Source organism: Rattus norvegicus, chromosome 1 (assembly GCF_021556685.1).
Source record: "Rattus norvegicus strain SHRSP/BbbUtx chromosome 1, alternate assembly SHRSP_T2T, whole genome shotgun sequence".
Lineage (NCBI taxonomy): Eukaryota > Metazoa > Chordata > Mammalia > Rodentia > Muridae > Rattus > Rattus norvegicus.
The window spans coordinates 84,454,183-84,526,271 of record NC_141534.1 but is presented as its reverse complement, the minus strand read 5'-3'; the positions used below and the strand labels follow the sequence as shown (position 1 = coordinate 84,526,271).

General features: G+C 40.7%; 2 protein-coding genes and 1 pseudogene across 2 annotated transcripts in view; all 3 read left to right on the top strand.

Moving 5' to 3' along the window:
* Vom2r35 (vomeronasal 2 receptor, 35) overlaps positions 1-12,092 on the top strand; it is a 17,286-nt gene extending 5,194 nt beyond the window's left edge. Inside the window, 3 exon segments of the mRNA NM_001099473.1 lie at positions 5,353-5,589; positions 8,550-8,673; positions 11,152-12,092. Of these exon segments, the coding sequence (NP_001092943.1) occupies positions 5,353-5,589; positions 8,550-8,673; positions 11,152-12,092 (1,302 nt within the window).
* A 15,996-nt stretch (positions 12,093-28,088) lies between these two features.
* On the top strand, positions 28,089-28,552 carry LOC108348434 (cytochrome c, somatic pseudogene; annotated as a pseudogene).
* Positions 28,553-33,226: 4,674 nt separating this feature from the next.
* On the top strand, positions 33,227-63,633 carry Vom2r34 (vomeronasal 2 receptor, 34). Its single transcript, NM_001099657.1, is given in 8 exon segments — positions 33,227-33,471; positions 33,649-33,682; positions 36,583-37,323; positions 37,684-37,763; positions 37,765-37,853; positions 42,894-43,020; positions 57,798-57,887; positions 62,667-63,633. Coding segments are annotated over 8 exon segments (2,148 nt in total). The 5' UTR covers positions 33,227-33,451.
* The last annotated feature ends 8,456 nt before the right edge of the window (positions 63,634-72,089 follow it).

Genomic DNA, 72,089 nt, shown 5'->3' with positions numbered 1-72,089 from the left:
GAGATCAACATCCAGTTCCTGTTGGCCTGCATGTCTTTGCTTCATCCATCTTATCTAATTGGGTGGCTGTATATGTATGGGCCACATGTGGGGAAGGCTGTCAATGGGTGTTCCTTCTACCTCTGGTCTAAACTTTGCCTCCCTATTCCTTCCCAAGGGTATTCTTGTTCCACTTTTAAAGAAGGAGTGAGGCATTCGCATTTTGGTTATCCTTCTTGACTTTCATGTGTTCTGTACATCTAGTGTAATTCAAGCATTTGGGCTAATAGCCATTTATCAATGAGTGGTTTGCCAGAATTTTATTGAGTATTTTTGCATCGATAAAGGGAAATTAGTCTGAAGTTCTCTTTCTTTGTTGGGTCTTTGTGTGGTTTAGGAATAAGAGTAATTGTGGCTTCATAGAAGGAATTAGGTAGCACTCCATCTGTTTCAATTTTGTCGAATAGTTTGGATATTATTGGTATGAGGTCTTCTTTGAAGGTCTGATAGAATTCTGCACTGAACCCATCTGGATCTGGGCTCTTTTTGGTTGGGATACTTTTTTAGGAGGTATGGGGTTGTTAAATGGTTTATCTGTTCCTGATTTAACTTCGGTACCTGGTATGTGTCTAGGAAATTGTCCGTTTCCTGCAGATTTTCAAGTTTTGTTGAATATAGGCTTTTGTAGTATGATCTGCTGATTTTTTGAATTTCCTCTGATTCTGTAGTTATGTCTCTCTTTTCATTTCTGATTTTGTTCATTTGTACATACTCTCTGTGTCCTCTTGTTAGTCTGGCTAAGGGTTTATCTATCTTGTTGACTTTCTCAAAGAACCAACTTTTGGTTCTGTTGATTCTTTGTATGGTCCTTTTTTTTTTTTTCTACTTTGTTGATTTCAGCTCCGAGTTTGATTATTTCCTGCCTCTACTCCTCCTGGGTGTATTTGCATCTTTTTGTTTTAGAGCTTTTAGGTGTGCTGTCAAGCTGCTGATATATACTCTCTCCTGTTTCTTTCTGCAGGGACTCAGAGCTATGAGTATTCCTCTTAGCACGGCTTTCATTGTATCCCATACATTTGGGTATGTTGTACCTTCATATTCATTAAATTCTAAGAAGTTTTTAATTTCTTTCTTTATTTCTTCTTTGACCCGGTTATCATTGAGTAGATCATTGTTCAACTTCCATGTATATGTGGGCGTTCTTCCCTTATTGTTGTTTAAGACGAGCTTTAGCCCGTCTTGGTCTGATATGATGCATGGGATGATTTCTATCTTCCTGTATCTATTGAGGCCTGTTTTATGACCAATTAAATGGTGATTTTTGGATAAAGTACCATGAGGTGGTGAGAAGCAGGTATATCCTTTTTTTTAAAGGATCGAATGTTCTATAAATATCTGTTATGTCCTTTTGGTTCATGACTTCTCTTAGCCTGTCTATGTCTCTGTTCAATTTCTGTTTCCATGATCTGTCCATTGATGCGAGTGGGGTGTTGAAATCTCCTACTGTATTGTGTGAGGTGCAATGTGTCTTTTGAGCTTTAGTAAGGTTACTTTTACGTATGTAGGTGCCCTTGTGTTTGGAGCATAGACATTTAGGATTGAGAGTTCATTTTGGTGAATTTTTCCTTTGATGAATATGAAGTGTCCTTCCTTATCTTTTTTGATGACTTTTAGTTGAAAATCGATTTTATTAGATATTAGAATGGCTACTCCAGCTTGCTTCTTCCAACCATTTGCTTGGAAAGTTGTTTTCCAGCCTTTCACTCTGAGGTAGTGTCTGTCTTTGTCTCTGAGGCGTGTTTCCTGTAGGCAGCAGAATGCAGGGTCCTCATTGCATATCCAGTTTGTTAATCTATGTCTTTCTATAGGGTAGTTGAGACCATTGCTATTGAGAGATATTAAGGAATAGCGATTGTTGCTTCCTGTCATATTCGTATTTGGATGTGAAATTATGTTTGTGTGCTTTTCTTCTCTTTGTTTTGTTGGCAAAATGATTAGTTTCTTGCTTTTTCTAGGGTGTAGCTTGCCTCCTTACATTGGGCTTTGCCATTTATTATCCTTTGTAGGGCTGGATTTGTAGAAAGATTTTGTGTTAATTTGGTTTTGTCATGGAATATATTGCTTTCTCCATCTATGTTAATTTAAAGTTTTGCTGGATACAGTAACCTGGGCTGGCATTTGTGTTCTCTTAGGGTGTGTATGACATTTGTCCAGGATCTTCTGGCTTTCATAGTCTCTGGTGATAAGTCCAGTGATTCTGATATGTCTGCCTTTGTATGTTACTTGACCTTTTCCCCTTACGGCTTTTAATTTTCTTTCTTTGTTTTTTACAGTTGGTTTTTTGATTCTTTGTGACAGGAGGAGCTTCCTTTCTGGTCCAATCTATTTGGAGTTCTGTAGGCTTCTTGTATGTTTATTTGCATCTCTTTCTTTATTACTTTTTTCTTCTTTTTTTTTTCGGAGCTGGGGACCGAACCCAGGGCCTTGCACTTACTAGGCAAGCACTCTACCACTGAGCTAAATCCCCAACCCCATCTCTTTCTTTAGGTTAGGGAAGTTTTCTTCTATGATTTTGTTGAAGATATATACTGGTCCTTTGAGCTGGGAGTCTTCACTCTCTGCTATACCTATTATCCTTAGGTTTGATCTTCTCATTGGTCCCTGGATTTCCTGTATGTTTTGGACCAGTAGCTTTTTCCGTTTTCCATTATCTTTGACAGTTGTGTCAATGATTTCTATGGAATCTTCTGCTCCTGAGATTCTCTCTTCTATCTCTTGTATTCTGTTGGTGATGCTTGTATCTATGGCTCCTTGTCTCTTCCTTTGGTTTTGTATATTCAGGGTTGTCTCCCTTTGTGCTTTCTTTATTTTTTCTATTTCCATTTTTAATTCCTTCACCTGGTTGATTGTGTTTTCCTGGAATTCTTTCAGGGATTTTTGTGATTCCTCTCTAGAGGAATGCGTTTGTCTAAGGGAGTTCTTTATGTCTTTCTTGAAGTCCTCCATCATCATCATCAAATGTGATTTTAAATCTAGATCTTGCTTTTCTGGTGTGTTTGGATATTCAGTGTTTGCTTTGGTGGGAGAATTGGGCTCCGATGATTCCATGTAGTCTTGGTTTCTGTTGCTTGGGTTCCTGTGCTTGCCTCTTACCATCAGGTTGTCTCTGGTGTTACCTTGTTCTGCTATTTCTGACAGTAGCTAGACCTTCCTATAGGCGGTGTGTCAGGAGTGCTGTAAATCTGTTTTCTTAAATCCAGTTATGGGAACAGAGTGTTCTGTTTTTGGGTGTGTAGTCTTTCCTGTCTACACTTCTTCAGCTGTTCCTGTGGGCCTGTGTCCTGAGTAGACCAGGCATGTTGCTTGGAGCAGAAAAGGTGGTCTTACATGTGATCTCGTGGCTAAAATTGCTCGTGGGGGGCTTCTTTTGAGCTCTCCATGAGGGTGGCAACCAGGAGGGCCTGTGCTGCCTTTTCCGGGAGCCCCCATGCACCAGGGTCCCAGATGGTTGTAGGTGTTTTACTCTGGAGTCAGAAATGTGGGCAGAGTGTAGTCTCTTCTGGCCTCCCAGGCATTTCTGCCCCTCTGAAGGTTTAGCTCTTCCTCCCATGGGGTTTGGGTGCCGAGAATTGTTGATCGATCCCTTCAGGTCCGGGCGGTGTCTGGACTGCTGGGGACCTGCCGCTTGAGTTCCCCATATCTTCCCATTTCCAGAGGTCCTATACAGTTTCCTCTTGGGCCAGGGATGTGGGCAGGGGTGGGCAGTATTGGTGGTCTCTCCCATTCTGCAGTCTCAGGAGTACCCACCTGTCTGGGCGGTGAGCTCTCTCCCCCAAGGGGTTTGGGAGCAGTGAGCTGTGGGCAGGGATCTGCAAGGTTGGGCTCCAGCTAAAAACCGGAAGTCGAGAAATTACTCTTAAATCACAGTTCTAGTTTATTCTTTGGGGAATGGTCTCTCACTCACACCCAGAACTTGTTGATATGGCTTGCCATGGTTGACAGCTTGCTTTGGGCATCTCCCGTTTGTACCGTTTGAAGCTGTAATTACAGCGGAGTTGCCACATACACTTGACATTTCAGAACATTCTGCGTATTTGAAGTTCTGTTCTCAAGGTTGTGTGACCAGAAATTTAACAACTGAGCCAACTCTCATGTCCTTACCTCATTGTCTATGTATACTATTATTTTATAATTTCATATATTTATGTAATACATTTTTCATTCCCCTAGTGTCTGTCTGTCTATCTGTCTGTCTGCCCCCCACCTCTTAACTACATCTTGTAGTCTGCCAGGGTAGACTATGCCCAGATCTGCAAGTTGACCCTTGAAAAACACATTACTTACTGATGAGGTAAAGTGAGTGTGTTGGCCAAGGATGGACTTTGTTTTTTATAATATTCAGTGAGATTATCTGAGTCTGTGTGTGCTTGCTGTAAGATCACAAAGTTTTGAACAGATATAGTTGTCTTTTGGCTGAGATGGACACATTGAAAATTGCAGAAAGCCTGGCTCAGTGACTCATGCCTGTCATCTAAGTACACAGGAGATTGAGGCAAAAGAATCAAGTTCCATGCCAACCTAGACTGCACAGCAAGATACTGTCACAAAATAACCATATATGGGTGTGGTGATAACTGTGTGTGTGTAATCTAGAATGAAGATGTAAAGTAAATGAAGAAGTGATGAGCAAGTGAAGGGCCAAGTAAGGCCTGAGAAGTCCTGTCTGTCAGGAAACACCTGAGGTCCAAACCAAGGATAAGAAATCTCACTATGGGAAGAAGTGATAGGATTGCAGTAGGTAGGGACAGCATGTGCCAACACCCTAGAATGGAGATAAAGAAGATGAGCCACATGTGTGGAGCTTAAGAAGTGGGACAGATGATTCAGAGTGATTGAAGGCTTAGGTGAGCTGGGGCCAGTCTGTGGAAGGCTTGCTATGGTTTGGAGTCTAAAGAGAATGATGGGAAGTTTGAATTAGTAATTCACAGCCAGATGAGACCCTGGAGCCAGCATCACATTGTGATGTTTTGGATTTCATTTTAAGGCTGAGGAGATGCCTCAGTGGGTAAAGTCTCCAAGCATAAGTTCAATTCCTGTGTCTCACATGGCAGCAGAACAGAGCATTCCTGTTAGTTGTTCCCTGAAATCCCTACTGTGTGACATATATAGTCTCTTAAAAATGACTTGGATCAAGTATTATGAATTACTAATTTAGCAAAATTAGAATATTTTCTTGAGTCCTTGGAAATATCACAGGACCTTTAGCCCCCTTATGGCTACTGTGGCCACATTTTGGTTGACCTGGCTGTGTCACTTCAGACTCCATTTGTACAAGACACTGGATAGTCAACAATATTTTCTTTTCTTTCTCAGCTGCTCCATGCGCTCAGAAAGGTACACTTCAAGACTCCTGATCGAAGTGAGATTATGTTTGATGCCAATGGAGATTTGGTGACAAAATTTGATATTTTTCAAGGGCAGAAGAACCCCAATGGTGTATTTTACTTGGTCCATGTAGGCATGATAGACCCTCAAGCCTCTTCAGGGAACAAAATGATGATCCAATTGAAGAAGGATCTCCAAGTGAGTTCCCTGAATGCAGAAATAACTGTTGTCCTAGTGTTTTAAAGTCTCAGGGAATTTCTAAGTCTAGGGTTATGAATGTTTACTTATGCATGAAGTGGATGTGGCTCTGGATTAGGCCATTCAGTTATAACTTACCATGCTTTTTACCTTACAAGAGACCTTCTTCTGAGTGAGACTTTTTGAGCAGTAAAAGTGAATGCATCAGACCTGGGGTTGTAAGGATGGCTCAGTGCTTAAAGTGTTTGCTGTGTAATGAAGTTAAAAGTCAAGATCTCCAGAACACTTGTACACGGTAACTGGGCAGTGTGGCCCACCTATAATTTCATTCTTGGAAGGTAAAGTGAATGAGATGGTCAAAGCAAGTTACCTAGTGTGCCTAGCTGTGCCAATTTTTTATGGGTTTTATTTTGAATGTCAATATGCATAGTAGAAAAGCAATAGAGGATGTTTTTCAGTATTAACCTTGGGACTCCACATGCACTCACACATACTTTCACATATCCCACATGAATGTAAAAGCACATGCGCGTGCGCGCGCGCGCGCACACACACACACACACACACACATTATAAGCTTTGTGTAAAATGGGAGGAAAGCACATACTAGACTCACAAAATAGAAACAGAATCTGTACCTGGTGGTGCTTTGAGAGTATTATCACTGTTTTCAGGACCTGCTCTGTGAAGAGGAAGAAAGTGACCCACTAAACCAACACCTTACCATGGGCGACCAAGGAAGTAGACTGAGCAGATACTCTCAGTTTACTTGCTGTGATAGATTTCCCAACCATGACACGTACCTGAGAAACAGTGTGAAGAGAGAAAAGGTTTTTAATTGACTCCTGGTGTGTGAAGTTCAAGGCCAGATGGATACATTATTTTGGGTGTATGTGTGTAGTTGAGGCAGTATGTGTTGAGAGCAGACATGTGGTTTTCCAATTCATGCGAACCATTGAAGGTATATCGAAGGAGGTTGTGATATAGATAGATTAGGTAGGTAAACACATTACATCTTGCCAGTGACCAGCCCCCATGACACATTCCTCAATTAATTCTCATATCCTTCTTCCTCCATCTACAATGGTTAATCAAATTATGAGTCCGTTGAGGAATTGATTAGGTCAGTTGTATCCATATCTCATGATTCTTTAAAAATCCATCATTTTGTAACCACTGGTGCAATACCCAAGACTTTGGGAAACATTTGAGGTTCAAATGCTGATGTTTATTAACAAAAGTATCAGCTACTTTGATATAGACCTGTCTATGTGTGTAGTTTGATGCATCAAAATGACTCAGCTTCCTGTCCTATGCCTGCCTTAAGCTATCTAGGAAAGGCTTTGTCAAGCATGTAATTTTATGGAGATGGTCCATCATTTTGCATAGCAATGATGGGTGCACTCTGAGATGTGGGGTTTTCAGAGAGTTCATCATGGGTTTGCATCTTGGTGTTCATATTCCTTTCCTACCACTATTATATAGCCTATTGATTCCTGTGTATGAACTCACCCTATTTGGCAGATTTCCTGCAGAGTCAACATGAATTTGTACTTTCTAGTAGGGATGCTGTATAGATGAAATGATGATTTTCCTGATAATGATTTTATTGCATTTCTAAATTGATACAAGTGATCTCAATGCCCCTGTAGAGTAAAAGCTGCAAATAGTTTCATATGTCACAGGATATTGTACTAGGAAAAGAAAGCAGGCTTGGAACAAATGTATAGTCAAGAAAAACATTCCTTCTAGGTTAGGAAAAAGGCCACTAACTGGTAAGTAAAGGTCATGAATTTGGCATGGGCAATTTATTATAGGTGCAAGGACAGAAAATAAATGCTCGTCTAGTCTATCTATACAATGTTTCAAAATAATTAGATACAAGGCAGATGATTTGGCTCTTGACAAAGAAGTGCTGCTTACTTATGACATAAAATTATTGCTTCAAGCTTATAATCAACTTATGGATCTAGTAACAGATTATTAATGTCTGAATGGAAAGACATAAAGCAATTCTGCTGCAACTCCTTAAGTCTTATAGATCTATGACATGAACCATTGACTTAAACTTACTCTGAACTTACAGAATGCAACTTAGAAAACCATGTGATCAATTATTCTGGGAAAGTATAATAACTAACAAGTATAAAAAAGTGACAGTGTAGCCTTCTTTATTTTCATCTTATATTTGTGTCTCTGTATGTGCCTGAAAATTTTCTTTTCTTCTTTTTTATCCTTCCCTTCCCTTCCCCCTTCCTTCCCTTCCCTTCCCTTCCCTTCCCTTCCCTTCCCTTCCCTTCCCTTCCCTTCCCTTTCCTTTTTGGCTCACAAATAGTTAAGGAATTCCAAGCCTCTTGCCTGGCAAGTGAGAAACCTGGGTCAAAGAGAAAGAAATGAAGTAATTAAGCCTTTTCTTTCCCAGTGCTACTCTCAGCAGGAGTTAATTGCCAGAAAAAGACTGCTTTTGTCATAGAATAGCAAAGAGTTAAAAAGTTAAATTGCAAGAAGCCTTCATCTTCTGGCCCTGATTTTATTTTGCTACCCTTGCTGCATTCACCTGATTCCTGAGGAAGTCAGAAGTGTGAATTGTATCCTCTGGTACTAGTGTTCCAGTGAGGTGCTCTGTGGGTGCTGGGAGCTGAACACTGCTTCTCTGCAGGAGCACCCTGTACTCCATACAGCTGAGCCACTAATATAGCCCTTTACCTTCAATTGTTAACAAAAGAGCTACAGAGAGATTGGAAGCCAAACCTTCTCCTAGTTTCCTATATTTTTGAAACTATTAGCTAAGGAAACTATGTGTAGCCCATCCTCTATTATGTACAAGGTTATCTCTACAGTCTAGCATCACTAGGGACATCAATGTTTTCTGAAAGGCCTCTCCTCTAGGGAGCTGAGAGGAAACAGTTTTGTTCAGCTTCTCAGTGTGATTTCAAGCATCTGTATCCCTGGAGAGTCATTGGTAACACTATACTCCTTGTTACTAGGTGCCCCCCTCCATCTGCAGTGAGAGCTGCCTTCCAGGGTTTAGCCAAGTGCCCAGACTGGGAGCCCCCCACTGCTGTTTTGATTGCAGTCCATGCCCTGAAGGACAGTTTGCAGACCAAAGAGGTAAGAGCTTATGGACCTGTAATCTGAGTGAGCTACATGGCACTGAGAACCTCCTGTATTTCTCCAATTCCTCAGCAATTGTTCTACTGTTGTGAAGAGACACCATTACCAAGGCAGCTTTTAAAGGGAACATTGAATTGTGGGCTTACTTAGAGTTTCACAGGTTGAATCCATGATTATAATGGTAGGATATGTGTCAGAATGCAGTCAGGCATGTTGGTACACCAGTATCTGAGAGCTGAAATTCTGATCTATAGGCAGCATGCCAGAAGTGATGTGGAATGTGGATGTGTTGTGGAATTTTGAACTCTCAAAGCTGATCTCGTGGAATAGAGTGATCCAGTGCAAGACTCAGAATGGCAGATAATGCCAAATGACTGGAAGTAGCAGGTATAGAAAGAAGAGATCAGTATCTGACTAGCATAATCCCTAAATTCTGTTAATAAGTTTATTAGGTCTTTGTGTTACATATGTGGGAACTAAAATGGGCTAAAGCAGGCATAGAAATGCCCTGTTGTTACTTGGCAGAAAATGGGCCAAGAAAAGCTTTCAGAATTACATTTACCAAACAGTGTACACCCTCTGGACCCTGATGAAGAAACATGACATAACTGAGTGTTCTTGGTGCAGGCCTTTAATTCCAGCATTGGGAAGCAGAGGCAGGCTCATTTCAATGAGTTTAAAGCCAACCTGGTCTACAGAGTGAGTTCTAGGACAACAAAGGTTATAGAGGGTAACCCTGTCTAGATAAACCTAAACCAACCAACAAAACAAACAGATGAACAAACTAGAAAGAAGCATAGCATTAGGTACTTTCACAAGCTTCTACTGGTCTCATAAAGACACCCTGATTTCCACTGACACTAATCAATCTTACTTGTTTCTTAAATCTCATAGTGGAAGTTGTATTGTGACTTCTTTCTTTGTATTAGTAGGGTTCATTTTAGTGGTTGAATTGGAACAGGGTACCACATTCTGGACTGTTTTCTGCAGAACTTACTACTTTATATTCTGAAAGCTGGAAACGTAAGATGAAGTTGCCATTAGGGTTGATTTTTGCTGAGGATTGAGTCGGAGGATGTACCTACATGCATGTGTACATGTCTGCCTGTCTGACTGCCCTCCTTTCAATTTGTTTTTTGGCTTTTTGACAAGGTTTTAATATAGAGCCTTGGCTGGCATTGAACTCACCTTTTTGAACAGTCTATGAACTGAAAGATATTTACCTTTCTCTGCCTCTCAGGTGCTGAGATTGAATTACTTGCCATCGTTCCCTGCCCCAATTCCCTCTTCTTATTAATATTGCAGTCCTGTTGGAACTAGGATCTCCTCTCATGACATCACGTAGCCTTTATTACAACATCTCCAGTTAACTTAATGAGAAATTTCAGGATACTGATGGGTAGGAGTTTCACAAATGAATATTGGGTGCATAACTCAGTCTAAAATATTTGTTAACGTGACCTTTTAGTAGTGGAGAAAAAAATGAACCACTAAGCTCACATTATTGAAATGTATAGTTGGTACTCAATGTGGTCAACTCAGTGATCTCTAGGTTCAGTGAGAGATCTTTTCTCAACTACTAGGGTGGTAAGGATTTGAAGAGAAATGGATCAGCAGTTAGGAATATCTGCATGGTGCCTCACAACCATGTGTAAATCCAGTTTCAGGGGATTTGATGCCACCTTCTGACTTCTACCCCTACCAGGCATTCACATGATGGCCTTTTATATGTACAGACAAAACTCCCAAATAGTAAAATACAGTAAATAATTCTAAAAGATAAGTTGTTGAGACTTGTGAAATCGTTTTGAGTACTCACTGTTAGCTTTGATAACCTGAGATCAGCTCCTGAGATCCACAGGGTGGAAGGAGAGGATTAAATTTCTAAAATTTGTCCTGATCTCCAAGTGCACACCATGGCATTTCTAAGCCTACCTACATACATAAACACAGCAAAATATTAAAATGTATAATATATGTATTATATATGAATAAATTTTATTAGTAAAATATGGTGTGAGAAGTGACTTAGAAACAATATCTGATGATAATCTTTGATCCCACATGCATGTGATTCCAATACACATACATATACACACACAAACATGGACACACACACAAACTCACATAAGTTAGGTATAGTAGTACAATTTTATAAGCACAACATGAAAGGGGATGAGGAAGGAAGCTTATGAATTCACAATAATCTACTATTCAGCCAATTCTAGGCCAAGTGGTGTTACAGGAGACACCGTTTTAAGACATAAATACCCCTACCTCCCCCAATAAAACAGATATAGAGTATTCATTTTTTTGTACCTCTAACTCAATTACATCCCTGATCATCAAGAATAATTCATAAATATACTAATTGCTGGAAATGCCTCAAGCGAAATTACCACATGGGATACCTTCCTTCAGAGCCAATGAAGTTCCTATACTGTTACAGACATAGTGTCTTTGTGTTGCTCATAGACATGAAGAGATGTCTTCTGTGTCCCAAGGAGCAGTACTCAAGCAATACCAGAGACCATTGCCTCCCCAGGACAGAGATCTTCCTGGCCTTTGAGGAACCATTGGGATTCATATTGGCTTTGATGGCAATCTTGCTGGCTGGTCTGGCTCTCCTGGTACTTGGAGTTTTCCTGAAGCATCGAGACACACCTGTGGTCAGGGCCAACAACAGAACTCTCAGCTACTTCCTCCTGATCTCTCTTTCCCTCTGTTCCCTCTGTTCCTTGCTTTTCCTTGGGAGACCCACTGTCACCACCTGTCTCCTCCGCCAGACCACGTTTGCTGTGGTGTTCACAGTGGCTGTCTCCTCTGTTCTGGCCAAGACTGTCACAGTAGTCCTGGCCTTCAGAGTCACCAAGCCAGGAAGCAGGATTCAGGTATGCCTGAGCCCTGGTGCTTCAACCTCAGTCATCCTCATTGCTTCCTTAATACAGACTGTTCTTTGTGGAGTGTGGTTGGCTACCTCCCCACCATTCCCAGAGAGGGATATGATCTCAGAGCCCCGGCACATTGTGATCCAGTGCCAGGAGGGTTCTGGTGCCACCTTCTTCTGTGTTCTGGGCTTCTTAGGTTTCCTGGCAGTGGGTACCTTCTCTGTGGCTTTTCTGGCCAGGGACCTACCAGATGTCTTCAATGAGACCAAGTTCCTCACTTTCAGCATGCTGCTCTTCTGCAGTGTCTGGACAGCCTTCCTGCCCCTGTACCACAGTGCCCGGGGAAAGTCCACTGTGGCGGTAGAGATCTTTTCCATCCTGGCCTCCACTGCTGGACTTTTGTGTGGCATCTTCATCCCCAAATGCTACATCATCTTGTTGAAACCAGAAAAGAATACCCCTGCCTGGCTAAGGCAAGGCCGCTGTGCACATCAAGACAGGCAGTTTTCGATGCTCCACAGAAGGTGATAGTTCTCAGGGGTATAAACAGGAGCAAGTGCTTGAATTCGATTCATTGTTTATTTATTGATCAAAATGTATTGAAAAGTTAGATCAAGATTCAAATTAAGATACTTATAACAAAACACAAATGACTATTAAGCTTATAGTTGACATATAGTCACTGACTATTCTGTCCATATGTGTTGCTGAAAGTCATCACAGTTTAAAAACTCGAAAGGGGAGCACAGAAGATCCCACAATGGGTTAAAATCTTTGCCAGTAATCATTTCAACTTGAGTGGGATACCCAGGACCCACATGATGGATGTAGTGAAGTGACATTACTAATTTGTGCTTTGACCTCTGCATGATAATGACATAACATCTGTCACATCCATATACACAAAGTATCAGTGCAAAGGTGGGAAAAAGTGTCATAAAGCGATGATGATGATGATGATGTCAAGGGTTGCTGAGCATCTGTGAAACTGAGAGGCAGATTGTTGTTCTGTCTTTTCTATTTTGAAAGGAGCAGTAGTGGGAATTTTACCTTTCACTCAAAGTTCCTTTACAGATGTACCATTTGATTGATCTATGTTGCTCTTAAATAAATGTCCCAGAAATATAAAGTACGTCTGTAAAGATCGTAAATGAATCTTCAGAAAGCATTATTTATACACTAAAATTTGAAAGAATCTAAATGTTTATGAGTTGACAAATGTTTGGTATGGCTTACTCAATGACTAGGGCATTTTTGTAAATAAGAAATAAACATAAGTAGGAGTATACTGTTTAATATATAGTTAAGCATTAGAATTTTATAGTTAGTTAAGGAATACAACCAAAATAATATATATTTGTTGGGAGCGATGCCCTTAAAACCCTCCATTATTGATGTTAATAGTATAGTTAGAGTTAAGTATGACTGGCTTCATAGAAAATCCCCAGCCAGCTGCAGAAGACTAATACAAATCTCGTTGTCAGGATGCCTAATGATAGTAAACTTGTGACCTTTCTGAGAAACCAACATCCTGCTGATTAATGATATGACAAACCTGTAACCTTTCTCAAAAACCAACATTCTGTTGACATCAGCTGACCACGAGAGCTCTGTATCCTTGGCTTGCGTAAAGGCTTCCCGCTTCCCCCCTCCCTCTGTCACTCCTGCTATGGTATAAATTCAGCATTGGGAAAAAATAAAATTGTCGCCTTAATCAGACTCTTGTCCTGGCATCCTTCTTTGCATCTCTTGTTCCCCATTCTCTCCTAAGTGGTCCCCAACTTCTGCTGACTGCCCTGTGGGCTGGGGCATATTTTAATATTCCATTTAATGAAATATTCTGAAGAATCAAACCAACAGCGACACATATTAGACTCATAGTTTCTTGAGTTTTGTTAAGGGGAGATTAGTAAGGGTGCAGTATTTCTCTCTGGAGTGATGAAGTTCTAAAAGTTGACTCTGTGGGACTGAAGAGATTGCTTAGTGTTTAGAGTACTTGCTAGTCCTTCAGAGGATCCCAGTTTGGTTGACAGGACTGATGTTAGGCAGCTTACATCCACCTGTAATTACAGTTCCAGGGATCCAATAGCTCTGGCCTCTGTGTTCACTTGCACTTCTGTGCTCATGCTGCCTACCACACATCATAAAAGTAAAAAAAAAATTATTAATGAGTATAAGACAACCCAAATATATATGAGACCGGTAAATTGTCATTACTTTTTATTTATTTATTTGGGAATTGTCAGGACATTCAGGCTGGTTTCAAACTTGTAGCAATTTTTTTGTTTTAACCTCCCAAGGGCTTCTACTTTAGGTTTGCTTCCACACCTGGCAAACTTCATAATGTAAATGGATGAATTGTACACTATGTGATTTATATCATAGAAGGCTAGTAGTAAAAATAATTATCCATCAATTACAGAGTATGATATTTCCTAATAGTCTGATATATAAGAAAATGTCAAACTATTGATAATGAATGTTAAACAATTATAGGCCTAAATATCAGTGAACCAGAGTTATTACTAATATATTTTATTTATTTTTTATTTTTTATCTTTATTAACTTGAGTATTTCTTATTTACATTTCAATTGCTATTCCCCTTCCCAGTTTCCAGGCCAACATCCCCCTAATCCCTCCCACTCCCCTTCTCTGTGGGTGTTCCCCTCCACATCCTTCCCCATTACTGCCATCCCTGCAACAATCAAGTTCCCTGAGGGTTTAGTCTTGGCAGGACCGAGGGCTTCCCCTTCCACTGGTGCTCATATTAGGCTATTTATTGCTACCTATGAGGTTGGAGTCCAGGGTCAGTCCATGTATAGTCTTTGGGTAGTGACTTAGTCCCTGGAAGCTCTGGTTGCTTGGCATTGTTGTTCATATGGGGTCTCAAGCCCCTTAAAGCTATTTCAGTCCTTTCTCTGGTTCCTTCAATGGGGGTCCCGTTCTCAGTTCAGTGGTTTGCTGCTGGCATTCGCCTATGTATTTGCTGTATTCTGGATGTGTCTCTCAGGAGAGATCTACATCCAGTTCCTGTCGGCGTGCATTTCTTTGCTTCATCTGTCTTGTCTAATTGGGTGGCTGTATATGTATGGGCCACATGTGGGGCAGGCTCTGAGTGGGTGTTCCTTCTGCTCTAAACTTTGCCTCCCTATTCCTTCCCAAGGGTATTCTTGTTCCACTTTTAATGAAGTAGTGAAGCATTCGCATTTTGGTCATTCTTCTTGAGTTTCATGTGTTCTGTGCATCTAGGGCAATTCGAGCATTTGGGCTAATGGCCACTTATCAATGAGTGCATACCATGTGTGTTTTTCTGTGATTGGGTTACCTCACTCAGGATGATATTTTCCAGTTCCATCCATTTGCCTTTGAATTTCATAAAGTCATTGTTTTTTGATAGCTGATTAATATTCCATTGTGTAAATGTACCATATTTTTTGTATCCATTCCTTTGTTGAAGGTCATCTGGGTTCTTTCTAGCTTCTGGCTATTATGAATAAGGCTGCTATGAACATAGTGGAGCACGTGTCTTTGTTATATGTTGGGGCATCTTTTGTGTATATGCCCAAGAGAGGTATAGCTGGGTCCTCAGGTAGTTCAATATCCAATTTTCTGAGGATCCTCCAGACTGATTTCCATAATGGTTGTACCAGTCCGCAATTCCACCAACAATGGAGGAGTGTTCCTCTTTCTCCACATCCTCACCAGGATTTGCTGTCACCTGAGTTTTTGATCTTAGCCATTCTAACTGGTGTGAGGTGAAATCTCAGGTTTGTTTTGATTTGCATTTCCCTTATGACTAAAGATGTTGAACATTTCTTTAGGTGTTTCTCAGCCATTCGGCATTCCTCAGCTGTGAATTCTTTGTTTAGCTCTGAACCCCACTTTTTTAAAAAAATTTATTCATTTATAATATATAAGTACACTGTAGCTGTCTTCAGATACACCAGAAGACGGCATCGGATCTCATTACAGATGGTTGTGAGCCACCATGTGGTTGCTGGGAATTGAACCACAGGAATTCTGGAAGAGTAGTCGGGTGCTCTTAACCGCTGAGCCATCTCTCCAGCCCAAAACTAAGTTTTTAAAATGGGCAGTTAGATCAGATACAAATGTAGCCAATGAACCGCTAATAGGGAAACTAAAGATAAAGGTTTTGCCTTTAGATGTGTAATTGTCAGAAGACATCGAGGGAAGGCTAAAGTCATGAAATTAAGTTTTCTGGAGATGATCCACCATTTATGCATGGACTGGGATGGGTAAACTTTGAGAGGCAAAGCCCCAAGAGACTTCATCTCAGAATTGCTTCTTGCTATTGTTTTGTTTTTGTTTTTGTTTTTTTCTTTTTTTTCTCTTTTTTTTATTAACTTGAGTATTTCTTATATACATTTCTTTTTTTTTAAATTTATTTAATACTTAATAATAATTCTTTGGTTTCCGGGCAAACATCCCCCTCCCCCCTCCACTTCTTTATGGGTGTTCCCCTCCCAACCCTCCCCCCATTGCCGCCCTCCCCCCATAGTCTAGTTCACTGGGGGTTCAGTCTTAGCAGGACCCAGGGCTTCCCCTTCCACTGGTGCTCTTACTAGGATATTCATTGCTACCTATGGAGTCAGAGTCCAGGGTCAGTCCATGTATAGTCTTTAGGTAGTGGCTTAGTCCCTGGAAGCTCTGGTTGCTTGACATTGTTGTACTTTTGGGGTCTCGAGCCCCTTCAAGCTCTTCCAGTTCTTTCTCTGATTCCTTCAACGGGGACCTATTCTCAGTTCAGTGGTTTGCTGCTGGCATTCGCCTCTGTATTTGCTGTATTCTGGCTGTGTCTCTCAGGAGCGATCTACATCCGGCTCCTGTCGGTCTGCATTTCTTTGCTTCATCCATCTTGTCTAATTGGGTGGCTGTATATGTATGGGCCACCTGTGGGGCAGGCTCTGAATGGGTGTTCCTTCAGTCTCTGTTTTAATCTTTGCCTCTCCCTTCCCTGCCAAGGGTATTCTTTTTCCTCATTTAAAGAAGGAGTGAAGCATTCACAGTTTGATCATCCGTCTTGAGTTTCGTTTGTTCTAGGGATCTAGGGTAATTCAAGCATTTGGGCTAATAGCCACTTATCAATGAGTGCATACCATGTATGTCTTTCTGTGATTGGGTTAGCTCACTCAGGATGATATTTTCCAGTTCCAACCATTTGCCTACGAATTTCATAAACTCATTGTTTTTGATAGCTGAGTAATATTCCATTGTGTAGATGTACCATATTTTCTGTATCCATTCCTCTGTTGAAGGGCATCTGGGTTCTTTCCAGCTTCTGGCTATTATAAATAAGGCTGCGATGAACATAGTGGAGCACGTGTCTTTTTTATGTGTTGGGGCATCTTTTGGGTATATGCCCAAGAGAGGTATAGCTGGATCCTCAGGCAGTTCAATGTCCAATTTTCTGAGGAACCTCCAGACGGATTTCCATAATGGTTGTACCAGTCTGCAATCCCACCAACAATGGAGGAGTGTTCCTCTTTCTCCGCATCCTCGCCAGCATCTGCTGTCACCTGAGTTTTTGATCTTAGCCATTCTCACTGGTGTGAGGTGAAATCTCAGGGTTGTTTTGATTTGCATTTCCCTTATGACTAAAGATGTTGAACATTTCTTTAGGTGTTTCTCAGCCATTTGGCATTCCTCAGCTGTGAATTCTTTGTTTAGCTCTGAACCCCATTTTTTAATAGGGTTATTTGTCTCCCTGCGGTCTAACTTCTTGAGTTCTTTGTATATTTTGGATATAAGGCCTCTATCTGTTGTAGGACTGGTAAAGATCTTTTTCCAATCTGTTGGTTGCCGTTTTGTCCTAAGCAGAGTGTCCTTTGCCTTACAGAAGCTTTGCAGTTTTATGAGATCCCATTTGTTGATTCTTGATCTTAGAGCATAAGCCATTGGTGTTTTGTTCAGGAAATTTTTTCCAGTGCCCATGTGTTCCAGATGCTTCCCTAGTTTTTCTTCTATTAGTTTGAGTGTGTCTGGTTTGATGTGGAGGTCCTTGATCCACTTGGACTTAAGCTATGTACAGGGTGATAAGCATGGATCGATCTGCATTCTTCTACATGTTGACCTCCAGTTGAACCAGCACCATTTGCTGAAAATGCTATCTTTTTTCCATTGGATGGTTTTGGCTCCTTTGTCAAAAATCAAGTGACCATAGGTGTGTGGGTTCATTTCTGGGACTTCAATTCTAATCCATTGGTCTATCTGTCTGTCCCTGTACCAATACCATGCAGTTTTTATCACTATTGCTCTGTAATACTGCTTGAGTTCAGGGATAGTGATTCCCCCTGAAGTTCTTTTATTGTTGAGGATAGTTTTAGCTATCCTGGGTTTTTTGTTATTCCAGATGAATTTGCAAATTGTTCTGTCTAACTCTCTAAAAAAGGGATTGGAATTTTGATGGGGATTGCATTGAATCTGTAGATCGCTTTTGGTAAAATGCCCATTTTTACTATATTAATCCTGCCAATCCATGAGTATGGGAGATCTTTCCATCTTCTGAGGTCTTCTTCAATTTCTTTCTTCAGTTTCTTGAAGTTCTTACTGTACAGATCTTTTACTTGCTTGGTTAAAGTCACACCGAGGTACTTTATATTATTTGGATCTATTATGAGGGTGTCGTTTCCCTAATTTCGTTCTCGGCTTGTTTCTCTTTTGTGTAGAGGAAGGCAACTGATTTATTTGAGTTAATTTTATACACAGCCACTTTGCTGAAGTTGTTTATCAGCTTTAGTAGTTCTCTGGTGGAACTTTTGGGATCACTTAAATATACTATCATATCATCTGCAAATAGTGATATTTTGACTTCTTCTTTTCCGATCTGTATCCCCTTGACCTCATTTTGTTGTCTGATTGCTCTGGCTAGAACTTCAAGAACTATAGTGAACAAGTAGGGAGAGAGTTGGCAGCCTTGTCTAGTCCCTGATTTTAGTGGGAGTGCTTCAAGTTTCTCTCCATTTAGTTTAATGTTAGCAACTGGTTTGCTGTATATGGCTTTTACTATGTTTAGGTATGGGCCTTGAATTCCTATTCTTTCCAGGACTTTTATCATGAAGGGCTGTTGAATTTTGTCAAATGCTTTCTTAGCATCTAATGTAATGATCATGTGGTTTTGTTCTTTCAGTTTGTTTATATAATGGATCACGTTGATGGTTTTCCGTATATTAAACCATCCCTGCATGCCTGGGATGAAGCCTACTTGATCATGGTGGATGATTGTTTTGATGTGCTCCTGGATTCGGTTTGCCAGAATTTTATTGAGTATTTTTGCGTCGATATTCATAAGGGAAATTGGTCTGAAGTTCTCTTTCTTTGTTGTTTCTTTGTGTGGTTTAGGCATAAGGGTAATTGTGGCTTCATAGAAGGAATTCGGTAGTGCTCCATCTGTTTCAATTTTGTGAAATAGTTTGGATAATATTGGTATGAGGTCTTCTATGAAGGTTTGATAGAATTCTGCACTAAACCCGTCTGGACCTGGGCTCTTTTTGGTTGGGAGACCTTTAATGACTGCTTCTATTTCCTTAGGAGTTATGGGGTTGTTTAACTGGTTTATCTGTTCCTGATTTAACTTCGGTACCTGGTATCTGTCTAGGAAATTGTTCATTTCCTGTAGATTTTCAAGTTTTGTTGAATATAGGCTTTTATAGTAAGATCTGATGATTTTTTGAATTTCCTCTGAATCTGTTGTTATGTCTCCCTTTTCATTTCTGATTTTGTTAATTTGGACACACTCTCTGTGTCCTCTCGTTAGTCTGGCTAAGGGTTTATCTATCTTGTTGATTTTCTCAACGAACCAACTTTTGTTCTGTTGATTCTTTCTATGGTCCTTTTTGTTTCTACTTGGTTGATTTCTGCTCTGAGTTTGATTATTTCCTGTCTTCTACTCCTCCTGGGTGTATTTGCTTCTTTTTGTTCTAGAGCTTTTAGGTGTGCTGTCAAGCTGCTGACATATGCTCTTTCCTGTTTCTTTCTGCAGGCACTCAGCGCTATGAGTTTTCCTCTTAGCACAACTTTCATTGTGTCCCATAAGTTTGGGTATGTTGTACCTTCATTTTCATTAAATTCTAAAAAGTTTTTAATTTCTTTCTTTATTTCTTCCTTGACCAGGTTATCATTGAGTAGAGCATTGTTCAATTTCCACGTGTATGTCGGCATTCTTCCCTTATTGTTATTGAAGACCAGTTTTAGGCCGTGGTGATCCGATAGCACGCATGGGATTATTTCTATATTTCTGTACCTGTTGAGTCCCGTTTTTTGACCAATTATATGGTCAATTTTGGAGAAATTACCATGAGGAGCTGAGAAGAAGGTATATCCTTTTGCTTTAGGATAGAATGTTCTATAAATATCTGTTAAGTCCATTTGGCTCATGACTTCTCTTAGTCTGTCTACGTCTCTGTTTAATTTCTGTTTCCATGATATGTCCATTGATGAGAGTGGGGTGTTGAAATCTCCTACTATTATTGTGTGAGGTGCAATGTGTGTTTTGAGCTTTAGTAAGGTTTCTTTTATGTATGTAGGGGCCCTTGTATTTGGCGCATAGATATTTAGGATTGAGAGTTCATCTTGGTGGATTTTTCCTTTGATGAATATGAAGTTTCCTTCCTTATCTTTTTTGATGACTTTTAGTTGAAAATTGATTTTATTTGATATTAGAATGGCTACTCCAGCTTGCTTCTTCTGACCATTTGCTTGGAAAGTTGTTTTCCAGCCTTTCACTCTGAGGTAGTGTCTGTCTTTGTCTCTGAGGTGTTTTTCCTGTAGGCAGCAGAATGCAGGGTCCTCGTTGCGTATCCAGTTTGTTAATCTATGTCTTTTTATTGGTGAGTTGAGGCCATTGATGTTGAGAGATATTAAGGAATAGTGATTATTGCTTCCTCTTATATTCATATTTGGATGTGAGGTTATGTTTGTGTGCTCTTTATCTCTTTGTTTTGTTGCCAAGACGATTAGTTTCTTGCTTCTTCTAGGGTATAGCTTGCCTCCTTATGTTGGGCTTTACGATTTATTACCCTTTGTAGTGCTGGATTTGTAGAAAGATATTGTGTAAATTTGGTTTTGTCATGGAATATCTTGGTTTCTCCATCTATGTTAATTGAGAGTTTTGCAGGATACAGTAACCTGTGCTGGCACTTGTGTTCTCTTAGGGTCTGTATGACATCAGTCCAGGATCTTCTGACCTTTATAGTTTCTGGCGAAAAGTCTGATGTGATTCTGATAGGTCTGCCTTTATATGTTACTTGACCTTTTTCCCTTACTGCTTTTAATATTCTTTCTTTATTTTGTGCATTTGTTGTTTTGACTCTTATGTGATGGAGGTGTTTCTTCTGTGGTCCAATCTATTTGGAGTCCTGTAGGCTTCTTTTATGCCTATGGGTATCTCTTTTTTTTTAGGTTAGGGAAGTTTTCTTCTATGATTTTGTTGAAGATATTTACTGGTCCTTTGAGCTGGGAGTCTTCACTCTCTTCTATACCTATTATCCTTAGGTTTGATCTTCTCATTGAGTCCTGGATTTCCTGTATGTTTTGGACAAGTAGCTTTTTCCTCTTTACATTATCTTTGACAGTTGAGTCAATGATTTCTATGGAATCTTCTGCTCCTGAGATTCTCTCTTCTATCTCTTGTATTCTGTTGGTGAAGCTTGTATCTACAGCTCCTTTTCTCTTCTTTTGGTTTTCTATATCCAGGGTTGTTTCCATGTGTTCTTTCTTGATTGCTTCTATTTCCATTTTTAATTCCTTCAACTGTTTGATTGTGTTTTCCTGGAATTCTTTCAGGTATTTTTGCCATTCTTCTCTGTAGGCTTCTACTTGTTCTGTAAGGGAGTTCTTCACGTCTTTCTTGAAGTCCTCCAGCATCATGATCAAATATGATTTTGAAACTAGATCTTGCTTTTCTGGTGTGTTTGGATATTCCATTTTTGCTTTGATGGGAGAATTGGGGTCCGATGTTGCCATGTAGTCTTGGTTTCTGTTGCTTGGGTTCCTGTGCTTGCCTCCCGCCATCAGATTATCTCTAGTGTTACTTTGTTCTGCTATTTCTGACAGTGGCTAGACTGCCCTATAAGCCTGTGTGTTACGAGTGCTGTAGACCTGTTTTCCTCTTTACTTTCAGCCTGTTATGTGGACAGAGTGTTCTGATTTTGGGCCTGTAGTTTTTCCTCTCTACAGGTCTTCAGGTGTTACTGTGGGCCTGTTTCTTGAGTTCACCATGTAGGTCACTTGCAGCAGAAAAGTTGGTCTTACCTGTGGTCCCGAGGCTCAAGTTCGCTCACGGGGTGCTGCCCACGAGCTCTCTGCGGCGGCAGCAACCAGGAAGATCTGCGCCGCCATTTCCGGGAGCTTCAGTGCACCAGTGTTCCAGATGGCGTTTGGTGTTTTCCTCTGGCGTCCGAGATGTGTGTGCAGAGTGCAGTCTCTTCTGGTTTCCCAGGTGTGTCTGCCCCTCTGAAGGTTTAGCTCTCCCTCCCATGGGATTTGGCTGCAGAGAACTGTTTATCCAGTCTGTTTCCTTCAGGTTCCGGCGGTGTCTCATGTGCAGCGGTCCTGCCGCTCCTGGGCCCTCCCCCATGGGAACCCAGAGGCCTTATACAGTTTCCTCTTGGGCCAGGGATGTGGGCAGGGGTGGGCAGTGTTGGTGTTCTTTTCTGCTCTGCAGCCTTAGGAGTGCCCACCTGACCAGGCGGTGGGGTCTCTCTCCCACGGGGTCTGGGAGCAGAGAGCTGCTGCGGTCTGGGATCCGCGGGTGTGGAACTCCCGGTAAACACAGGAGGTGCCCGGTCCTAGAGGAATTCTGCCTCTGTGTGTCCCGAGTTCACCAGGCAGGTCTCTTGCAGCAGAAAAGTTGGTCTTACCTGTGGTCCTGAGGCTCATGTTTGCTCGCGGGGTGCTGCCCACAAGCTCTCTGCAAGTTCTAACTTCTTACATTGAAGAAGCGACAAAACTACATAATATAAGGCTGTTAGCCATTCCTAATGATATCACTTTATGGGGTCTCTAAAATTATAAGCAAGCTCACGAAATGAAAACTCAAAATCAATCCTCTAAATCTATCTTGAAATGGCAGATGGAGTAAGGAAACAGGCTATATAATGCTCTCACAAGTTCCAAAACCTCATCAATCCTTATAAATCCTGTAACAATCTCTACCTGTTTGATTTTTCTTAATTACAAATAAGTTTGAGTTAGTCAATGTAACACTGGCAATCCTTAATCACAATCTTTCAGTTCTCCTTGTAACACCAGAGCACAGCCACAACTTTGGAAAGTCACCGGAGTTCTGAGTACTGTCCTTGGGGCAGTAGAATTAGTATCAAAATACAGATAACTTTAGGGCACACCACAACTTTGGAAAGCAAAACTCAACCTCCAACATGCTAGCCTCTAAAATCTAGTCTCCAAAACACCGAGTCTATCCTTCATGGTACAAAGTTTGACTGCCAATTCCTACATGTGAACGCACGATGGTGTGGTCTCCAATACCTCGACAAAGAGACATTGTCCAAAATTCTTTTAGAAGCCTGGTTTCTAGAGTAAGAATTCCATAAAAATATTACCTCAATTTAGACCTGTTTCTCTAGGTTGGCTCATGCCGCATGTTGTCTAGAATGACTTGATCCAAATTACCAGTTTTAAGCCAACTTTCTATTACCAATGTTATACTTTTTTAACCATATCCAATAACTTAAAAGCCAATAGTTCATAACCAAGGCATGTAGAGCATATTTATACATTTAAAACCAATGAGAAACAAAATTGAAGTGGCTACACATATCTTTAATATTTAGACCAAGCACCATTTTTACCTTTTTAGCTATGATTTTAAGAGAAGCACCTTGTCACCTGTTGAGTCTAATAATCAGCTCATGTAGACGCTCACCCCTGGGCTGCTTCTCCAGCTGACTTAGACACCTGGCTACAGGTACAGGGCTTCAAGGACTGATTGAAACTGCTTTTTATGCATTTGTTCCTTTTTTGAAATGAGTTAAAACCAAATCAAGGTGTGAACGACCAGCAGATAAAGTTTTTACCATTTTCTCTTTTGAACATGAAACATAAAACATTTAAGCAACGAGAATCAAAAACCACAGACATAAACTGACATACATGGACAGTGTGGTGCACCAAGGACATACAATAGACAAAGGGGAAAAACTAGATGGTGTCCTGCCAAGGGGATCCAGATTCCAATAGGAGTCAGCAGAGAGGTAGGATTTCCCCTTTCCCACCACTCCCACGGTGACCATCCACTCGAGCGGAGTTGATATGGATGATGAATTGTCTCAATTCCTGGACTAGTTCATCAACGTGTTGAAACCAAATTCCTGTAAGATACTGAGATATATTACGGGATATCTGAGCAGTATGACTGACATTCACAAATGATATGGATGTAAAACACTACAACTCTGAAGACAAAAGTTTAGAATTGAGATATCCTTTTGTTTGATTCTCCTGAATAAATTTTCAGGCAGTCTACCTCTATCAAATCTGATCAGTATGACTCTGTGAAGTTTCCAGAGCCTAATCACACCTTTTACAAGCAAAAGACAAAATTTTTCTCCCAAAATACTGTGTTCCTTTTATCTCCTTTTCTTTTCGTTTTTTCTTTAGAGACCTTTTCTCCCTCCGACATACTTTCTTGTTGCTCTGCAAGGACCCTCTGACCTGTCCTAACGGCTGTAACGGCTTCCCACACAAAGAAAAAAATAAACAAAATTACCAGCCTTGCCCACAAAGGATCCATAACTTTCGGTTTCTTCACAGTGGCTCTCCACCTAGGCCCATATCTTTCTTCTTCATAGCGAGCTGCCTCATCTTCTAAATCCTCTTCCTCAGAGGGGCTAAGCTCATCTGTTTCTAAACTATCAAGCCCCAAAACCTCTAACTCCTTTACCGGATAAAAGCTTTTTTTCGGGGTTTTCTCCTCCTTTCCCTGTTTATTTAATTTAATCTTAGCAGGGAGGCCCCCTTTTTTATTCAGGGTCCCCTTTGTATTCGGGGCCCCCGTTTTTGTAGGGGTCCCTCCCTCAGTAGCCGAGGTGGCCACTGTCCCCAGGGCGTCCTTTCCCCGTTCTATCACCTCTGACGGTGGTAAGACCGCAGAGGGGACTGGTGCTTGAGATCGATCAGTATCATTTTTTCGTTGCAACCTTTCACTATGCTCTGTTTCTGACATGCTTTCCTGAATTTCGTCCAGGGCCTCTTGGCCTGCCGCTATTATAGGACGAAAAATGTCTTTACGTAAACAATCCTTAACCATCTGCCAAATTCCTAATGTTCCCGGCCTCAGACTACCATGTAGTAGCTCCCTTTTTAAGTCCTTCTCTAACTTGGTCCATGATGCAAGTGTTAGTGACCCTGAGCAGGCATACCATGGGGCCACACGATCAACCTCTTTCAAGAAGCCCTGTAGGTTTCGCTTTGACAGCCGGAGGTCATGTTGCTTGAGAACAGTTTGGAGCGCTGTAAGAACTGAGTTTGAGTTCCCCATCTTGCTCCCTTATGTACAGGAGAACTGATGGTATGGGGAAGGCACGGCAGCTTATCTACGTCCGACTAACAGTGCCCTGGTGTAGAATCGCGGAATGCGGCTTATCTACATCTGACTGACAGTCCACTTAACACCAGCCGCGGTGAATGCAAAATGAAACCAAAAGAAAAAGAGCATCAGCTGTCACCACTATAATAGAGGCCTCAACAGCACCCTCAGCAGAAGGAGAAAGATACGATAGGTCAAGACCAAACAATTCAGAAATTATCATGTCTCTCGGAGCTTACCTTAATTCCTGCAGTTCTGGATCCTCTCCACGGGTGGAGGGCCCCCCTCGGCGCCTGGTGATGGTGTGGCGTTTCTTCCGGGTTTTGGCACCAAATGTCCCGCGCTATCTCGCCAGCAAGAACACGTGGGGACACACGAATCCTTCTGCAGCAAAATGTTTTTATTGTATCTTAAAGAGAGGGTCCGGGGCGCCAGCATGGCGCGGCTTATATACACCCTAGCGTGGCACATCCACACCTGATTGGTCGCTTACCCATGATCTCATAGGCACGCCCCAGAGTGGGCAAAGACCTGGCACAAAGACACTCTTGCACATGCGCACACAGTTAACTTCCTGAAAGGAAGTTGGCTGGCGCAGCGGAGGCCAGCGCCATCTTGTAATGGCAAAAGCTATCCCAGCTTTCCACGTGGGGCGCAGTGGAAGCCAGTGCCATCTTGTGGTGGCGAATGTTATTGCGGCTCTCCACATGCCCAGGATCTTCTGACTTTCATAATCTCTGGTGAGAAGTCCGGTGTGATTCTGATATGTCTGTCTTTGTATGTTACTTGACTTTTTTCCCTTACTGCTTTTAATATTCTTTTTTTGTTTTGTGAATTTGGTGTTTTGAGTATTATGTGACAGGAGGAGTTTCTTTTCTGGTCCAATCTATTTGGAGTTCTGTAGGCTTCTTGTATGCTTATGGGCATCTCTTTCTTTAGGGTAGGGAAGTTTTCTTCTATGATTTTGTTGAAGATATTTACTGGTCCTTTGAGCTGGGAGTCTTCACTCTCATCTATACCTAGTATCCTTAGGTTTGATCTTCTCATTGAATCCTGGATTTCCTGTATGTTTTGAACCAGCAGCTTTTTCCATTTTCCATTTTCTTTGACCGTTGTGTCAATGATTTCTATGGAATCTTCTGAGATTCTTTCTTCTGTCTCTTGTATTGTGTTGGTGATGCTGTATCTACAGCTCCTTGTCTCTTCCTTTGGTTTTCTATATCTAGGGTTGTCTCCCTCTGTGCTTTCTTTATTGCTTCTATTTTCATATTTAATTCCTTCAACTGTTTGATTGTGGTTTCCTGGAATTCTTTCAGGGATTTTTGTGATTCCTCTTTATAGGCTTCTACATGTTTATTTATGTTTTCCTGTGTTTCTCTAGGGGAGTTCTTTATGTCTTTCTTGCAGTCCTCCAGCATCATGATCAAATGTGATTTTAAATCTAGATCTTGCTTTTCTGGTGTGTTTGGACATTCAGTGTTTGCTTTGTTGGGAGAATTGGACTCTGATGATGACATGTAGTCTTGGTTTCTGTTGCTTGGGTTCCTGTCCTTGCCTCTTGCCATCAGGTTGTCTCTAGTGTTACCTTGTTCTGCTATTTCTGACAGTGGCTAGAGTGTCCTATAGGCCTGTGTGTCAGAAGTGCTGTAGACCTGTTTTCTCTCAGCCAGTTATGGGAAGAGAGTGTTCTGCTTTCGGGTGTGTAGTCTTTCCTGTTTACTGGTCTTCAGGTTTTCCTGTGGGCCTGTGTCCTGAGTCCACCAGGCATGTTGCTTGGAGAAGAAAAGTTGGTCTTACGTGTGGTTTTGCGGCTGAAGTGTCTTCTGGGCGTCTGCCTTTGAGCTCTCCATGAGGGCGGCAACCAGGAGGGCCTGTGCCGCCTTTTCCCAGTGGCCCCGTGAACTGGGGTCCCAGATGCCATTAAGTGTTTTCCTCTGGACTACAGAAATGTGTAGCCTCTTCTGGCTTCCCAGGTGTGTCTGCCCCTCTGAAGGTTTAGCTTTCCCTCCCATCGGATTTGGGAGCAGAGAACTGTTGACCTGGTCCCTTCAGGTTAGGTTGGTGTCTGGACTGCAGGGGACCTGCTGCTCGAGTGCCCTATATTTTATTTTTTTCTAATTTTATATTTAATGGTTGATGATTGATGTGCTTGTTTGTATTGCTTTTGTGTTTGCATTTATCTTTTGGATATGCAAGTACAATAGCAAATATGTGGACGTTAGAGGATAAGTTGCAGAAGTGATTTCTCTCCCCAATTAAGTGGGACTTGTGGATTTAATTGGGGTCATGACAGTTAGCATCTGGTGTCTTTACTTGCTGAGGTGCTGAGACATCATTTTTGACTCTTATTGTAAACTTGAAGAATGGGATTATGGTTATGTTAGAAAATAGTATATATCATTTGGAATAACTGTGTTTGCAATTTTTCTTTTTACATAAAAATTATCTAATGTGTATGTATGTAGTGTATGTGTATATACATTTGTGTGCCCACTCATGTGCTTTCACATTGGTGAGCATGGCATGGCTTACCTGGGGAGTCAGAGAACACTTTTGGAGATTTACTTCTCTTTTTCTACCTATGTGTGAGCATTGCAATCAAATATAACTCATCTGGTTTGCATATCAAGTGACTTTTCCCATCTGAACTCTTTTGCCAACCTTGGGATTTGTTTCCAAAAATAGAAAAATAGCTTAGTAGCCAGGGTGAATTGATCATGACTCCATAGTGACCGATTTTTTGTTTTCTGAAGTTATTTCTTGTAGGTCCAAATTCTCTATTATTGAATATTTGTGAAATGTCCTTAAGGTACTGCACAGACCATAAAATTTGAATTGAAGTGGTTGCATTGACACCAGTACATAGGCGCGGGCCAGCGTGTCCTTGGGCTAGAGAGCAGGACGTCTCCCCAAGAGTTTGATTGTTTGTGGTGTTGACCAGCCCGAACCGAATTTAAAATGGGGGATGTTGAAAAAGGAAGGAAGATTTTTGTTTAAAAGTGTGCCCAGTGCCACACTGTGGAAAAAGGAGGCAAGCATAAGACTGGACCAAACCTCCGTGGTCTGTTTGGGCAGAAGACAGGCCAGGCTGCTGGATTCTCTTACACAGATGCCAACAAGAACAAAGGCATCACCTGGGGAGAGGATACCCTGATGGAGTATTTGGAAAATCCCAAAAAGTACATCCCTGGAACAAAAACAATCTTCGCTGGAATTAAGAAGAAGGGAGAAGGGGCGGACCTAATAGCTTATCTTAAAAAGGCTACTAATGAATATTCCACTGCCTTATTTATTACAAAACATATGTCTCATGGATTTTAATGTATACCATAATTTAATTCATACACCAAATTCAGATCATGAATGGCTAACAATGTTTTTGTTGGACAGCCCCGATTTAAGTAAAATTGACTTGTCATAAAGTGGATATGATCTTTTTTAAAGTAACACTTCCAGTTGTATGCATGCTATTACTGCTCTCCCTTTCTCAAGATAAGATTGGACTTAATTAGTAATGTTTTACTTTACATAAATATGGGGGTGTCGCCTCAAACCTATTGAATGGTTTTATACTTAGATTTATATAACTGGGTATATGAATATGTTTAAATCCTGGGAAAATTCTATCACTGTCTCAGAAACAAGAAGACTCACCTGTGCTTCAGTGTGTGTTCACTGGCCTCTGACGGGCAATGCTAAACACCAGGATGGAACTATTCTTGACAATGCTGTTTTAATTAGAATTCCCTACATCAATGATGCTGCCTTTCACCACTGAAGGGCATTTACTGTGGTTTATGTATGATATCAAATAAAGAGTATTTAACACTTAAAAAATTGAATTGAAGAATTTACCTAGCACAAAAATATGGTGGAGTGGTGGACAACACATTGAGTATAGTTTATGAAAATTGTGCCAAACATTATATTTCTGCTACTGGGTTATTTGCTTCTTGTACCCACCTGTCTCTTTCCTGTTTCTCCAAAACATTGCCCTGGGCACCCTGTCCACAACTATTTTTGGACTTGCAAGTTCCCCAGGAGACAGTGAGTTCCATTGTCACCCATCCTGTAATTGGCAGATGATGCCCAGATCCTTGACCCTGGATAAAGAGATGCTAGGAAACCTCAAGAGAAGAGGAAACAACTTTTAATGGCCCTGGGATTTAGTGGCCACTCACCTCTTCTAATGAATGATCAATATCCTCCCTGTAACTCATTAGATTATAGTTTCCAGTGTGGTCTTAGCCTCAGACCCTTGATCAAGGGCAATCTCCAAGATAAATCCTCCTACAATGCTAGCCAATGCCCCATGTGGGGCTGTCCTTTCCTTGGATGTCTGACTTCTAGGAGGCATGTGGTTGTGTACTTTCCTTTTTGCTCTCTTTGGCTGTCTCCCTGGGTCTGCTCTTTCTGGACCAAGAGCCTGGATATTGCCAAGGCAGAGTCCTCACTTTGACCGTCCTGGAGATATAATAGTTGGGGGCAGCTTCTCCATCTTTCACTTCTCTGATGGTACCCTGTCTAATTTCACTGCCCCACCAACTGGGCTGCAGGCTTCAAGGTAAGTGCTGGACCTGGGGTAGGGGTCTCTGAAAGCGAGAGGCAGCTTTCAAAGTTCATGTGAAGCCTTGGGTTAGAGTTCTGTCTCAAAATCCCATCTAGATGACCTTGACCTTTCTCTGTGTAGATGCAGTAGTTCTGCTGCTCTTCCCTTTACATCTCCTCTCTCCTTTTTTTCTGATTTGTACCAGACAGAAATTTAGGTGCTCATGTACTGACAGAATTATATGAGTCCTATGGTCAGGTGTGGATTCTTGATCCTTTTATATCCTTGCTTCTTAAAATAGGGTTCAGGTAGGCATTTGTTAAATGAGTAATTGTGTAATTAATAACTATATCAAAATTTATCAGCCTCCCGTTTCCTCTATAATATATTGCTTTTGTTATTTTTTTCTAAGAGTCCTGGGTTGCCTCTAGTTCACTAGGAAGTCAAGGATGACATTGAATTTCGAATTATCCTGCCTCCACCTTTAGAGTCCTGGGGTTATAGGGTACACTACCACATTTAGTGTATGAGGACCTAACTCCATGAACTGAGCCATATCTACAGTCATTTTGTGTTCATTTTTGACCCACCCTTTCAAATGTCCTGTTGCAGAGAGTAGTTGTCTAGCATTTGTCATTAGTATTCCTTTTTTGAATGTTTACATTTAACTTTAAAATTTGCAATGATGGCTTTGTATAGGTATATGACTTTACCCCTAGGTCTCATGAACCTCAGGTAGGAGCATCGCTAATTTCAGGCAATATTTAAGTACATAAATATTTGACCTGAGTTAAAAGTAGTTGAAAAGAGTGTTTCCTAAAGAAACTACCATCAGGGGTTGGGGATTTGGCTCAGTGGTAGAGCGCTTGCCTAGGAAGCTCAAGGTCCTGGGTTCGGTCCCCAGCCCCGAAAAAAAAAAAAAAAGAAACTACCATCATTCTGAATTCAACCACAAATGATAGAGTCTTTTATTTCTGTATTTTCACATTTAACATCACTTTAAATGATTTTTATTTGTATGTGCAACTGTATCTCCCTTTGTGCTATAACTACTGTGGAACACCTTGTGAATTTCAGGCTATCTTCAAACAGGATTACAGCTATATTTGTCTTTTCTTTCTTTCTTTTTTATTTCTTTCTTCTTCCTTTTCCTCCTATTCCTTCCTTCTTTTCTTCTTTCCTTCCTTCCTCTTCTGCTTCTTCTTTGTAAACAGTTTCTGTCAGTCTCTGTCGATGAGACTATTGTAGCAGTCACTATATTCCTGCTGACACCTGAGTGCTGGAATCACAAGTGTGTGCCATCATAACTGTCTCCCACGCTATTTCTTATGTTAATGATTAATAGTTGTATGCATGTATTGGGTACAATGCAATATTTCAAAACTGTATATACTATAGAGTGATTAATCAATCTCATCAACAAATACTTCATTTACACACTCAAGTTCTGGAGATGTGAACATTTAAAGTCTAATGTGATAGTTGCAACAGGAGAGTGAGTTAAGGTTATACGGGCTGGAGAAATGACCGAGTTGGAGAAGGGTCTTTTGTGTGAGATTGAAGCCAGAGTTTGGATTCTCATAACCCACATGAAAGCTAATATGTTGAACATCTGTAATCTTTGTTAGGAACTTAGAGACAAGTGGATTCCTAAAGATTGATGGCCATCAGCCTAGCTGAATGGATGGAGTACAGGTTTAGTGAGGCAACCTGTCAGAAAACGTAAGTTGGAGAGGAGAAGGCTCATGGGATTAAGTCTTTAGCCTGCAAGCCTGATGTATGACCTGAATGTTCTCTTCCTGGAACCCACATAAAGGTGGAGGAAGAGAACTGGATCACATGTTGTAGCATGTGTGGGTCTATAAAAACACATGTGCACAGAATAATGATTTTAAAGGATGAAGAAGAAATTGAGAAAGCTATTCGGATATCCCATCAGCCTTTACAACCTCAGAGGAAAATATACCTATACACATTACACAGACATAAACACATATACACATACACACATATACACATGGACACACACACAAATACATAGACACACAGACACACAGATACACACACATACACATGGTGAGCATCATTGTAGAATACATTAGAAGGTGACAGTTGACATATATTCATACATACACATATACGCATAAAAGAAGTTCATGGTCAATCTCCGTTGCATAATTAGTGATGTCAGATTGAGTGATATGGAGACTCAAACTTAAAAGAAAAAAATCTACTCTCAACAATAACAATTAAAAATTTATTTAAAATGTAACATCAGTTGGATGTATTAGAACTTGCCTTTAATTACAGTGCTCAAGAGGAAGTGGTGGGCAGATCTATGTGAATTCCAGACAATCAAGACTACACAGAGAGACCCTGTCTTAACACCCACATCCATATGTATATGTATATCTATTAATCTATCTATCTATCTATCTATCTATCTATCTATCTATCTATCTATCTTCTATCTATCTATCATCTATCTATCTTATCTATATCTTTTTCTCCTTCCTTAAGCATTTCCATATGCACTCTCTTCTAAATTCATGGCCTTTTATTCTTCAATCATTATTATTGTTGCATTTGAATAATTATATGAATAAATATACAGATGTAATTTGTTGATTAATTTGGTGATGGTTGTATCTATGTGTTTTAATATTTTATTAGATTTGCTATTTGATGATTTCATATTTTTATGTTACATTTAATTTATTCTCATTCCTCCCAGCCCCTCTTATTTTCTTTCCATACCTGTTATTTCCTCCTTGATAGTGAAGGTCCCTTTTCTACATTTCAGCCTTTTTGTTTAGTACCCACTAATTTAACCCAAGGTTGTTGTCTGTGGCTTGAAATTATGGGGGTCTGAAATGTCCATTACAGCTTAGTGGATTCACTTGTTAGTGACATGAATAAAGACAATGACATTTTTAAACCCAAAATATATCAGTTGCCAATAGTTAAACAAGAAAATATAAGGCCAGGCAAAGAGATTGCTAGTGAATGATTGACTGTTGATAGGCTCACATGCATGCAGTGTCTGAGTCATGTTTTAAAAAGAGCATTTCAATTCTCATTCACATATCTTCTGGCTCTTAATGACAGAAAATCTGACATAGATGATACTTTCCATAATTAAAACCAATCATACTATTTGATAGATTTATTTTCCTTGTTTCCTTGAAACAGTCTCTCTGTGTAGGTCTAGCTTCCTTGGACTAGCTATGTAGATCACGTTTTGTTTTCTGATTCTCCTTTTTCCTCCTGAGTGGTGGGATTGAACAAGTGTGTCACCAACACTGCTCACTGTCTTCTGTAACTCTCCCTGTGATTACTGTCTCTGTCTTCCCTGTGGCTTCCCTTTGACACTTCTGAATGGGGCTCATGTGCACATCTCTGTACAAATATTTGAGGAGATGTATGTCTTTACTCAGATCACTTGGGTCACAGTGTTCATTCTTGTTCCGTTATGTCCCATAATGAGTGATAAATGTAGGCTTCTTTTTCCCTCAGTGTCTCCAGGTGGGGTTACTGGGTGGCACAGAGTTTTGTCTTTGCCATTGAGGAGATTAATAAGAGTGCTCAGTTGTTGCCCAATTTAACACTGGGCTTCTCCATTCGAAACTCTGGTGACTCAGTTCATGGAGCCCTGTATGATTCGGTGGGATTTCTCACAGGGCAGGAGGAGCCCATCCCCAACTACACATGCCAGCATGGCTCTCCACAGGCTGCCTTGGTCGGGGACACATGGTCATCCCTGTCTGTATCCATGGCCAGACTTCTGGGGCTGTAAAAGTTTTCTCAGGTGAGTTGCTTAAAGCCTTATTCTTAAGGAATGTGGTGAATGTGATGATAGTGACATTGATGGTGATGGTCATAGTATTGTGGAGCTCTACTGAGGAGTCAGGTTCCCTGAATATTCTCAATGTCCAACATGGTTCTCTCCTCCATGTATATATAGTTTAGAAAAAATTATCATTCCCCTCCATTGAAAAGAATAGTGAGACAATTTCATTTTTATTATTTGAAATACATTTTATAGATTTACAGATTTTTAGTTTATATTTATTGCATATTTTGCCATTTTTATATGTGTGTGTTTGTGTGTGCATGTACCACATGAATCTCTGGTGCCTGTGAACATAAGAAGAAAGCACAGGACTCTCCAAAAATGTAGTTCATATGGCTATATAACTTTTATGTGTGCTGAGGGTGCTGGAAATTAAACTTGGGTCCTTTGAAAGAGCACCAAGTAGTGTTAACCATTAAGCCATATCTTTATTACCCTATTAATCAATCCACCAATCAATTATTATTAGAGCAACTGTTTCTATATTTGTAAGCAAGTATGCATGTGTGTGTGTGTATGTGCATGTGTGTGTGTGTGTGTGTGTGTGTGTGTCTTCGTGTGTGTGTGTACAATGAACCTTTGCATATCTGAGGAGTCTAGAAGAGGCTTCCTTCATCATTCCTCACCTATCCCTTGAGTCAAGATCTCTTCCTGAACCTACAGCCCATGATTTCTTGACCAGGCTGGAATATTGAAAGCTCCACCTAGTGTCCTGTGTGCACACCTCTTGGAGCTGAGGATACTGTTATGAGGAGGATGCCCAACTTGTTACAGGAATACTAGCATCTGAGCTCCTATTATGATTTTGTAGCAAATGCTGCTAGCCATCTTGGTATCTTGGTATCCCTCAAGTTAGGCATATTTAAATTAGTAGATATTTCATTTCACTTTTCTGTATATGATCACACACCCCAAAACAAACTTTGTTTCTGTCTTTTTTCAGGTGTGTATTGTGTGTGTGTGTGTGTGTGTGTGTGTGTGTGTGTGTGTAGGTAGCATCTCTGTGTAACATAGGTTGCCCTTGAACTCTTGATCACTTTTCCTCAGATTTCTGAGGACTGCACAGTATTATGCTCAGAACAGAAACTTGATATATTGACTATTTTAAAGGGACTTCTTGAATTCCAACTTGTAGGACTGCAAAATAAATTTTAGTTAAATTTGAATTTCATGGCTGGAGATATGGCTCAGAGATGAAGATCACTGGGTGCTCTTTTAGAAAAATTTCAAATCCCAACAACCACATGGTGTCTTAGATGAATCTGTAACTCCATTTCCAGACATGATATTCCCTCTTCTGTCCTGGAGTAGCCTTCCAGGACACACACATGTGGTGCAGATCATACATACAGGCAAAACACTCTTTTGTAGATAATAATAAAATACTGAGTTTCTAAGAATCAATGTATTGTTTTTATTCTATGTTTGACCCAATATTTGTATTAAAATATAATTTGTTTTCAACTAGTAACGTGTGTTTCATGGGACAAACTTATACATAGAAACAATCATTGCTTACTCGAAATCAAAACATAACAAGACCTCGCAAGACCATCTGCATGAGTTTGATGGAGCCTTTTCCTTCCACATGAAGCTACTAGATGCTATGGCCTTTGTCTTAAGACAGTACAAACTTTACACATTTTGTAGAAGAAGGTTTTCACTCATACTCTGAGACTGATCAGCCACATTCAGTGCCTCTCAAAACCAAAGAGACCAGACTAGACCTCACCAGATGGGACCAGACCACACCAGAGCACAGTAGACCAGACCAAACCTCAACAGACAAAGAACCTACTTGTCACATATCCAAGTACTCTCTGTTTTCTGAACATATTAACACCTCCTCTTCGACAAAATGATAAAGCAGATTCCTATTTCTCTTAAATTTTGAAACCCTCACAATGATAGTCTGATAAGACCCTATAATTCATTCATTCTTAGGACGTGCAGCAAGGTGGCTCATTGGGCTAAGGTGTTTTCTAGCAAGTTTGATGATTTGAATTTGAGGCTCTGGAACTCACTAGGTGGAGGAAGAAAACCAGTCCCCATAATTTCTCTTCTATGTCTACATATGCATCCTCACAGACAGGTAGACAGACATTAGGACACATACACACAGTCACACACAAAGACACACACACACACGCATACACAAACACACACTCATGAATTTTCTAAAGAATGTTCTAACAGCTGTATGCAAATGAAAGGAGAAGACCAAGCCTTGCTGAGGTGCTGGAAACAAATATAGCAGTGGGCAGTTGGAAGGACAGATGCTGATAGTAAAGATATGGTTCTGGGCTTCTTTGGAGAAGCTACAGGCAGTCTGTGGTGATCAGCTATTGTAAGGCACACAGCTACTTGGTAGACTCAGGACCTTTCTCAAAGCATAGGGTTGGTTCTTATGCTGTCTTGCTCCCAATTGGTTCTTGATCTGTCAGTAAAGAAGCCATGAATAAATTGCTGGGTATAAGTTATCGGTGGGACATCCAGGTCCCTGGAGGAAAAGAGACAGAAAGATGACAGAGATTAGAGAGTAGAGTTCACCATGCTTCAGTGAGGTCTCAGGAGGAGTGTGACCTGTGGCACCTCTTTTCCAGGTGGGAGATAGGAGTGTCCAGCGATTGTGTCCAAATGCAAGTTGAAAAGGAACAACTGTATGTGTCTCTTTTATCAGTGGTTTCAAGGAAACTAGGGTTGGCACTGGTAGAGTGACACATTATTTTTATTTTTTCATAAAAATTGTTATGCTTTAGATTGCAATATACATTTATGTGTATGTGTGTATGTCTGTGCAAATCTATGCAACAGGTGTGAGAGGAAGCCAAAAGCAAGTCAGATTTCCTGGGGCTGGAGTTACAAACAGTTGTGAGCCACTACATGTGGGTGTTGGGAGTTTAACTGGAGTACTTTACAAGTTGAACAAGCGCTGGAACTGCAGAACCTTCTCTTCATCCTCATCCTCCCAACATTCTATTCAGACCATTATCATGCTCATGAGTCCTTGATCTCATCTACTCTCTTATTGCCTGTCTCATCCTTGACAGATCAGCTATTCATCTTCCCTACCTAGCCTGAGTGACAAGATCCAGTTTCCATCCTTCCTTTGGACACTGCCTAGTGATCTCTCATCCTGTCATGCAGTTACTCAGCTGATAATTCACTTTCAGTGGTCCTGGGTGATCATTCTGGCCCAAGATGATGACTTTGGAGAGCAGGCCAGTTCTCTGGCCACTCAGCAGCTGAGTGCAGCTGGTGTGTGCATTGAGTTTCACCTTCATGTCCCTTCCCAACAGACCTTGGGGAAGATTGGAGAGACTGTCCAGAAGATGCAGAAATGTACAGCCAGAGTTGTCCTGGTTTTCTTAAGCAATTCAAATTTCTGGCTCATCTTGTATGGTTTACTTGCTGTCTCTGTCTCAGGACAAGTCTGGGTTAGCAATGACACTCTGCACATGGCACTTGCTCTGACCATTCCAGGCACTTCCCAGGTCTTGCAAGGCACATTTGGCCTTCTGTATCACAGCAGCAGGGCAATTGGCTTCCCTGAGTTCTTTGCTCACTTGCGCCCCAACCAGACCCCAGAAGACATGTTTATAAAGACGTTCTGGGAGTTTACATTTGATTGTACATGGCCCTACCAGAACAGCACAGTGACAGAGGGTGTCCAGGTCTGCTCAGGGAATGAGAGTCTGAAGAACAAGCCATATCCTTTCCTAGAAGTGAGTAAAATTGATGCTGCTTACAGAGCTGTCTACAGCATTGCCCATGCCCTGCATGATATGATAGTCAGTGCGCACCAGGATGGGAAAGGTACAAACTCCCAGGACTTAACCCCTGGCAGGTGAGAGAGACATGTGTAGAGTGGATGGTTCAGGGATGGTTGAGGGAAGAATAATAATGCTTTTTACAAAGCTGTAGAAGTACAGCATACTATATGCTTTAGCAAGGATATCCCATATTCGCACTGATAAGCCACCATAGAAATTGCATTGCAGAAGGAATCCATGCTCTGTGTTTGATTTCAGATGAATCCAGTCCCTATGGGGTTATCTCTGAACAACCTTAAGATGCCTAGTACATTTAATTTTCATAAAATAGTAACCTTGTTTGTGTTACCAAATTTGAGCTACTGCGAATGTTTTTAGTACAGGCATGTTGAAAGTCAGAATCTCAATGATACATCAAATGTAATTATATATATATATACACACATATATATATATATACGTATATGTGTATATGTATATATATGTATATGAGTGCATGTGCATGTGTGGCAGGCTTATGTATCTCAGCATGCAGGCATATGATGTAGGTGTGCACAGTACATATACATATTTGTGAGAATGTCTGAGAATATGAGAAATTACTTTTTTTTATTAACTTGAGTATTTCTTATTTACATTTCGAGTGTTATTCCCTTTCCCGGTTTGTGGGCCAACATCCCCGTAACCCCTCACCCTCCCCTTCCTTATGGGTGTTCCCCTCCCCATCCTCCCCCCATTGCCGCCCTCCCCCCAACAATCATGTTCACTGGGGGTTCAGTCCTGGCAGGACCAAGGGCTTCCCCTTCCACTGGTGCTCTTACTAGGCTATTCATTGCTACCTATGAGGTTGAAGCCCAGGGTCAGTCCATGTATAGCCTTTAGGTAGTGGCTTAGTCCCTGGAAGCTCTAGTTGCTTGGCATTGTTCATATGGGGTCTCAGGCCCCTTCAAGCTCTTCCAGTCCTTTATCTAATTCCTTCAACGGGGGTCCTATTCTCAGTTCAGTGGTTTGCTGCTGGCATTCGCCTATGTACTTGCTGTATTCTGGCTTTGTCTCTCAGGAGCGATCTACATCCAGTTCCCGTTGGCCGGCACTTCTTTGCTTCATCCATCTTGTCTAATTGGGTGGCTGTATATGTATGGGCCACATGTGGGGCAGGCTCTGAATGGGTGTTACTTCTGTGTCTGTTTTAATCTTTGCCTCTCTATTCCCTGCCAAGGGTATTCTTGTTCCTCTTATAAAGAAGGAGTGAAGCATTCACATTTTGATCATCCGTCTTGAGTTTCATTTGTTCTTGGTATCTAGGGTAATTCAAGCATTTGGGCTAATAGCCACTTATCAATGAGTGCACACCATGTATGTTTTTCTGTGATTGGGTTACCTCACTCAGGATGATATTTTCCAGTCCCAAACATTTGCCTATGAATTTCATAAAGTCATTGTTTTTGATAGCTGAATAATATTCCATTGTGTAGATGTACCACATTTTCTGTATACATTCTCCTGTTGAAGGGCATCTGGGTTCTTTCCAGCTTCTGGCTATTATAAATAAGGCTGCTATGAACATAGTGGAGCATGTGTCTTTTTTATATGTTGGGGCATCTTTTGGGTATATGCCCAAGAGAGGTATAGCTGGATTCTCAGGCAGTTCAATGTCCAATTTTCTGAGGAACCTCCAGACTGATTTCCAGAATGGTTGTACCAGTCTGCAATCCCACCAACAATGGAAGAGTGTTCCTCTTTCTCCTCATCCTCGCCAGCATCTGCTGTCACCTGAGTTTTTGATCTTAGCCATTCTCACTGGTATGAGGTGAAATCTCAGGTTTGTTTTGATTTGCATTTCCCTTATGACTAAAGATGTTGAACATTTCTTTAGGTGTTTCTCAGCCATTCGGCATTCCTCAGCTGTGAATTCTTTGTTTAGCTCTGAGCCCCATTTTTTTTTTTTTTTTTTTTTTATTAACTTGAGTATTTCTTATATACATTTCGAGTGTTATTCCCTTTCCCGGTTTCCGGGCAAACATCCCCCTCCCCCCTCCCCTTCCTTATGGGTGTTCCCCTCCCAACCCTCCCCCCATTGCCGCCCTCCCCCCATAGACTAGTTCACTGTGGGTTCAGTCTTAGCAGGACCCAGGGCTTCCCCTTCCACTGGTGCTCTTACTAGGATATTCATTGCTACCTATGGGGTCAGAGTCCAGGGTCAGTCCATGTATAGTCTTTAGGTAGTGGCTTAGTCCCTGGAAGCTCTGGTTGCTTGGCATTGTTGTACTTTTGGGGTCTCGAGTCCCTTCAAGCTCTTCCAGTTCTTTCTCTGATTCCTTCAATAGGGGACCTATTCTCAGTTCAGTGGTTTGCTGCTGGCATTCGCCTCTATATTTGCTGTATTCTGGCTGTGTCTCTCAGGAGCGATCTACATCCGGCTCCTGTCGGTCTGCACTTCTTTGCTTCATCCATCTTGTCTAATTGGGTGGCTGTATATGTATGGGCCACATGTGGGGCAGGCTCTGAATGGGTGTTCCTTCAGTCTCTGTTTTAATCTTTGCCTCTCCCTTCCCTGCCAAGGGTATTCTTTTTCCTCATTTAAAGAAGGAGTGAAGCATTCACATTTTGATCATCCGTCTTGAGTTTCGTTTGTTCTAGGGATCTAGGGTAATTCAAGCATTTGGGCTAATAGCCACTTATCAATGAGTGCATACCATGTATGTCTTTCTGTGATTGGGTTAGCTCACTCAGGATGATATTTTCCAGTTCCAACCATTTGCCTACGAATTTCATAAAGTCGTTGTTTTTGATAGCTGAGTAATATTCCATTGTGTAGATGTACCACATTTTCTGTATCCATTCCTCTGTTGAAGGGCATCTGGGTTCTTTCCATTTTCTGGCTATTATAAATAAGGCTGCGATGAACATAGTGGAGCACGTGTCTCTTTTATATGTTGAGGCATCTTTTGGGTATATGCCCAAGAGAGGTATAGCTGGATCCTCAGGCAGTTCAATGTCCAATTTTCTGAGGAACCTCCAGACTGATTTCCAGAATGGTTTTACCAGTCTGCAATCCCACCAACAATGGAGGAGTGTTCCTCTTTCTCCACATCCTCGCCAGCATCTGCTGTCACCTGAGTTTTTGATCTTAGCCAATCGCACTGGTGTGAGGTGAAATCTCAGGGTTGTTTTGATTTGCATTTCCCTTATGACTAAAGATGTTGAACATTTCTTTAGGTGTTTCTCAGCCATTCGGCATTCCTCAGCTGTGAATTCTTTGTTTAGCTCTGAACCCCATTTTTTAATAGGGTTATTTGTTTCCCTGCGGTCTAACTTCTTGAGTTCTTTGTATATTTTGGATATAAGGCCTCTATCTGTTGTAGGATTGGTAAAGATCTTTTCCCAATCTGTTGGTTGCCGTTTTGTCCTAACCACAGTGTCCTTTGCCTTACAGAAGCTTTGCAGTTTTATGAGATCCCATTTGTCGATTCTTGATCTTAGAGCATAAGCCATTGGTGTTTTGTTCAGGAAATTTTTTCCAGTGCCCATGTGTTCCAGATGCTTCCCTAGTTTTTCTTCTATTAGTTTGAGTGTGTCTGGTTTGATGTGGAGGTCCTTGATCCACTTGGACTTAAGCTTTGTACAGGGTGATAAGCATGGATCGATCTGCATTCTTCTACATGTTGCCCTCCAGTTGAACCAGCACCATTTGCTGAAAATGCTATCTTTTTTCCATTTGATGGTTTTGGCTCCTTTGTCAAAAATCAAGTGACCATAGGTGTGTGGGTTCATTTCTGGGTCTTCAATTCTATTCCATTGGTCTATCTGTCTGTCTCTGTACCAATACCATGCAGTTTTTATCACTATTGCTCTGTAATACTGCTTGAGTTCAGGGATAGTGATTCCCCCTGAAGTCCTTTTACTGTTGAGGATAGTTTTAGCTATCCTGGGTTTTTTGTTATTCCAGATGAATTTGCAAATTGTTCTGTCTAACTCTTTGAAGAGATGGAATGGTATTTTGATGGGGATTGCATTGAATCTGTAGATCACTTTTGGTAAAATGGCCATTTTTACTATATTAATCCTGCCAATCCATGATCATGGCAGATCTTTCCATCTTCTGAGGTCTTCTTCAATTTCTTTCTTCAGTGTCTTGAAGTTCTTATTGTACAGATCTTTTATTTGCTTGGTTAAAGTCACACCGAGGTACTTTATATTATTTGGGTCTATTATGAAGGGTGTCATTTCCCTAATTTCTTTCTCGGCTTGTTTCTCTTTTGTGTAGAGGAAGGCTACTGATTTATTTGAGTTAATTTTATACCCAGCCACTTTGCTGAATTTGTTTATCAGCTTTAGTAGTTCTCTGGTGGAACTTTTGGGATCACTTAAATATACTATCATATCATCTGCAAATAGTGATATTTTGACTTCTTCTTTTCCGATCTGTATCCCCTTGACCTCCTTTTGTTGTCTGATTGCTCTGGCTGGAACTTAAAGAACTATATTGAATAAGTAGGGAGAGAGTGGGCAGCCTTGTCTAGTCCCTGATTTTAGTGGGATTGCTTCAAGTTTCTCTCCATTTAGTTTAATGTTAGCAACTGGTTTGCTGTATATGGCTTTTACTATGTTTAGGTATGGGCATTGAATTCCAATTCTTTCAAGGACTTTTATCATGAAGGGGTGTTGAATTTTGTCAAATGCTTTCTCAGCATCTAATGAAATGATCATGTGGTTCTGTTCTTTCAGTTTGTTTATATAATGGATCACGTTGATGGTTTTCCGTATATTAAACCATCCCTGCATGCCTGGGATGAAGCCTACTTGGTCATGGTGGATGATTGTTTTGATGTGCTCTTGGATTCGGTTTGCCAGAATTTTATTGAGTATTTTTGCGTCGATATTCATAAGGGAAATTGGTCTGAAGCTCTCTTTCTTTGTTGGGTCTTTGTGTGGTTTAGGTATAAGAGTAATTGTGGCTTCATAGAAGGAATTCGGTAGTGCTCCATCTGTTTCAATTTTGTGGAATAGTTTGGATAATATTGGTATGAGGTCTTCTATGAATGTTTGATAGAATTCTGCACTAAACCCGTCTGGACCTGGGCTCTTTTTGGACCTTTAATGACTGCTTCTATTTCCTTAGGAGTTATGGCGTTGTTTAACTGGTTTATCTGTTCCTGATTTAACATCGGTACCTGGTATCTCTCTAGGAAATTGTCCATTTCCTGCAGATTTTCAAGTTTTGTTGAATATAGGCTTTTATAGTAAGATCTGATGATTTTTTGAATTTCCTCTGAATCTGTAGTTATGTCTCTCTTTTTTTTTATTTCTGATTTTGTTAATTTGGACACACTCCCTTTGTCCTCTCGTTAGTCTGTCTTAGGGTTTATCTATCTTGTTGATTTTCTCAAAGAACCAACTTTTGGTTCTGTTGATTCTTTCTATGGTTCTTTTTGTTTCTACTTGGTTGACTTCAGCTCTGAGTTTGATTATTTCCTGCCTTCTACTCCTCCTGGGTGTATTTGATTCTTTTTGTTCTAGAGCTTTTAGGTGTGCTGTCAGGCTGGTGACATAGGCTCTTTCCTGTTCCTTTCTGCAGGTACTCAGAGCTATGAGTTTTCCTCTTAGCACAGCTTTCGTTGTGTCCCATAAGTTTGGGTATGTTGTACCTTCATTTTCATTAAATTCTAAAATGTCTTTAATTTCTTTCTTTATTTCTTCCTTGACCAGGTTATCGTTGAGTAGGGCATTGTTCATCTTCCACGTATATGTGGGTGTTCTTTTCTTTTTTTTCTTTTTATTATTAACTTGAGTATTTCTTATATACATTTCCAGTGTTATTCCCTTTCCCAGTTTCCGGGCAAACATCCCCCTCCCCCCTCCCCTTTCTTATCGGTGTTCCCCTCCCCACCTTCCCCCCATTGTCGCCCTCCCCCCAACAGTCTAGTTCACTGGGGGTTCAGTCTTAGCAGGACCCAGGACTTCCCCTTCCACTGGTGCTCTTACTAGGATATTCATTGCTACCTATGAGGTCAGAGTCCAGGGTCAGTCCATGTATAGTCTTTAGGTAGTGGCTTAGTCCCTGGAACCTCTGGTTGCTTGGCATTGTTGTACATATAGGGTCTTGAGCCCCTTCAAGCTCTTCCAGTTCTTTCTCTGATTCCTTCAACGGGGGTCCTATTCTCAGTTCAGTGGTTTGCTGCTGGTATTCGCCTCTGTATTTTCTGTATTCTGGCTGTGTCTCTCAGGAGCGATCTACATCCGGCTCCTGTCGGTCTGCACTTCTTCGCTTCATCAATCTTGTCTAATTGGGTGGCTGTACATGTATGGGCCACATGTGGGGCAGGCTCTGAATGGGTGTTCCTTCAGTCTCTGTCTTAATCTTTGCCTCTCTCTTCCCTGCCAATGGTATTCTTCTTCCCCTTTTAAAGAAGGAGTGAACCATTCACATTTTGATCATCTGTCTTGAGTTTCATTTGTTCTAGGCATCTAGGGTAATTCAAGCAGTTGGGCTAATAGCCACTTATCAGTGAGTGCATACCATGTATGTCTTTCTGTGTTTGGGTTAGCTCACTCAGGATGATATTTTCCAGTTCCAGCCATTTGCCTACGAATTTCATAAAGTCGTTGTTTTTGATAGCTGTGTAATATTCCATTGTGTAGATGTACCACATTTTCTGTATACATTCTCCTGTTGAAGGGCATCTGGGTTCTTTCCAGCTTCTGGCTATTATAAATAAGGCTGCTATGAACATAGTGGAGCACGTGTCTTTTTTATATGTTGGGGCATCTTTTGGGTATATGCCCAAGAGAGGTATAGCTGGATCCTCAGGCAGTTCAATGTCCAATTTTCTGAGGATCCTCCAGACTGATTTCCAGAATGGTTGTACCAGTTTGCAATCCCACCAACAATGGAGGAGTGTTCCTCTTTCTCCACATCCTCGCCAGCATCTGTTATCCCCTGAGTTTTTGATCTTAGCCATTCTCACTGGTGTTAGGTGAAATCTCAGGGTTGTTTTGATTTGCATTTCCCTTATGACTAAAGATGTTGAACATTTCTTTAGGTGTTTCTCCGCTATTCGGCATTCCTCAGCTCTGAATTCTTTGTTTAGCTCTGAGCCCCATTTTTTAATAGGGTTATTTGTTTCCCTGTGGTCTAACTTCTTGAGTTCTTTGTATATTATGGATATAAGGCCTCTATCTGTTGTAGGATTGGTAAAGATCTTTTCCCAATCTGTTGGTTGCCGTTTTGTCCTAACCACAGTGTCCATTGCCTTACAGAAGCTTTGCAGTTTTATGAGATCCCATTTGTCAATTCTTGATCTTAGAGCGTAAGCCATTGGTGTTTTGTTCAGGAAATTTTTTCCAGTGCCCATGTGTTCCAGATGCTTCCCTAGTTTTTCTTCTATTAGTTTGAGTGTGTCTGCTTTGATGTGGAGGTCCTTGATCCACTTGGACTTACGCTTTGTACAGGGTGATAAGCATGGATCGATCTGCATTCTTCTACATGTTGACCTCCAGTTGAACCAGCACCATTTGCTGAAAATGCTATCTTTTTTTCCATTGGATGGTTTTGGCTCCTTTGTCAAAAATCAAGTGACCATATGTGTGTGGGTTCATTTCTGGGTCTTCAATTCTATTCCATTGGTCTATCTGTCTGTCTCTGTACCAATACCATGCAGTTTTTATCACTATTGCTCTGTAATACTGCTTGAGTTCAGGGATAGTGATTCCCCCTGAAGTCCTTTCATTGTTGAGGATAGCTTTAGCTATCCTGGGTTTTTTGTTATTCCAGATGAATTTGCAAGTTGTTCTGTCTAACTCTTTGAAGAATTGGATTGGTATTTTGATGGGGATTGCATTGAATCTGTAGATCACTTTTGGTAAAATGGCCATTTTTACTATATTAATCCTGCCAATCCATGATCATGGCAGATCTTTCCATCTTCTGAGGTCTTCTTCAATTTCTTTCTTCAGTGTCTTGAAGTTCTTATTGTACAGATCTTTTATTTGCTTGGTTAAAGTCACACCGAGGTACTTTATATTATTTGGGTCTATTATGAAGGGTGTCATTTCCCTAATTTCTTTCTCGGCTTGTTTCTCTTTTGTGTAGAGGAAGGCTACTGATTTATTTGAGTTAATTTTATACCCAGCCACTTTGCTGAATTTGTTTATCAGCTTTAGTAGTTCTCTGGTGGAACTTTTGGGATCACTTAAATATACTATCATATCATCTGCAAATAGTGATATTTTGACTTCTTCTTTTCCGATCTGTATCCCCTTGACCTCCTTTTGTTGTCTGATTGCTCTGGCTGGAACTTAAAGAACTATATTGAATAAGTAGGGAGAGAGTGGGCAGCCTTGTCTAGTCCCTGATTTTAGTGGGATTGCTTCAAGTTTCTCTCCATTTAGTTTAATGTTAGCAACTGGTTTGCTGTATATGGCTTTTACTATGTTTAGGTATGGGCATTGAATTCCAATTCTTTCAAGGACTTTTATCATGAAGGGGTGTTGAATTTTGTCAAATGCTTTCTCAGCATCTAATGAAATGATCATGTGGTTCTGTTCTTTCAGTTTGTTTATATAATGGATCACGTTGATGGTTTTCCGTATATTAAACCATCCCTGCATGCCTGGGATGAAGCCTACTTGGTCATGGTGGATGATTGTTTTGATGTGCTCTTGGATTCGGTTTGCCAGAATTTTATTGAGTATTTTTGCGTCGATATTCATAAGGGAAATTGGTCTGAAGCTCTCTTTCTTTGTTGGGTCTTTGTGTGGTTTAGGTATAAGAGTAATTGTGGCTTCATAGAAGGAATTCGGTAGTGCTCCATCTGTTTCAATTTTGTGGAATAGTTTGGATAATATTGGTATGAGGTCTTCTATGAATGTTTGATAGAATTCTGCACTAAACCCGTCTGGACCTGGGCTCTTTTTGGACCTTTAATGACTGCTTCTATTTCCTTAGGAGTTATGGCGTTGTTTAACTGGTTTATCTGTTCCTGATTTAACATCGGTACCTGGTATCTCTCTAGGAAATTGTCCATTTCCTGCAGATTTTCAAGTTTTGTTGAATATAGGCTTTTATAGTAAGATCTGATGATTTTTTGAATTTCCTCTGAATCTGTAGTTATGTCTCTCTTTTTTTTTATTTCTGATTTTGTTAATTTGGACACACTCCCTTTGTCCTCTCGTTAGTCTGTCTTAGGGTTTATCTATCTTGTTGATTTTCTCAAAGAACCAACTTTTGGTTCTGTTGATTCTTTCTATGGTTCTTTTTGTTTCTACTTGGTTGACTTCAGCTCTGAGTTTGATTATTTCCTGCCTTCTACTCCTCCTGGGTGTATTTGATTCTTTTTGTTCTAGAGCTTTTAGGTGTGCTGTCAGGCTGGTGACATAGGCTCTTTCCTGTTCCTTTCTGCAGGTACTCAGAGCTATGAGTTTTCCTCTTAGCACAGCTTTCGTTGTGTCCCATAAGTTTGGGTATGTTGTACCTTCATTTTCATTAAATTCTAAAATGTCTTTAATTTCTTTCTTTATTTCTTCCTTGACCAGGTTATCGTTGAGTAGGGCATTGTTCATCTTCCACGTATATGTGGGTGTTCTTTTCTTTTTTTTCTTTTTATTATTAACTTGAGTATTTCTTATATACATTTCCAGTGTTATTCCCTTTCCCAGTTTCCGGGCAAACATCCCCCTCCCCCCTCCCCTTTCTTATCGGTGTTCCCCTCCCCACCTTCCCCCCATTGTCGCCCTCCCCCCAACAGTCTAGTTCACTGGGGGTTCAGTCTTAGCAGGACCCAGGACTTCCCCTTCCACTGGTGCTCTTACTAGGATATTCATTGCTACCTATGAGGTCAGAGTCCAGGGTCAGTCCATGTATAGTCTTTAGGTAGTGGCTTAGTCCCTGGAACCTCTGGTTGCTTGGCATTGTTGTACATATAGGGTCTTGAGCCCCTTCAAGCTCTTCCAGTTCTTTCTCTGATTCCTTCAACGGGGGTCCTATTCTCAGTTCAGTGGTTTGCTGCTGGTATTCGCCTCTGTATTTTCTGTATTCTGGCTGTGTCTCTCAGGAGCGATCTACATCCGGCTCCTGTCGGTCTGCACTTCTTCGCTTCATCAATCTTGTCTAATTGGGTGGCTGTACATGTATGGGCCACATGTGGGGCAGGCTCTGAATGGGTGTTCCTTCAGTCTCTGTCTTAATCTTTGCCTCTCTCTTCCCTGCCAATGGTATTCTTCTTCCCCTTTTAAAGAAGGAGTGAACCATTCACATTTTGATCATCTGTCTTGAGTTTCATTTGTTCTAGGCATCTAGGGTAATTCAAGCAGTTGGGCTAATAGCCACTTATCAGTGAGTGCATACCATGTATGTCTTTCTGTGTTTGGGTTAGCTCACTCAGGATGATATTTTCCAGTTCCAGCCATTTGCCTACGAATTTCATAAAGTCGTTGTTTTTGATAGCTGTGTAATATTCCATTGTGTAGATGTACCACATTTTCTGTATACATTCTCCTGTTGAAGGGCATCTGGGTTCTTTCCAGCTTCTGGCTATTATAAATAAGGCTGCTATGAACATAGTGGAGCACGTGTCTTTTTTATATGTTGGGGCATCTTTTGGGTATATGCCCAAGAGAGGTATAGCTGGATCCTCAGGCAGTTCAATGTCCAATTTTCTGAGGATCCTCCAGACTGATTTCCAGAATGGTTGTACCAGTTTGCAATCCCACCAACAATGGAGGAGTGTTCCTCTTTCTCCACATCCTCGCCAGCATCTGTTATCCCCTGAGTTTTTGATCTTAGCCATTCTCACTGGTGTTAGGTGAAATCTCAGGGTTGTTTTGATTTGCATTTCCCTTATGACTAAAGATGTTGAACATTTCTTTAGGTGTTTCTCCGCTATTCGGCATTCCTCAGCTCTGAATTCTTTGTTTAGCTCTGAGCCCCATTTTTTAATAGGGTTATTTGTTTCCCTGTGGTCTAACTTCTTGAGTTCTTTGTATATTATGGATATAAGGCCTCTATCTGTTGTAGGATTGGTAAAGATCTTTTCCCAATCTGTTGGTTGCCGTTTTGTCCTAACCACAGTGTCCATTGCCTTACAGAAGCTTTGCAGTTTTATGAGATCCCATTTGTCAATTCTTGATCTTAGAGCGTAAGCCATTGGTGTTTTGTTCAGGAAATTTTTTCCAGTGCCCATGTGTTCCAGATGCTTCCCTAGTTTTTCTTCTATTAGTTTGAGTGTGTCTGCTTTGATGTGGAGGTCCTTGATCCACTTGGACTTACGCTTTGTACAGGGTGATAAGCATGGATCGATCTGCATTCTTCTACATGTTGACCTCCAGTTGAACCAGCACCATTTGCTGAAAATGCTATCTTTTTTTCCATTGGATGGTTTTGGCTCCTTTGTCAAAAATCAAGTGACCATATGTGTGTGGGTTCATTTCTGGGTCTTCAATTCTATTCCATTGGTCTATCTGTCTGTCTCTGTACCAATACCATGCAGTTTTTATCACTATTGCTCTGTAATACTGCTTGAGTTCAGGGATAGTGATTCCCCCTGAAGTCCTTTCATTGTTGAGGATAGCTTTAGCTATCCTGGGTTTTTTGTTATTCCAGATGAATTTGCAAGTTGTTCTGTCTAACTCTTTGAAGAATTGGATTGGTATTTTGATGGGGATTGCATTGAATCTGTAGATCACTTTTGGTAAAATGGCCATTTTTACTATATTAATCCTGCCAATCCATGATCATGGCAGATCTTTCCATCTTCTGAGGTCTTCTTCAATTTCTTTCTTCAGTGTCTTGAAGTTCTTATTGTACAGATCTTTTATTTGCTTGGTTAAAGTCACACCGAGGTACTTTATATTATTTGGGTCTATTATGAAGGGTGTCATTTCCCTAATTTCTTTCTCGGCTTGTTTCTCTTTTGTGTAGAGGAAGGCTACTGATTTATTTGAGTTAATTTTATACCCAGCCACTTTGCTGAATTTGTTTATCAGCTTTAGTAGTTCTCTGGTGGAACTTTTGGGATCACTTAAATATACTATCATATCATCTGCAAATAGTGATATTTTGACTTCTTCTTTTCCGATCTGTATCCCCTTGACCTCCTTTTGTTGTCTGATTGCTCTGGCTGGAACTTAAAGAACTATATTGAATAAGTAGGGAGAGAGTGGGCAGCCTTGTCTAGTCCCTGATTTTAGTGGGATTGCTTCAAGTTTCTCTCCATTTAGTTTAATGTTAGCAACTGGTTTGCTGTATATGGCTTTTACTATGTTTAGGTATGGGCATTGAATTCCAATTCTTTCAAGGACTTTTATCATGAAGGGGTGTTGAATTTTGTCAAATGCTTTCTCAGCATCTAATGAAATGATCATGTGGTTCTGTTCTTTCAGTTTGTTTATATAATGGATCACGTTGATGGTTTTCCGTATATTAAACCATCCCTGCATGCCTGGGATGAAGCCTACTTGGTCATGGTGGATGATTGTTTTGATGTGCTCTTGGATTCGGTTTGCCAGAATTTTATTGAGTATTTTTGCGTCGATATTCATAAGGGAAATTGGTCTGAAGCTCTCTTTCTTTGTTGGGTCTTTGTGTGGTTTAGGTATAAGAGTAATTGTGGCTTCATAGAAGGAATTCGGTAGTGCTCCATCTGTTTCAATTTTGTGGAATAGTTTGGATAATATTGGTATGAGGTCTTCTATGAATGTTTGATAGAATTCTGCACTAAACCCGTCTGGACCTGGGCTCTTTTTGGACCTTTAATGACTGCTTCTATTTCCTTAGGAGTTATGGCGTTGTTTAACTGGTTTATCTGTTCCTGATTTAACATCGGTACCTGGTATCTCTCTAGGAAATTGTCCATTTCCTGCAGATTTTCAAGTTTTGTTGAATATAGGCTTTTATAGTAAGATCTGATGATTTTTTGAATTTCCTCTGAATCTGTAGTTATGTCTCTCTTTTTTTTTATTTCTGATTTTGTTAATTTGGACACACTCCCTTTGTCCTCTCGTTAGTCTGTCTTAGGGTTTATCTATCTTGTTGATTTTCTCAAAGAACCAACTTTTGGTTCTGTTGATTCTTTCTATGGTTCTTTTTGTTTCTACTTGGTTGACTTCAGCTCTGAGTTTGATTATTTCCTGCCTTCTACTCCTCCTGGGTGTATTTGATTCTTTTTGTTCTAGAGCTTTTAGGTGTGCTGTCAGGCTGGTGACATAGGCTCTTTCCTGTTCCTTTCTGCAGGTACTCAGAGCTATGAGTTTTCCTCTTAGCACAGCTTTCGTTGTGTCCCATAAGTTTGGGTATGTTGTACCTTCATTTTCATTAAATTCTAAAATGTCTTTAATTTCTTTCTTTATTTCTTCCTTGACCAGGTTATCGTTGAGTAGGGCATTGTTCATCTTCCACGTATATGTGGGTGTTCTTTTCTTTTTTTTCTTTTTATTATTAACTTGAGTATTTCTTATATACATTTCCAGTGTTATTCCCTTTCCCAGTTTCCGGGCAAACATCCCCCTCCCCCCTCCCCTTTCTTATCGGTGTTCCCCTCCCCACCTTCCCCCCATTGTCGCCCTCCCCCCAACAGTCTAGTTCACTGGGGGTTCAGTCTTAGCAGGACCCAGGACTTCCCCTTCCACTGGTGCTCTTACTAGGATATTCATTGCTACCTATGAGGTCAGAGTCCAGGGTCAGTCCATGTATAGTCTTTAGGTAGTGGCTTAGTCCCTGGAACCTCTGGTTGCTTGGCATTGTTGTACATATAGGGTCTTGAGCCCCTTCAAGCTCTTCCAGTTCTTTCTCTGATTCCTTCAACGGGGGTCCTATTCTCAGTTCAGTGGTTTGCTGCTGGTATTCGCCTCTGTATTTTCTGTATTCTGGCTGTGTCTCTCAGGAGCGATCTACATCCGGCTCCTGTCGGTCTGCACTTCTTCGCTTCATCAATCTTGTCTAATTGGGTGGCTGTACATGTATGGGCCACATGTGGGGCAGGCTCTGAATGGGTGTTCCTTCAGTCTCTGTCTTAATCTTTGCCTCTCTCTTCCCTGCCAATGGTATTCTTCTTCCCCTTTTAAAGAAGGAGTGAACCATTCACATTTTGATCATCTGTCTTGAGTTTCATTTGTTCTAGGCATCTAGGGTAATTCAAGCAGTTGGGCTAATAGCCACTTATCAGTGAGTGCATACCATGTATGTCTTTCTGTGTTTGGGTTAGCTCACTCAGGATGATATTTTCCAGTTCCAGCCATTTGCCTACGAATTTCATAAAGTCGTTGTTTTTGATAGCTGTGTAATATTCCATTGTGTAGATGTACCACATTTTCTGTATACATTCTCCTGTTGAAGGGCATCTGGGTTCTTTCCAGCTTCTGGCTATTATAAATAAGGCTGCTATGAACATAGTGGAGCACGTGTCTTTTTTATATGTTGGGGCATCTTTTGGGTATATGCCCAAGAGAGGTATAGCTGGATCCTCAGGCAGTTCAATGTCCAATTTTCTGAGGATCCTCCAGACTGATTTCCAGAATGGTTGTACCAGTTTGCAATCCCACCAACAATGGAGGAGTGTTCCTCTTTCTCCACATCCTCGCCAGCATCTGTTATCCCCTGAGTTTTTGATCTTAGCCATTCTCACTGGTGTTAGGTGAAATCTCAGGGTTGTTTTGATTTGCATTTCCCTTATGACTAAAGATGTTGAACATTTCTTTAGGTGTTTCTCCGCTATTCGGCATTCCTCAGCTCTGAATTCTTTGTTTAGCTCTGAGCCCCATTTTTTAATAGGGTTATTTGTTTCCCTGTGGTCTAACTTCTTGAGTTCTTTGTATATTATGGATATAAGGCCTCTATCTGTTGTAGGATTGGTAAAGATCTTTTCCCAATCTGTTGGTTGCCGTTTTGTCCTAACCACAGTGTCCATTGCCTTACAGAAGCTTTGCAGTTTTATGAGATCCCATTTGTCAATTCTTGATCTTAGAGCGTAAGCCATTGGTGTTTTGTTCAGGAAATTTTTTCCAGTGCCCATGTGTTCCAGATGCTTCCCTAGTTTTTCTTCTATTAGTTTGAGTGTGTCTGCTTTGATGTGGAGGTCCTTGATCCACTTGGACTTACGCTTTGTACAGGGTGATAAGCATGGATCGATCTGCATTCTTCTACATGTTGACCTCCAGTTGAACCAGCACCATTTGCTGAAAATGCTATCTTTTTTTCCATTGGATGGTTTTGGCTCCTTTGTCAAAAATCAAGTGACCATATGTGTGTGGGTTCATTTCTGGGTCTTCAATTCTATTCCATTGGTCTATCTGTCTGTCTCTGTACCAATACCATGCAGTTTTTATCACTATTGCTCTGTAATACTGCTTGAGTTCAGGGATAGTGATTCCCCCTGAAGTCCTTTCATTGTTGAGGATAGCTTTAGCTATCCTGGGTTTTTTGTTATTCCAGATGAATTTGCAAGTTGTTCTGTCTAACTCTTTGAAGAATTGGATTGGTATTTTGATGGGGATTAGATTGAATCTGTAGATCGCTTTTGGTAAAATGGCCATTTTTACTATATTAATCCTGCCAATCCATGAGCATGGGAGATCTTTCCATCTTCTGAGGTCTTCCTCAATTTCTTTCTTCAGTGTCTTGAAGTTCTTATTGTACAGATCTTTTACTTGCTTTGTTAAAGTCACTCCGAGGTACTTTATATTATTTGGGTCTATTATGAAGGGCGTCGTTTCCCTAATTTCTTTCTCGGCTTGTTTCTCTTTTGTATAGAGGAAGGCAACTGATTTATTTGAGTTAATTTTATACCCAGCCACTTTGTTGAAGTTGTTTATCAGCTTTAGTAGCTCTCTGGTGGAACTTTTGGGATCACTTAAATATACTATCATATCATCTGCAAATAGTGATATTTTGACTTCTTCTTTTCCGATCTGTGTCCCCTTGACATCCTTTTGTTGTCTGATTGCTCTGGCTAGAACTTCAAGAACTATATTGAATATGTAGGGAGAGAGTGGGCAGCCTTGTCTAGTCCCTGATTTTAGTGGAATTGCTTCAAGTTTCTCTCCATTTAGTTTAATGTTAGCAACTGGTTTGCTGTATATGGCTTTTACCATGTTCAGGTATGGGCCTTGAATTCCTATTCTTTCCAGGACTTTTATCATGAAGGGGTGTTGAATTTTGTCAAATGCTTTCTCAGCATCTAATGAAATGATCATGTGGTTTTGTTCTTTCAGTTTGTTTATATAATGGATCACATTGATGGTTTTCCGTATATTAAACCATCCCTGCATGCCTGGGATGAAGCCTACTTGGTCATGGTGGATGATTGTTTTGATGTGCTCTTGGATTCGGTTTGCCAGAATTTTGTTGAGTATTTTTGCGTCGATATTCATAAGGGAAATTGGTCTGAAGTTCTCTTTCTTTGTTGTGTCCTTGTGTGGTTTAGGTATAAGAGTAATTGTGGCTTCATAGAAGGAATTCGGTAGTGCTCCATCTGTTTCAATTTTGTGGAATAGTTTGGATAATATTGGTATGAGGTCTTCTATGAAGGTTTGATAGAGTTCTGCACTAAACCCGTCTGGACCTGGGCTCTTTTTGGTTGGGAGACCTTTAATGACTGCTTCTATTTCCTTAGGAGTTATGGGGTTGTTTAACTGGTTTATCTGTTCCTGATTTAACTTCGGTACCTGGTATCTGTCTAGGAAATTGTCCATTTCCTGAAGATTTTCAAGTTTTGTTGAATATAGGTTTTTATAGTAAGATCTGATGATTTTTTGAATTTCCTCTGAATCTGTTGTTATGTCTCCCTTTTCATTTCTGATTTTGTTAATTTGGACGCACTCTCTGTGTCCTCTCGTTAGTCTGGCTAAGGGTCTATCTATCTTGTTGATTTTCTCAAAGAACCAACTTTTCGTTCTGTTGATTCTTTCTATGGTCCTTTTTGTTTCTACTTGGTTGATTTCTCCTCTGAGTTTGATTATTTCCTGCCTTCTACTCCTCCTGGGTGTATTTGCTTCTTTTTGTTCTAGAGCTTTTAGGTGTGCTGTCAAGCTGCTGACATATGCTCTTTCCTGTTTCTTTCTGCAGGCACTCAGCGCTATGAGTTTTCCTCTTAGCACAGCTTTCATTGTGTCCCATAAGTTTGGGTATGTTGTACCTTCATTTTCATTAAATTCTAAAAAGTTTTTAATTTCTTTCTTTATTTCTTCCTTGACCAGGTTATCATTGAGTAGAGCATTGTTCAATTTCCAAGTATATGTGGACATTCTTCCTTGATTGTTATTGAAGACCAGTTTTAGGCTGTGGTGGTCAGATAGCACTCATGGGATTATGTCTATCTTTCTGTACCTGTTGAGGCCCGTTTTTTGACCAATTAATGGGTCAGTTTTGGAGAAAGTACCATGAGGAGCTGAGAAGAAGGTATATCCTTTTGCTTTAGGATAGAATGTTCTATAAATATCCGTTAGGTTCATTTGGCTCATGACTTCTCTTAGTGTGTCTACATCTCTGTTTAATTTCTGTTTCCATGATCTGTCCATTGATGAGAGTGGGGTGTTGAAATCTCCCACTATTATTGTGTGAGGTGCAATATGTGTTTTGAGCTTTAGTAAGGTTTCTTTTACATATGTAGGTGCCCTTGTATTTGGGGCATAGATATTTAGGATTGAGAGTTCATCTTGGTGGATTTTTCCTTTGATGAATATGAAGTGTCCTTCCTTATCTTTTTTGATGACTTTTAGTTGAAAATTGATTTTATTTGATATTAGAATGGCTACTCCAGCTTGCTTCTTCTTTCCATTTGCTTGGAAAGTTGTTTTCCAGCCTTTCACTCTGAGGTAATGTCTGTCTTTGTCTCTGAGGTGTGTTTCCTGTAGGCAGCAGAATGCAGGGTCCTCGTTGCGTATCCAGTTTGTTAATCTATTTCTTTTTATTGGGGAGTTGAGGCCATTGATGTTGAGAGATATTAAGGAATAGTGATTATTGCTTCCCGTTATATTCATATTTGTATGTGAGGTTATGTTTGTGTGCTTTCATTCTCTTTGTTTTGTTGCCAAGACGATTAGTTTCTTGCTTCTTCTAGGGTATAGCTTGCCTCCTTATGTTGGGCTTTACCATTTATTATCCTTTGTAGTGCTGGATTTGTAGAAAGATATTGTGTAAATTTGGTTTTGTCATGGAATATCTTGGTTTCTCCATCTATGTTAATTGAGAGTTTTGCAGGATACAGTAACCTGGGCTGGCATTTGTGTTCTCTTAGGGTCTGTATGACATCAGTCCAGGATCTTCTGGCCTTCATAGTTTCTGGCGAGAAGTCTGGTGTGATTCTGATAGGTCTGCCTTTATATGTTACTTGACCTTTTTCCGTTACTGCTTTTAATATTCTTTCTTTATTTTGTGCGTTTGGTGTTTTGACTATTATGTGACGGGAGGTGTTTCTTTTCTGGTCCAATCTATTTGGAGTTCTGTAGGCATCTTGTATGTCTATGGGTATCTCTTTTTTTAGGTTAGGGAAGTTTTCTTCTATGATTTTGTTGAAGATATTTCCTGGTCCTTTGAGCTGGGAGTCTTCACTCTCTTCTATACCTATTATCCTTAGGTTTGATCTTCTCATTGAGTCCTGGATTTCCTGTATGTTTTGGACCAGTAGCTTTTTCCGCTTTACATTATCTTTGACAGTTGAGTCAATGATTTCTATGGAATCTTCTGCTCCTGAGATTCTCTCTTCCATCTCTTGAATACTGTTGGTGAGGCTTGTATCTACAGCTCCTTGTCTCTTCTTTTGGTTTTCTATATCCAGGGTTGTTTCCATGTGTTCTTTCTTGATTGCTTCTATTTCCATTTTTAATTCCTTCAACTGTTTGATTGTGTTTTCCTGGAATTCTTTCAGGGATTTTTGCGATTCCTCTCTGTAGACTTCTACTTGTTTATTAATGTTTTCCTGTGTTTCCCTAAGTGAGTTCATGTCTTTCTTGAAGTCCTCCAGCATCATGATCAAATATGATTTTGAAACTAGATCTTGCTTTTCTGGTGTGTTTGGATATTCCATGTTTGTTTTGCTGGGAGAATTGGGCTCCGATGATGCCATGTAGTCTTGGTTTCTGTTGCTTGGGTTCCTGCCCTTGCCTCTCGCCATCAGATTATCTCTAGTGTTACTTTGTTCTGCTATTTCTGACAGTGGCTAGACTGTCCTATAAGCCTGTGTGTCAGGAGTGCTGTAGACCTGTTTTCCTCTCTTTCAGTCAGTTATGGGGACAGAGTGTTCTGCTTTCGGGCGTGTAGTTTTTCCTCTCTACAGGTCTTCAGCTGTTCCTTTGGGCCTGTGTCTTGAGTTCACCAGGCAGCTTTCTTGCAGCAGAAAAGTTGGTCTTACCTGTGGTCCCGAGGCTCAAGTTTGCTCGCGTGGTGCTGCCCAAGGGCTCTCTGCGGCGGCAGCAACCAAGAAGACCTGTGCCGCTCCTTCCGGGAGCTTCAGTGCACCAGGGTTCCAGATGGCCTTTGGTGTTTTCCTCTGGCATCCGAGATGTATGTATAGAGAGCAGTCTCTTCTGGTTTCCCAGGCTTGTCTGCCTCTCTGAAGGTTCAGCTCTCCCTCCCACGGGATTTGGGTGCAGAGAACTGTTTATCCGGTCTGTTTCCCTCAGGTTCCGGCCGTGTCTCAGGCAGGGGTCCTGCCGCTCCTGGGCCCTCCCCTACGGGATCCCAGAGGCCTTATACAGTTTCCTCTTGGGCCAGGGATGTGGGCAGGGGTGGGCAGTGTTGGTGGTCTCTTCCGCTCTGCAGCCTCAGGAGTGCCCACCTGATCAGGTGGTGAGGTCTCTTTCCCACAGGGTCTGGGAGCAGAGAGCTGCTGTGGGCCGGGATCCGCGGGCGTGGGACCTCTGGCAAACACAGGACGTGCCCGGTCCTAGATGAACTCTGCCTCTGTGTGTCCCGATCTCACCAGGCAGCTCTCTTGCAGCAGACAAGTTGGTCTTACCTGTGGTCCCGAGGCTCAAGTTTTCGGGTGTTCTTTTCTTATTGTTATTGAAGACCAGCTTTAGGCCGTGGTGGTCTGATAGCACGCATGGGATTATTTCTATCTTTCTGTACCTGTTGAGGCCCATTTTTTGACCAATTATATGGTCAATTTTGGAGAAAGTACCATGAGGAGCTGAGAAGAAGGTATATCCTTTTGCTTTAGGATAGAATGTTCTATTAATATCTGTTAAGTCCATTTGGTTCATGACTTCTCTTAGTCTGTCTACGTCTCTGTTTAATTTCTGTTTCCATGATCTGTCCATTGATGAGAATGGGGTGTTGAAATCTCCTACTGTTATTGTGCGAGGTGCAATGTGTGTTTTGAGCTTTAGTAAGGTTTCTTTTACATATGTAGATGCCCTTGTATTTGGGGCATAGATATTTAGGATTGAGAGTTAATCTTGGTGGATTTTTCCTTTGATGAATATGAAGTGTCCTTCCTTATCTTTTTTGATGTCTTTTAGTTGAAAATCGATTTTATTTGATATTAGAATGGCTACTCCAGCTTGCTTCTTCTGACCATTTGCTTGGAAAGTTGTTTTCCAGACTTTCAGTCTGAGGTAGTGTCTGTCTTTGCCTCTGAGGTGTGTTTCCTGTAGGCAGCGGAATGCAGGGTCCTCGTTGCGTATCCAGTTTGTTAATCTATGTCTTTTTATTGGTGAGTTGAGGCCATTGATGTTGAGATATATTAAGGAATAGTGATTATTGCTTCCTGTTATATTCATATTTGGGTATGAGGTTATGTTTGTGTGCTTTTCTTCTCTTTGTTTTGTTGCCAAGACGATTAGTTTCTTGCTTCTTCTAGGGTATAGCTTGCCTCCCTATGTTGGGGTTTACCATTTTTATCCTTTGTAATGCTGGATTTGTAGAAAGATATTGTGTAAATTTGGTTTTGTCATGGAATATCTTGGTTTCTCCATCTATGTTAATTGAGAGTTTTGCAGGATACAGTAACCTGGGCTGGCATTTGTGTTCTCTTAAGGTCTGTATGACATCAGTCCAGGATCTTCTGGCCTTCATAGTTTCTGGCGAAAAGACTGGTGTGATTCTGATAGGTCTGCCTTTATATGTTACTTGACCTTTTTCCCTTACTGCTTTTAAGATTCTTTCTTTATTTTGTGCGTTTGTTGTTTTGACTATTATGTGACGGGAGGTGTTTCTTTTCTGGTCCATTCTATTTGGAGTTCTGTATGCTTCTTTTATGCCTATGGGTATTTCTTTTTTTAGGTTAGGGAAGTTTTCTTCTATGATTTTGTTGAAGATATTTACTGGTCCTTTGAGCTGGGAGTCTTCACTCTCTTCTATACCTATTATCCGTAGGTGTGATCTTCTCATTGAGTCCTGGATTTCCTGTGTGTTTTGGACCAGTAGCTTTTTCCGCTTTACATTATCTTTGACAGTTGAGTCTATGATTTCTATGGAATCTTCTGCTCCTGAGATTCTCTCTTCCATCTCTTGTATTCTGTTGGTGAAGCTCGTATCTACAGCTCCTTGTTTCTTCTTTTGGTTTTCTATATCCAGGGTTGTTTCCATGTGTTCTTTCTTGATTGCTTCTATTTCCATTTTTAATTCCTTCAACTGTTTGTGTTTTCCTGGAATTCTTTCAGGGATTTTTGCAATTCCTCTCTGTAGGCTTGTACTTGTTTATTAATGTTTTCCTGTGTTTCTCTAAGGGAGTTCTTCACGTCTTTCTTGAAGTCCTCCAGCGTCATGATCAAATATGATTTTCAAACTAGATCTTGCTTTTCTTGTGTGTTTGGATATTCCGTGTTTGCTTTGGTGGGAGAATTGGGCTCCGATGATGACATGTAGTCTTGGTTTCTGTTGCTTGGGTTCCTGCGCTTGCCTCTCGCCATCAGATTATCTCTAGTGTTACTTTGTTCTGCTATTTCTGACAGTGGCTAGACTGTCCTATAAGCCTGTGTGTCAGGAGTGTTGTAGACCTGTTTTCCTCTCTTTCAGTCAGTTATGGGGACAGAGTGTTCTGCTTTCAGGCGTGTAGTTTTTCCTCTGTACAGGTCTTCAGCTGTTCCTGTGGGCCTGTGTCTTGAGTTCACCAGGCAGCTTTCTTGCAGCAGAAAAGTTGGTCTTACCTGTGGTCCCAAGGCTCAAGTTCGCTCGTGGGGTGCTGCCCACGGGCTCTCTGCAGCAGCAGCAACCAGGAAGATATGCGCTGCCCCTTCCGGGAGCTTCAGTGCACCAGGGTTCCAGATGGCCTTTGGTGTTTTCCTCTGGTGTCTGAGATGTGTGTGCAGAGAGCAGTCTCTTCTGGTTTCCCAGGCGTGTCTGCCTCTCTGAAGGTTTAGCTCTCCCTCCCACGGGATTTGGGTGCAGAGAACTGTTTATCTGGTAGGTCTCTTTACCGTCTTCTGGCGGTGTCTCAGACACAGCGGTCCTGCTGCTCCTGGGCCCTCCTCTACTGGAACCCAGAGGCCGTATACAGTTTCCTCTTGGGCCAGGGATGTGGGCAGGGGTGGGCAGTGTTGGTGGTCTTTTCTTCTGTGCAGCCTGAAGAGTGCCCACCTGACCAGGTGGTGAGGTCTCTCTCCCACGGGGTTTGGGAGCAGAGAGCTGCTGCAGGCCGAGATCCGCGGGTTTGGGACTCCCTCTTGTTCCCCTTTTAAAGAAGGAGTGAAGTATTCGCATTTTGATCTTCCCTCTTGAGTTCCATGTGTTTTGTGCATCTAGGGCAATTCAAGCATTTGGGCTAATAGCCACTTATCAATGAGTGCATACCATGTGTGTTTTTCTGTGATTGGGTTACCTCACTCAGGATGATAATTTCCAATTCCATCCATTTGCCTATGAATTTCATAAAGTCATTGTTTTTGAGAGCTGAGTAATATTCCATTTTGTAGATGTACCCCATTTTTTGTATCCATTCCTCTGTTGAAGTTCATCTGGGTTCTTTCCAGCTTCTGGCTATTATAAATACAGCTGTTATGAACATAGTGCAGCATGTGTCTTTTTTATATATTGGGGCATCTTTTGGGTATATGCCCAAGAGAGGTATAGCTGGGTCCTCAGGTAGTTCAATGTCCAATTTTCTGAGGAATCTCCAGACTGATTTCCAGAATGGTTGTACCAGTCTGCAATTCCACCAACAATGGAGGATATTTCCTCTTTCTCCACATCCTCACCAGGATTTGTTGTCACCTGAGTTTTTGATCTTAGCCGTTCTAACTGGTGTGAGGTGAAATCTCAGGGTTGTTTTGATTTGCATTTCCCTTATGACTAAAGATGTTGAACATTTCTTTAGGTGTTTCACAGCCATTCAGCATTCCTCAGCTGTGAATTCTTTGTTTAGCTCTGAACCCCACTTTTTAATAGGGTATTTTTCTCCCTGCGGTCAAACTTCTTGAGTTCTTTATATATTTTGGATATAAGGCCTCTATCTGTTGTAGGATTGGTAAAGATCTCTTCCCAATCTGTTGGTTGCCGTTTTGTCCTAACCACAGTGTCCTTTGCCTTATAGAAGCTTTGCAGTTTTATGAGATCCCATTTGTCGATTCTTGATCTTAGAGCATAAGCCATTGGTGTTTTGTTTAGGAAATTTTTTCCAGTGCCCATGTGTTCCAGATGCTGCCCTAGTTTTTCTTCTATTAGTTTGAGTGTATCTGGGTTGATGTGGAGGTCCTTGATCCACTTGGATCTAAGTTTTGTACAGGGTGATAAGCATGGATTGATCTGCATTCTTCTACATGTTGACCTCCAGTTGAACCAGCACCATTTGCTGAAAATGCTATCTTTTTTCCATTTGATGGTTTTGGCTCCTTTGTAAAAAGTCAAGTGACCATATCACTTGTTTTTTAAACCCCATGGTGGAAGTTGTATTGTGACTTTGTTTTTTGTATTAGTGAGGTTCATCTTTGTGGTTGAATTGAAACAGACTACCATATTCTGGATTGTTTTTCTGCAGAACTTACTACTTTATATGCTGAAAGTTGGAAATGTTAGATGAAGCTGCCTTTATGGTTGATTTTGGCTGAGGATAGAGTCTGAGGGTGTGCCTGAGTGCATGTGTTCATGCTTGTCTGTCTTACTGCATTCTTTTCACTTTGTTCTTTGAGTTTTAGACAGGATTTTATCATACAGTCTTGGCTGGCATTGAGCTCTTCTTTTTGACCAGTCTATTAACTGAAATATATTTACCTTTGTCTGCCTCTCAGGTGCTAAAATTAAATTATTTGCCATCACACCCTGTCCCAACTACCCTCATTAATATCACATTCCTGTTCGAACTACATCTACCCTGGTGAAATCACTTAGCCTTTATTACATCATCTCCAGTTAACTTAATGAGAAATTTCATGATACTGGGGTATAGGAGTTTAACAAATGAATTATTGGAAGCGTGACTCAGTCTAAATCATTTGTTAATGTGACTTTTTCCTAATCGAGAACAAAATGAACCACTAAAGAGCTCACATAATGTATAGCTGCTGCTCAATGTGGTCAACTCAGTGATCTATAGGTTCAGTGAGAGATCTTTTCTAAAAAACTAGAGTGGAAAGGATTTGGAGAAAAATGGCTCAGCAGTTAGAAATATCCACATGGTGACTCACAACCATGTGTAAATACAGTTTGAGGGCATTTGCTGCCACCTTCTGACCTCTACCCCTACCAGGCATTCACATGATGGCCTTCTATATATATACAGACAAAACTCCCAAATAGCAAAATAAAGTAAGTTATTCTAAAAAAATAAGTTGTTGAGACTTGTGAAATGTGTTTGAATATTCACTTAGCTTTGATAACCTGAGATCGGCTCCTGAGATCCACAGGGTGGAAGGAGAGGATTAAATTTCTAAAATTTGTCCTGACATCCAAGTGTACACACCATGGCATTCCTAAGCCTACCTACATACATATACACAGCAAAATGTAAAAATATATTAAATATATCCTATATATGAAGAAATTTTATTTTTAAAATAAGGTGTGTGAAGTGACTAAGAAACAATATCTGATGGTAATCGTTGATCCTACATGCATGTGATTCCAATACACATACATATACACACACACAAACATACACATACACAAACTCACATAAATTACGTATAGTAGTGTAATTATACAATCACAACAGTTAAGAGGATGAGGAAGTAGGCTTAGAAATTCAAGATAATCTGCTACTTAGTCAATTCAAGACCAAGTGGTGTTACAGGAATACCATTTTAAGACATAAACACCCCCACTTCCTCCAATAAAATACGTATAGATTAGTCATAATTTTTTGTACCCCTATTCAATCCCATCCCTGGCCAGCAAGAATAATTCATAAATATATTAATTTCTGGAGAGGCTACAAGAGAAATTAACACTTGGGATACCTTCCTTCACTGCTAGTGAAGTTCCTATATTGTTACAGACATAGTGTTTTTGTGTCTCTCATAGACATGAAGAGATGTCTTCTGTGTCCCAAGGAGCAGTACCTGAGACATACCAGAGACCATTGCCTCCCCAGGACAGAGATCTTCCTGGCCTTTGAGGAACCATTGGGATTCATATTGGCTTTGATGGCAATCTTGCTGGCTGGTCTGGCTCTCCTGGTACTTGGAGTTTTCCTGAAGCATCGAGACACACCTGTGGTCAGGGCCAACAACAGAACTCTCAGCTGCTTCCTCCTGATCTCTCTTTCCCTCTGTTCCCTCTGTTCTTTGCTTTTCCTTGGGAGACCCACTGTCACCACCTGTCTCCTCCGTCAGACCACGTTTGCTGTGGTGTTCACAGTGGCTGTCTCCTCTGTTCTGGCCAAGACTGTCACAGTAGTCCTGGCCTTCAGAGTCACCAAGCCAGGAAGCAGGATCCAGGTATGCCTGAGCCCTGGTGCTTCAACCTCAGTGGTCCTCATTGCTTCCTTAATACAGGCTGTTCTTTGTGGAGTGTGGTTGGCTACCTCCCCACCATTCCCAGAGAGGGATATGATCTCAGAGCCCCAGCACATTGTGATCCAGTGCCAGGAGGGTTCTGGTGCCACCTTCTTCTGTGTGCTGGGCTTCTTAGGTTTCCTGGCAGGGGGTACCTTCTCTGTGGCTTTCCTGGCCAGGGACCTACCAGATGTCTTCAATGAGACCAAGTTCCTCACCTTCAGCATGCTGCTCTTCTGCAGTGTCTGGACAGCTTTCCTGCCCCTGTACCACAGTGCCCGGGGAAAGTCCACTGTGGCGGTAGAGATCTTCTCCATCCTGGCCTCCACTGCTGGCCTTTTGGGTGGCATCTTCATCCCCAAATGCTACATCATCTTGTTGAAACCAGAAAAGAATACCCCTGCCTGGCTAAGGCAAGGCCACTGTGCACATCAAGACAGGCAGTTTTCGATGCTCCATAGAAGGTGATAGTTTTCTGGGGTGTAACCAAGAGCAAGTGGTTGAATTTGACTCATTGTTTCTTTGTGGATAAAAATGTATTTAAAAGATAGACCAAGATTCAAATAAGGTACTTATAACAAAACACAAATGACAATTAAGCTTAGAGTAGACATACAGTCACTGAATATTCTGTCCATATGTATTGTTGAAAGTCATCACAGTTCAGAAACTTTTAAGGAGAGCACCGAAGATCGCACAATGTTCTAAAATCTTTATCAGTATGATTGTCAAATTGAGTGTGGTACTCAGGACCCACATGATAGATGTAGTGAAGTGATATTACTAGTTTTTGGTTTGACCTCTGCATGATAATCACATAACATCTGTCACATCCATATACACAAAGTATCAGTGTGAAGGTGGGAAAAAGTGTCATTAGGTGATAATGTTGATGATGTCCATGGTTTCTGAGCATCTGTGAAATTGAGAGGCAGATCATTGTTCTCTCTTTTTCATTTTGAGAGGAGCAGTAGTGGGAATTCATGCTTTCATTCACAGTTCCTTACAGACCTGCCATTTGATTAATCAATGTCACTTCTAGATAAATATCCAGAAATATAAACTATGTCTGTTAAGAATGTAAATGAATTTTCAGAGAAGCATTATTCATATACTAAAAGAATCTAAATATGTTTGAGTTGACAAATGTTTGGTATGGCTTACACAATGACTAGGACAATTTTTGTAAATAAGAATTAAACATAAGAAGGAGTATACTGTTTAATATAGAGTTAAGCATTTAGAATTTTATAGTCTTTTAAAAAAGACAATCAAAATAATATATTTTGATATTCCACTTAATGAAATATTCTGAAGAATCAAACCCATAGCGACACACAGTAGACTAATCTTGAGTTTTGTTGAGGGGAGATTAGTAAGGGTGCAGTATTTCTTTGTGGAGTGATGAAGTTCTAACAGTTGACTCTGTGGGACTGAGGAGATAGCCTAGTGTTTCTGAGTACCTCAGTTTTGTTGCCAGGACTCATGTCAGGCAGTTTACATGAACCTGTAATTCTAGCTCCAGGGATACAACAGCTCTGGCTTCTATGTTCACATGCAGTTCTGTGCTCACACTGCCTATGATACATCGTCAAAAAAGAAAAAAAACAATGTTTACTAATGACTGTAAGACAACCCAAATATATATGAGACCAGTAAATTGTCATCACTTTTTATTTATTTATTTGTGACGTGCCATGACATTCAGGCTTGCTTCAAACTTGTAGCATTTTTCTTGTTTTAACCTCCCAAGGGCTTGTACTTTAGGTTTGCTCCCACACCTAGAAAACTGTACAATATAAATGGATGAATTGTACACTATGTGATTTATATCTCATAGGGCTAGTAGTAAAAAGAATTTTCCATTAATTACAGAGTGTGACATTTCATAATAGCCTGATATATAAGACAATGTCAAATTATTGATAATGAATTGTAAATAAGTATAGGTGTAAATATCAGTGAACCAGAGTTATTGGTAATATATTTTATCTTTTTAAATTTTTTATTTAATAGTTGTTATATTATTTGTGTGTGTTCCTTCTGTGTTTGCATCTATTTTTTGGATATGCAAGAACAACAGCATATATTTGTACGTTGGAGGGTAAGTTGCAGAAGTGAAATCTGTCTCCCATTGTGTGGGACTTGTAGACTTAGTTGGGGTCATCAGGATTAGCAGCCTGTGACTTTATTTGCTAAGATGCTGAGCCATCATTTTTGACTATTATTTTAAACTTGAAGAACGGGATTATGGTTATGTTAGAAAATCACATATATCATTTGGAACAACTGTGTTTGCAATTTTTCTTTTCTTTTTCTTTTCTTTTTTTATTAACTTGAGTATTTCCTATTTACATTTCGAGTGTTATTCCCTTTTCCGGTTTCCGGGCAAACATCCCCCTAGCCCCCCTTCCCTTCTTTATGGGTGTTCCCCACCCCATCCTTCCCCCATTGCCGCCCTCCCCACAACAATCACGTTCACTGGGGGTTCAGTCTTAGAAGGACAAAGGGCTTCCCCTTCCACTGGTGATCTTACTAGGATATTCATTGCTACCTATGAGGTCAGAGTCCAGGGTCAGTCCATGTATAGTCTTTAGGTAGTGGCTTAGTCCCTGGAAGCTCTGGTTGCTTGGCATTGTTGTTCATATGGGGTCTCGAGCCCCTTCAAGCTCTTCCAGTTCTTTCTCTGATTCCTTCAACGGGGGTCCTATTCTCAGTTCAGTGGTTTGCTGCTGGCATTCGCCTCTCTGTTTGCTGTATTCTGGATGTGTCTCTCAGGAGATATCTACATCCGGCTCCTGTCTGTCTGCACTTCTTTGCTTCATCCATCTTGTCTAATTGGATGGCTGTATATGTATGGGCCACATGTGGGGCAGGCTCTGAATGGGCATTCCTTCTGTGTCTGTTTTAATCTTTGCCTCTCTATTCCCTGCCAAGGGTATTCTTGTTCCCCTTTTAAAGAAGGAGTGAAGCATTCATATTTTGATCATCTCTCTTGAGTTTCATTTGTTCTAGGCATCTAGGGTAATTCAAGCATTTGGGCTAATAGCCACTTATCAACGAGTGCATACCATGTGTGTTTTTCTGTGTTTGGGTTAGCTCACTCAGGATGATATTTTCCAGTTCCAGCCATTTGCCTACGAATTTCATAAAGTCGTTGTTTTTGATAGCTGAGTAATATTCCATTGTGTAGATGTACCACATTTTCTGTATACATTCTCCTGTTGAAGGGCATCTGGGTTCTTTCCAGCTTCTGGCTATTATAAATAAGGCTGCGATGAACATAGCGGAGCATGTGTCTTTTTTATATGTTGGGGCATCTTTTGGGTCTATGCCCAAGAGAGGTATAGGTGGATCCTCAGGTAGTTCAATGTCCAATTTTCTGAGGAATCTCCAGACTGATTTGCAGAATGGTTGAACAATGGAGGAGTGTTCCTCTTTCTCCACATCCTCACCAGGATTTGCTGTCACCTTAGTTTTTGATCTTAGCCATTCTCACTGATGTGAGGTGAAATCTCAGGGTTGTTTTGATTTGCATTTCCCTTATGACTAAAGATGTTGAACATTTCCTTAGGTGTTTCTCAGCCATTCAGCATTCCTCATCTGTGAATTCTTTGTTTAGCTCTGCACCCCACTTATTTTTTTTTTTATTAACTTGAGTATTTCTTATATACAGTTCGAGTGTTATTCCCTTTCCAGGTTTCCAGGCAAACGTCCCCGTAACCCCCCCTTCCCTTCTTTATGGGTGTTCCCCACCCCATCTTCCCCCATTGCCGCCCTCCCCCAACAATCACGTTCACTGGGGGTTCAGTCTTAGCAGGACCAAGGCCTTCCCCTTCCACTGGTGATCTTACTAGGATATTCATTGCTACCTATGAGGTCAGAGTCCAGGGTCAGTCCATGTATAGTCTTTAGGTAGTGGCTTAGTCCCTGGAAGTTCTGGTTGCTTGGCATTGTTGTTCATATGGGGTCTCGAGCCCCTTCAAGCTCTTCCAGTTCTTTCTCTGATTCCTTCAACGGGGGTCCTATTCTCAGTTCAGTGGTTTGCTGCTGGCATTCGCCTCTCTGTTTGCTGTATTCAGGCTGTGTCTCTCAGGAGATATCTACATCCGGCTCCTGTCTGTCTGCACTTCTTTGCTTCATCCATCTTGTCTAATTGGATGGCTGTATATGTATGGGCCACATGTGGGGCAGGCTCTGAATGGGCATTCCTTCTGTGTCTGTTTTAATCTTTGCCTCTCTATTCCCTGCCAAGGGTATTCTTGTTCCCCTTTTAAAGAAGGAGTGAAGCATTCACATTTTGATCATCCCTCTTGAGTTTTATTTGTTCTAGGCATCTAGGGTAATTCAAGCATTTGGGCTAATAGCCACTTATCAATGAATGCATACCATGTGTGTTTTTCTGTGATTGGGTTACCTCACTCAGGATGGTATTTTCCAGTTCCAACCATTTGCCTACGAATTTCATAAAGTCATTGATTTTGATAGCTGAATAATATTCCATTGTGTAGATGTACCGCATTTTTCTGTATCCATTCCTCTGTTGAAGGGCATCTGGGTTCTTTCCAGCTTCTGGCTATTAGAAATAAGGCTGCTATGAACATAGTGGAGCACGTGTCTTTTTTATATGTTGGGGCACCTTTTGGGTATAAGCCCAAGAGAGGTATAGCTGGATTCTCAGGCAGTTAAATGTCCAATTTTCTGAGGAAACTCCAGAGTGATTTCCAGAATGGTTGTACCAGTCTGCAATCCCACCAATGGAGGAGTGTTCCTCTTTCTCCGCATCCTCGCCAGCATCTGCTGTCACCTGAGTTTTTGATCTTAGCCATTCTCACTGGTATGAGGTGAAATCTCAGGTTTGTTTTGATTTGCATTTCCCTTATGACTAAAGATGTTGAACATTTCTTTAGGTGTTTCTCAGCCATTCGGCATTCCTCAGCTGTGAATTCTTTGCTTAGGTCTGAACCCCATTTTTTAATAGGGTTATTTGTCTCCCTGCGGTCTAACTTCTTGAGTTCTTTGTATATTTTGGATATAAGGCCTCTATCTGTTGTAGGATTGGTAAAGATCTTTTCCCAATCTGTTGGTTGCCGTTTTGTCCTAACCACAGTGTCCTTTGCCTTACAGAAGCTTTGCAGTTTTATGAGATCCCATTTGTCGATTCTTGATCTTAGAGCATAAGCCATTTGTGTTTTGTTCAGGAAATTTTTTCCAGTGCCCATGTGTTCCAGATGCTTCCCTAGTTTTTCTTCTATTAGTTTGAGTGTATCTGGTTTGATGTGGAGGTCCTTGATCCACTTGGACCTAAGCTTTGTGCAGGGTGATAAGCATGGATCGATCTGCATTCTTCTACATGTTGACCCTCCAGTTGAACCAGCAGCATTTGCTGAAAATTCTGTCTTTTTTCCATTGGATGGTTTTGGCTCCTTTGTCAAAAATCAAGTGCCCATAGTTCTGTGGGTTCATTTCTGGGTCTTCAATTCTGTTCCATTGGTCTATCTGTCTGTCTCTGTACCAATACCACGCAGTGTTTATCACTATTGCTCTGTAATACTGCTTGAGTTCAGGGATAGTGATTTCCCCTGAAGTCCTTTTATTGTTGAGGATAGTTTTAGCTATCCTGGGTTTTTTGTTATTACAGATGAATTTGCAAATTGTTCTGTCCAGCTTTTGAAGAATTGGATTGGTATTTTGATGGGGATTGCATTGAATCTGTAGATCGCTTTTGGTAGAATGGTCATTTTTACTATATTAATCCTGCCAATCCATGAGCATGGGAGATCTTTCCATCTTCTGAGGTCTTCTTCAATTTCTTTCTTCAGAGGCTTGAAGTTCTTATTGTACAAATCTTTTACTTGCTTGATTAAATTCACACCGAGGTACTTTATATTATTTGGGTCTATTATGAAGGGTGTCATTTCCCTAATTTCTTTCTCAGCTTGTTTCTCTTTTGTGTAGAGGAAGGCTACTGGTTTATTTGAGTTAATTTTATACCCAGACACTTTGCTGAAGTGCTTTATCTGCTTTAGTAGTTCTCTGGTGGAACTTTTGGGATCACTTAAATATACTATCATATCATCTGCAAATAGTGATATTTTGACTTCTTCTTTTCCGATCTGTATCCCCTTGACCTCCTATTGTTGTCTGATTGCTCTGGCTAGAACTTCAAGAACTATACTAAATAAGTAGGGTGAGAGTGGGCAGCCTTGTCTAGTCCCTGATTTTAGTGGGATTGCTTCAAGTTTCTCTCCATTTAGTTTAATGTTAGCAACTGGTTTGCTGTATATGGCTTTTACTATGTTTAGGTATGGGCATTGAATTCCAATTCTTTCCAGGACTTTTATCATGAAGGGCTGTTGAATTTTGTCAAATGCTTTCTCAGCATCTAATGAAATGATCAAGTGGTTTTGTTCTTTCAGTTTGTTTATATAATGGATCACGTTGATGGTTTTCCGTATATTAAACCATCCCTGCATGCCTGGGATGAAGCCTACTTGATCATGGTGGATGATTGTTTTGATGTGCTCTTGGATTCGGTTTGCCAGAATTTTATTGAGTATTTTTGCGTCGATATTCATAAGGGAAATTGGTCTGAAGTTCTCTTTCTTTGTTGGGTCTTTGTGTGGTTTAGGTATAAGAGTAATTGTGGCTTCATAGAAGGAATTCAGTAGTGCTCCATCTGTTTCAATTTTGTGGAATAGTTTGGATAATATATGTATGAGGTCTTCTATGAAGGTCTGATAGATTCCTGCACTAAATCCGTCTGGACCTGGGCTCTTTTTGGTTGGGAGAACTTTAATGACTACTTCTATTTTCTTAGGAGTTTTGGGGTGGTTTAATTGGTTTATCTGTTCCTGTTTTAACTTCGGTCCCTGGTATCTGTCCAGGAAATTGTTCATTTCAGGCAGATTTTCAAGTTTTGTTGAATATAGGCTTTTATAGTAAGTTCTGATGATTTTTTGAATATCCCCTGAATCTGTCGTTATATCTCCCTTTTCATTTCTGATTTTGTTAATTTGGACACACTCTCTGTGTCCTCTAGTTAGTCTGGCTAAGGGTTTATCTATCTTGTTGATATTCTCAAAGAATGTTATGGTTCTATTGATTCTTTCTATGGTCCTTTTTGTTTCTACTTGGTTGATTTCAACTCTGAGTTTGATTATTTCCTGTCTTCTACTCCTCCTGGGTGTATTTGTTTCTTTTTGTTTTAGAGCTTTTAGGTGTGCTGTCAAGCTGCTGACATATGCTCTTTCCTCTTCCTTTCTGCAGGCACTCAGCTCTATGAGTTTTCCTCTTAGCACAGCTTTCATTGTGTCCCATAAGTTTGGGTATGTTGTACCTTCATTTTCATTAAATTCTAAAAAGTCTTTAATTTTTTCTTTATTTCTTCCTTGACCAGGTTATCATTGAGTAGAGAATTGTTCAATTTCCACGTACATGTGGGCATTCTTCCCTTATTGTTATTGAAGACCAGCTTTAGGCCATGGTGGTCTGATAGCATGCATGGGATTATTTCTATCTTTCTGTACCTGTGGAGGCGAGTTTTTTGACAAATTATACGGTTAATTTTGGAGAAAGTACCATGCGGAACTGAGAAGAAGGTATATCCTTTTGCTTTAGGATAGAATGTTCTATAAATATCTGTTAAGTCCATTTGGCTCATGACTTCTCTTAGTCTGTCTATGTCTCTGTTTAATTTCTGTTTCCATGATCTGTCCATTGATGAGAGTGGGGTGTTGAAATCTCCTATTATTGTGTGAGGTGCAATGTGTGTTTTGAGCTTTAGTAAGGTTTCTTTTACGTATGTAGGTGCCCTTGTATTTGGGGCATAGATAATTAGGATTGAGAGTTCATCTTGGTGTATTTTTCCTTTGATGAATATGAAGTGTTCTTCCTTATCCTTTTTGATGACTTTTAGTTGAAAATTGATTTTATTTGATATTAGAATGGCTACTCCAACTTGCTTCTTCTGATCATTTGCTTGGAAAGTTGTTTTCCAGCCCTTCACTCTGAGGTAGTGTCTGTCTTTGTCTCTAAGCCGTGTTTCCTGTAGGCAGCTTAATCCAGGGTCCTCGTTGCATATCCAGTTTGTTAATCTATGTCTTTTTATTGGGGAGTTGAGGCCATTGATGTTCAGAGATATTAAGGAATAGTGATTATTGCTTCCTGTTATATTCATATTTGGGTATGAGGTTATGTCTGTTTGTTTTGTTGCCAAGACGATTAGTTCCTTGCTTCTTCTAGGGTATAGCTTGCCTCCTTATGCTGGGCTTTACCATTTATTATCCTTTGTAGTGCTGGATTTGTAGAAAGATATTGTGTAAATTTGGTTTTGTCATGGAATATCTTGGTTTCTCCATCTATGTTAATTGAGAGTTTTGCAGGATACAGTAACCTGGGCTGGCATTTGTGTTCTCTTAGGGTCTGTATGACATCTGTCCAGGATCTTCTGGCTGTCATAGTCTCTGGCGAAAAGTCTGGTGTGATTCTGATAGGTCTGTCTTTACATGTTACTTGACCTTTTTCCCTTACTGCTTTTTTTTTTCTATTCTTTTTTTTTTTTCGGATCTGGGGACCAAACCCAGGGCCTTGTGCTTGGTAGGCAAGTGCTCTACCACCGAGCCAAATCCCCCATCCCTTCCCTTACTGCTTTTAATATTCTTTCTTTATTTTGTGCATTTCGTGTTCTGACTATTATGTGATGGGAGGAGTTTCTTTTCTGGGCCAATCTACTTGGACTTCTGTAGGCTTCTTGTATGCTTATGGGTATCTCTTTAGGTTAGGGAAGTTTTCTTCTATGATTTTGTTGAAGATATTTACTGGTCCTTTGAGCTGGGAGTCTTCACTCTCTTCTATACCTATTATCCTTAGGTTTGATCTTCTCATTGAGTCCTGGATTTCCTGTATGTTTTGGACCATTAGCT